This window comes from Pinus tabuliformis, chromosome 5_2 (assembly GCF_031772625.1).
Source record: "Pinus tabuliformis cultivar Carrire ecotype Pingquan chromosome 5_2, CPIR1, whole genome shotgun sequence".
NCBI classification, from domain to species: Eukaryota; Viridiplantae; Streptophyta; class Pinopsida; order Pinales; family Pinaceae; genus Pinus; species Pinus tabuliformis.
Window position 1 is genome coordinate 669,394,845 of NC_142306.1, and position 72,089 is coordinate 669,466,933.

At 38.2% G+C, this 72,089-nt stretch overlaps 1 protein-coding gene across 3 annotated transcripts; it reads left to right on the top strand.

Moving 5' to 3' along the window:
- The first annotated feature begins 24,478 nt into the window (after nucleotides 1-24,478).
- Nucleotides 24,479-37,316, top strand: LOC149160852 (ran-binding protein 1 homolog c-like). 3 transcript variants are annotated; one of them, XR_016261813.1, is made up of 6 exons: nucleotides 24,479-24,825; nucleotides 25,949-26,100; nucleotides 26,260-26,385; nucleotides 36,483-36,569; nucleotides 36,663-36,755; nucleotides 36,928-37,316. XR_016261813.1 is itself a non-coding variant. In XM_089436803.1 (5 exons), the coding sequence occupies exons 1-4, from the start codon at nucleotides 24,650-24,652 to the stop codon at nucleotides 36,728-36,730; spliced, it is 522 nt and encodes a 173-aa protein (XP_089292929.1). In that variant the 5' UTR covers nucleotides 24,479-24,649; the 3' UTR covers nucleotides 36,731-36,755; nucleotides 36,928-37,316. The 3 variants fall into 3 exon arrangements, 2 of the variants coding, with proteins under 2 accessions (XP_089292929.1, XP_089292930.1); XM_089436803.1 differs by lacking the exon at nucleotides 36,483-36,569; XM_089436804.1 differs by lacking the exons at nucleotides 36,483-36,569; nucleotides 36,663-36,755.
- The last annotated feature ends 34,773 nt before the right edge of the window (nucleotides 37,317-72,089 follow it).

The following is a 72,089-nucleotide window of genomic DNA, read 5'->3' on the forward strand; positions in this document are numbered from 1 at the left end:
ATATTGTAAAGGATATGCTTTCTATGCTTGTTGATTTAATCATTACAAGTGGATGAAAATAGTATTTGATGAAGCATTTATTTTATTTTATATTCAAAATCTCAAAAGGTGTGAATCGAATGAGTTGAATTCAAAGAGACAAGTCTTTTCATTTCATATTCATGTTTGGAATACCAACAAACATCAAAGTTTGTTTATAAAAATGTGTGAGGTTGAAAGGAAAAATGAGCAGAGAGTTAGAGAGTGTGTAAGATGATTGGGTTTTTGTTCATGAGTTACTTAGCACATATGAAGCATATGTGAAGTAGATTTGAAGAGGAGAATAGGTGGAGACAGAGACAGAGGTATGCAAATTTATAGACCAGGTACATCGGCATGTTGTTTCTTGTATGTATCAGGGGATAGTAGTTTTATTTCAAGTGGTAGCTTGATAAAGAATAGGTTGGATCCTATTGAGGTAGGAGCCTCCTATCAGTTGTGGCATACAAAAAATTGATGGGAGTTGGAGCTTTCTTGCAATTTGAAGCTTGTAGAATTAACGCAGTAGCCTCCTATAGGTTGGAGCTTATAGAAAATTAGATGTAATAAGAGAGTACGATATTTCCTTTGCATCACAACAATAACAAATTCGTGGTTTTATCCCTTTATGGTTTTCCACTTATATTTGGTGTCCATGTATGTTTCTTTTATGTGGTGAGTTGATGTTATGGTTTACATATTGCATGTTGTTCACAATTTAAATATGTTATTCATAAGATGTTAAGCTTCTCATTTAATAGTTTAGTTAAACATTGAAAAGATTTAAAAAAAAAGTTGTCTGTGAATGCACTAAAATGATCCACTCCCCCCTCTTAGTTTAGTTAAGTTTCCAACAATTGGTATCAGAGCTGGTTCCTTCTGTGTAAGCCTAACAGCTAGAAGGTAGACCTAGTTGAGTCATGGACTATCAAAGTGTACCTGTGCTTAGAACAACAAACTTTCATGAATGGAGAGATAAGGTAAAAGAATAATTGATAGCTTATGGACACTATGTATGGAAGCTAGTGTGTGAAGGATACTGTAAAGATTCCCCATCTACATAAGAATAACAATGGAATGCTCGGTAAAAATGCATAATATATAAAAACCTTTATAATAAGGATATTGAGATGGTTATAGACCTTAAATATGAAAAATAAATAAGGGATAGGTTGTAGCTCATGCATGAAGAAGATATTGGTAGAAATAGTGCAAAAAGGAAAAGAAAAGGAGGAAAAAGAAAAAGTTTTTTCAAAAAGAAATTGTTTAATCAAACAAGACATGTTTTGCTAATGTGAATGTACCTAATTTTCATGAAGAAAAGATAGATGAATGTCAAGATAGGCTTGATTCAACATTTGATGAAATAGAAAGACTTGCAAATGAGAGAAGATACCATAAGAAACTGTTGCAGTTATGTGATGAAAGAGAACATGAGTTCAAGGAGGAAATTATTAGGCTGAGGACACAACTTGAAGAAGCAAGGAGAATAGAAGAGGTGATGAGCAGTTGATAGGAGAATAAAGAAGAAGAGTGCGAAATATTGGATGCTGAGATTCATTCAACTAGAACTGAATTAGAAGAAAAGAACATACTATGTAAAAGACTAGAAGAGGAGGTTTTTTCCATGAGGAAATCTGAAAAATGCAGTAGATCAAAGGCAACCAAAAAGGATAATGAAGCAACCCAGAAAACACTTGTAGGAGAAGGGAGAAGAAGTGTGATTAGCAAGGAAACAAACAAAGGGAAACAACAAAACTAGAAGCAAAGAAATGAATCAAAGATGATGAACTTTGAAAGAAGGTCATTACGCCCTGAAGATGAGTTGAGCAAATTTAGAAGATTCCAAAATAGATTCTTTGCTCCCTTAGAAGATATCAAGTGTTTTTGTTTCCATGAAACTAGTCATTTAGTAAAAGAATGCAAGAGAAGGAAAATCAAGACTAATCAAAACAAGGTATAACAAACAAGAAGATTCCCTCAAGCAAGAAAACATAGAAGAAAATCATCCACCAGGCACACAAATAATTTCTATGGCTATTTTTATTTATACAATGGATCTGGACATAAAGAGATTGAATGAAAAATGTATTCAAAGAAGAACATGAACACAAGGTGACACACATCATTTCTTCCATTTCTTGGTCATATAAGGTGCTATTTGTGTAGCAACCTTAGCCACATGGCCAAATATTGCAAGTTTCCATGTACCCTTAAGAAGTCTAGACAGAAGCCCACGGGGCTTTGGATTGACGGTGAATGGGTGCACTGTTAAGGCACTCCTTGCGATAGGTCACCGGTTCAAATCCAGCGTGGGTACTTAGGTTAGTCTTAACTAGAAAAAAAAAAAAAAAAGAAGTCTAGACAGAAGATGGATGCCACTACAAGAAGACCAGAAAATGAGCCAAAATAAAATGCAAATAGAAGGAAACCAATTAAAGTATGGAAAAGAAAGAAAAATGAGTAGCCTATGATAAAGTGAAGTCACCTTATTCCTAGGGGAGCTTCTCATGAAAGCTAAGAAGAATAGTGCAAATGTAAGAGTTAGAGTAGCAGTTATAAAACACGAAATATCATAGGGGGAGAGCAACATACAAAATATCTTGGAACAAATAACTAATATGATGAGACCAAACATGCACATGAAATGTGGCAGAGACATGGTTCTTTACCTATGGTTAGCATAATAATGAACATAGTTTTACCTTCTTGTTTGGAGTATGTTATCCCCCACAATGTCCCAGGGTGAGAGGATCGATGGAGGTAACCACAGACCAAGATTTTTGTTTGGTAGCTAGCCGTACCAAACCAGAGAGTGCTCTCTCTATGAAATCACAACCAACAAATGACTGAGATGTAAAGGATTTTAGGCTAGATAGGTAGGCTCATATAGGTTTTGGAAAATTTAGAGTTTTGTTGTTGGACAAGGGAGAAAAACTAGGTAGCTAGGTTAGAGGGTCAAAGGATTACAATAGCAAAGATATGAAGGAGGAAGGTAGCAGTAATTTTGTGATGGATTTTAGGTTTTTTCGGTGTAGTATGGTGTTCAGAAGAAGCATAAATGTCTTAATGAGCATGAAACATGAATTCATTAAGCAAGAGTGAAAATAGCATATAATAATTTTCCATCAAAATAGAGCTTAATGAAAAGAATTATGTTTATAAACTGTAAGGAAAACTATTGAAGAGTTGATGAATGGAAAGAGAAGATAAATATCATTCATATAAAGTAATAATAGAGGAAAAACAACATCATAAACTTACTGCACAGGAATTCCTAAATAATAGTTGCAAACTGTGTCCTTTGATTTCCAAAAATGTCAAATATAGGCTACAATGGTTCTCTCCTCAAATGTCCAACCCCTGGAAAATGATTCTCTTCCATCTCATATAGGAAAATACAACATATGACATCTCATCAGGTCGAAAATTCTATTCAGGGTTCATCATAAATGGCTTTGATGAGTCCTCACCTAAAAACTAGGATAGTTGAGACAATTTCCACAATTTAGGCTAAAGTTTAGGAGAGCATATCTCCTCATTAATTACAATTTTCCTCATAAAGTGAGGAAAAAACCAACTAAGAAACCTAAAGTAAAGTTAATAGATCACAATATCTCAAAATTTCCACCATTCAGTGCTTAAAAAGTTACCAGACTAGACAGGTTGCACCAAAACCAGAAGGGTCGCACTAGTCAGCAAAAAGGTCGCACCAACATGCACCAAAACAAGAATTTTTGCAGAAGGGTCGCACCTGTTGAGAGATGATTTTGGCAGAATTTTAGGAGTCCATTCTGCATTCTGAAAGCTAGGTCAAGTAGCCCCACGTGTCTACTTTCCAATGAGTCATTAATCTCCAAAAAATACCCATGGGAAAGCCTCCAAAACTTGATTTTTCCAACCTTACTCAGAAGCACCGCGCCAGCCTAGATTCAGTGGCAAAGGCATGAAAACGGTGAGGCTTTTTCAGTTTCAGATCAAAATAGGAATCTTTCATGCAAAACTAAGCTGAGATTTGGCATTTACTCATATTATGCACTCATCCATGTAGGAAAAACTTCATTTGGATGTCTAAGGAAAAAGGCTCGCACCTTTGCATGACACTTCTGTGTGTCATTTCCTACAAAATTTAAAAAAAATTTCAAATTGCTCCAAAATTTTCAAAATTTTCTCCTTGGCTACTATGGATGATGGGCTAAACATCCAAGGATGTTTTAGCCACCAATTTCACTCTTTTACCCCTTTTTCTTGACTCCCTTTGCTTGTCTTGGACTTCTTTCAGTCTTGCTTTCAATTTCTTAATTTTGATCTGTGCAATCTGATTCCTTGTTTGATAGTGGTGGGCCATGTGCCTCAACATATGATTGTCCCTGTTAGCCTTATCAAGAAGCTTCTCTATATGGCCATTGACTTTTCCTAGCTAATATTCCCTTCATTGATTTCCATATCAATTCTGTCTTCAATACTCAAATCTTCGTTTAGTAGGTTTTGGTCTCTTTCCTTCTGCAATGTTCTTTTGAGACCCTTTGTCCTAGGAATCCTCCTTCCAACCTGCTTTTCTTGTTCATCATGCTCATCATGCTCTAGCATTACTTTACCTCTTGACCTCTTGCATACTAGCTTTAAACAAGTCCTTCTCTAAAAGCAGTTGCTTTTCCTTCATCTGCTCATTTTCTTGCTCAAGGAAGGAAATGATGAATTTTTCCCTTGCCACATTGTCCAAGAGCTCCATGATATGAGCATCCTTCTCTTTGATAACTAGTTGCAGGGTTTGATGATCATCTTGGGATTCCAAGTCCACTATGTGTATATCATGATGGATGATCTCCTCATCCTGCAAATATGATCCTTGTTGTGCTGATGTAGAAGGCTTGGCCCCTTCCACAATCTATGGAGAAAACACAAGCCTGTTCCCTCTTTGATATGTCTTGGTTACCTTAGGTCTAGGTGCCTTTGAAACCTCTACCTTTTTTCTTGTTGAACTATGCTCCATTGGCTGTGTGGACCTTGACCCTGATGGTGTTGTTTTGCTAGGAAAAATAGGGCTAATACCAGGAAGAATTTTTAGTTTGTCCAGAAAGGTTTCCCAAGTGATTTGCTTGACTGAAAGCTGATGCATAACCACAATCTTGATCAGGCTATGGTGAAACAAATTGGTGATATGAGGTTGTCCCTTGGTGTGAATTTTTTTAGTCATCTTCACCACACTTCTAAACAGAAAGTTGCACAAATTAAGTGTTCTTGTAGAGGTGAAGTGCATAAGTAACCTAACATGATACCTGTATAATTTGGAGAATCTGCCTTCACATGTAAAATATTTCATAATAAGCTTCATTAAAGTGGCATACTCGTTAAACAAATGTCTAAAAGGAAAAACATGTTCAGAAGTCTCTCTAGCATTAGGTTTTAGGAACATCTTATAATCATCAAGGGGTAATTACATTCCTTTGAACCAAGTGTCACCATGATTTAGAATACCAGTGGCTGAAGGAATAATGTCTGTTGAACTCTATACGTGCTATGACAACCTTGTCTATGTTGAAATTTTGGGCAAAGAGGCTTGTCAGAGGCACATGAGAACCAACCTCTGCAACCTTCTCACAAAGCTTCATACAACCAACATTTCTGAAACATTTTTGGGCAAATGGAGAAGCATTGATTTCTCTCAAGTTGGATGGCTCAAACCTTGAATAATGTCACCCCTTGTGCACTTTCTTTTCACTGTCTCGTTCACTATCCATTAAATTCGTTGAACGATAATACCCTAGCCAGATGATGTTGATAAAAATGAAGTGGGAGTTTTCTCAAAGGTGAAAACGTAGTGGATGGCTAGGCTTTGATGAAATCAATGGCGAATGAGTAGTGAAATTATAGGACATCTTAAGTTAGGGTTTCATGGATGACAAACAATAGTGGTAAATCAATAGAAGCTAGGTTTCATTCACCAAAATATTTGCTGGAGAAAACCCTAAGAAGAAATCAATTTATATTGATGAAATTATTTGAAATGATGGTGTAGATGATCACTTACTGTTTGCAGAGGCTTAGGAGTCCTTGAACAGTCTTTGGAATCTGGAAGAAATAGAAAATTATCTTGGAAACAAGAAGAAATCCACACACTGTGAATTTCCTAGAAGAGTCGCGTTGTGGGTCGCTCCTTCGGTCGCACTGCCAAAAAGGTTGCAGGAAATGGTAACAGTGCTTAGAAAGGTCGCACCTCTTCAAAAGGGTCGTAGGCAAGGTCACACCTCCTTAGAAGGGTCACAGGAAAGGTTGCACCTCCTAAGAAGGATCACACTTCTTCCCTAAATGCAACAAAACCCTTGGCTTTTCACAAAATGTTCTCCTGCACGATGATCACTGAGTGATGCTTGATATTTTTAAGAGTGCAAATGAGTTAAAAGAAACTCATCTTACCCTTTTAAACTTGAATTTGGAACCTTGACACTTTATAACCTTTGAAATTTGCGCCTTGGTAACTTTATTGGATTTTCTTGAAACATTGGATCTTTTTGGAACTCTGAACTGTAGCCTTTGGAACTTTGAAGTACTTATTACATATAAAAACATAAAATTACATTTGATATCAAAATTTATTGAAGAGACTTGATTATTACTACTCCTCCTTTGCTGGATTTTATGCATGAAATGAGAGTTTTAGGGACTTGTTGTAGCCGCTACAACACCACCCAAATTTTTGGGCATATTCAAAATTTTGGGTACCCCACCACTCACCCCGAAGCATGATCACACATATGCATAAGGGTTTGTGATAATGCATCATGACAGTAACCCTACTTTGTCTTGGTCCTCCTCCCCTCGAGTGCATTAAGATTCCTCAAATTTCCATCTTACTCTGCGCCCTTGAATCTATAGCTGCACCATTGCTTTTGCATCACATAAATTACTTGCAATTCATAAGTCTGGTAAGGTGCCTAAATGTTGTGTTGATTTTCGGTTTCGAGCACCTCTTGTTTTACTCGTATAATTTAGTTGCAATTTTTTACTATCACCTCCAGATGAAATTATTTTCATAGTTTTAATTATTTATCCCTTTTCTTTGCAGGGATTTAAATGGAGCATAAGAGATATTATATGGGCACCACAGGTTCTAAACTCTGACAAGAGTGTCCTTGTTGAGTTTTTGCACCATGGAATACAGAATCAAGGGATTTCCAACCATTAAGGTATTTACTCCTGGAAAGCCCCCATTAGACTATCAAGGAGAAAACGATGCAAAACCAACAGCCGAATTTGCAATTCAGCAGTTGAAAACTGTTGTTAAAGACCGGCTAAATGGGAAGACTAGATCAAATAAGAAAAGTTCATCCAGCTCATAAATAGAGCTCACTTCAAGCGACTTTGATGACATTGTCCTCAAAAGTAAAGATCAATGGCTTGTTGAATGTTATGCTCATATATTATGGAACAATATTTGCAATGCGAAAGGTAAACAATGCCATGGTTAATGAAGCACATACTTTGAAAGCTGCAATTATAAGACAATGCATGGGGACAACTAACCAAAATTCACGTGAAGTGAATTGTTCTTTTGATATATATTTGGGTGGATACCAAGGAAATGTTAGGGAGATTCATAATGGGGTGACTGATCTAAAATTGTTGCTGCATATATCTCATGTTAAAAAAGGTCAATGTCAAGAGAATGCATGGATAGTGCCAATAAAACATTACATGGCACGAGTGGGCTAATGTTTCAGTGATACAATGTTGAATGTGTCGCTCAGATGGTGACTGGAGCCCAACAACAAGAAGCCTATCACACTCCTTAGTGATTCATCCTCAACACACTTTTAATCAAAGAACTTAAAGGGAGTGGCATGGAATACATACCAAATGACACTTTTATTAAATTAGAATCGTGCCACATGCCCGAGTGCTGGAACACACACATATATTTATGGTTATCGATAAACCAACATAAAGGATCACCACCAAGCCTAGCGAGTCATGAATGACATGTTGTGGGAGTATGCACATAATATGCCATATGGTGGGCACAATGCGAGCCTTTATGAAAGGCACGATGATACTACATACATTTAGGTGTCAACAGAGTGCATTGGGTGCATACCACATCATAATGCCCATCTTAGAGAATAATGGAATATGGAGTGTGTTGGTAGTCATTCCACGAAGAAAACTAAGCAATGGAGGAACCCACGATGCATTGGAAAATTAGGGTAAGTCACACTCTGCTACCCAAATAAGGTAATGCGACTTGTTGGGTGAGAAAGAACTGTGATATCTCAATAGATTTGCGACTAAGCTAATCAAAAAATCACAATTTAAGCTATAACACTCTAGTTCGAAAATGTGACATGTCCTAATTGCGACTATTCAACCACCTATATGGGTCACATTCCTATCTACGGGTCATAATTCTACTTACTGGTCACAGTATCCAGTTGTGTTCTCTCCCACAGTCTCTATTAACGTCTCTCCCCTATAGATGCAACCTATACAAAGGAAGACATGGGACTTCAGAAAGCGACATGACAGTTTGTAATGATAGTAGTGTTATAGAAGAGCTCATGCAATGACACCACACGTTTACAAGCATTCTTCAAGCTCACTTGACTAAGTTGCACGTGATAAGGAGATTTTGGCAAAGGAATGACTTGAAAGTGCTCTTGATGCTATGAGAAAGATGGGAGATCATTCTATATCTGTTGATATTATTAGTATTCTAGTTGAAAGAAGTGGAATCTTCACGCAGAATATTTGCATAGTCGTACTTCCATTGCTCCCTCGGTTACTTCAAAGTGAGATTAACTGGCACCTTACTGTTGCTATGGAAACCATGCTTGTACTAGGGAAGACTTTTGGTGATGTTACCTGGGCAACCATATCAACATCCCCATCAATTAAAGTTGATATTCGAGTAGAGAAAAGGCTCGAACGTTGTAGTCTATGCTACATTGAACTCGGAAACATCAAGTAGATCCTTGTCCCTTTAATCAGAAGAGCTGGAGTTGTTGCTAAGTCTGTGCATGGGTTAAGTTGAGCCTTTCACATCTGCGACTAGACTATCTCCAAGTCGCAAAATCGTAGTTATAAACCTCATTCATGCAGTGAGGATTTGCAACCTATATGTATTGCGACTCTGCGACCCCTCTCCAAGGTCGCAAAACCACACTTGAAAAATCTCATGATCTCTGTGAGCCTCCCTCTTTTGCGACTATGTGACCTTCCTTTAGGTCGCAAGATCGCGACAGAGGCCCCAACACCATGACCTGAAAATGCGACCCGAACTATGCTGTGACTATGCAACCTACCTTGCCTTTACGAAATGCGACGGGAGCAACATTGCAGGTCGCAAAGTCGTGTTTCAGGGCTCCAACATTGCTTCCAAAAAATGTGACCTCCATTAAATGGCAACTGTGTGACCTCACCAGATTTGCGACCCAAGGAAAACATATCTAGCTCCTTGCCCATCAAATATGTTTTCTTCGTAATATAAGATAATGAAAGTAGGAGGAACGCACTACTTTCAATGCCTAATTGACTGATCCAAAGGGTTGGATTATACATCAACAAACATACAGTATCAAACAATGCGTTGGGATGCATCCCAAAAAGCATATTAAAGGGGTGATACAAAGAATGTTGAGAGCCCTTATAAAGGGTTATGGAAGGTCGAGCCATCTTGATGATAGTATCTCAGGGCCATACATTTTTTCCTATTATTATTTATAATATTTGCTACTTGTTTTATTAAAGTAAACTTATATTGATGATTAATCAATGGTTGTATGTGTTGCAGGGTTGATGTTGTGAAAGAGTTTGTTACTGTAGTTTCCAGAGACATGGCAAAACATCATCCAATTTTAAAAGCACTATGCCTTTTGACATTGCAAGACAACAAGGCTGCATTCAACACTTGTTCTAAGGATAATAAAATATCTATGGATGATAACATGATAGAGGAAGCTTAGAAAAACCTCGCAAAGGCTACTTGTTTCGACAACACCATTACATGGAAGGGGACTATATAGGGGTCCCAATTAGTGTTTTTTTTTTCAAGCAAGTACTTATGCTTTAAATCATTCTTTATTGAAAAGTATATATGACCAATGTCATTTGTGTGCAGGTGGAAGGTTTGCATGGAGAAAGCTAGGGTTTTTGTAAGAAACCATGCGATTAGGGTGTCGACAACAAACTAGCTGGATCCATGTAGATGCTCGAAGCATTGTGTAAACCATGATGGTAGGAAGAATAGTAGGCTAATCAACATTCAACACAACAAATGCATCATGACCCTGTTTAGTAGCTCATCTTGACTGTGCAACAACATTAGGGTTTCCAGCAACCCTCTTTTATTCTCCTCACATTTTCCCTTCTATCAATATGTAAATGTTCTCATCATGGAGCCAACAACTATGTTGAGGTTGATTGAGCATGTACTAGGCAGTAGGCATGAGAGAGCAGTGAGGAAGTTCAAGAGTCATGAGGGTAGGTCAAAGGTCACAGTACGTGAAAAATCACCTCACCTCTATAAATGTGCCTTTGTTCCTCCTTGAAAAGGGACTTTAGCACTTGAGTTGAGGCCAATCTAGATAGTTGATTGATGCTTGAGAGCTAAGGCCACTTAGCTCTTGGTATCTAGGAGAGTGGGTTTGAAGTAGGGCTAGGGTTTTGACACCGGGTGATGGTATGAACAGTCCATGTTCCACTACTGGGTATTGACCAGTTTCATGATATGTATTTGAAGTTGCAACAATATTAATAAGATGTTTTCTTTTTCCTTTTGCACTGATTCCCATGCTTACTCATGGTGATTGTATTAGCTATCTGGTACCTCACCATATTTGTATGAGTGCTTTCATATACACGAGATGTTATGTACTGATACATAGTGGTTGCATGTATGTTTCGCTTTAGAATCTGTGTTTACTTGTTCCTTGCCATGTCGGTGACCTATTGTGAACTACTTCGCAATTGACCTCCGACATGTTCTTGTTTATTATGTCTGATGGGGTTTTAGCTCACTAATCACCCTCATCGTTTATCTCTTCTTATCATTGTTGTGACTTGTTTAAACCTCTTTCTGCAATTTGTCAATCTTGGTCTAATTTTGTTTCGTTGTCCGAACACTTCATTCTCGCCCCACTTTGGCACCTTCTCATTTGATAACCAAGAGCATAAAACATTCATGGTGGCAGCCGAGCCCACATACCAGATGGGTCTCTTATCCCAAATGGTGTGAGGTCTAATTGGGACTTCACACTGGGGAGACCCCTTAGTTGTTGGCAGTACATTGTGGCCCGTCAACAGGACCTTGAAACCCTAATGACCTAATGGAGACACTGAACTGAATAAAATCATGATGGTGATGACTAACATGATTATGATAGTCTCTTAATGACGATACACTTAGCCGAGCGATGAAAGTGACCAACATGTGAAATTATTGAGAGAGTGGAAATAACCCTAGAAACACTAACCAGTGATCAAATTTTATTCTGAAAACCTAGTGACATGATAAAATTTGACTTTGAGATCCCTAACAAAACTTGGTAAAAGAATATTTGATCACTGGTGACAGGCAAAACTAATTGACACTAACAGAGTACATAAAAGTATTTGAAGCAAGATACTATTGCTTATTCAACACCTAGTTCAATGTTACATAAATGAGACTAGTTTTGAGAAAGTATTGGATCCCATTTCGTCAGTAGATGAAGAGGAGATCATCATTAAATTACAAAAGACAAGAGATGTAATAGAACACCTCATAGAAGACCTACAAGCTTCCAATTCCTTGGACAATTTTGATAGTGGTTTGCACTTCAGAGGGACAAGTGTGGATAGTGAAATTCTATACTGAAAATGTAAGCTTGAAGAATGAATTTGGTAACTAAGCTATATCAAGAGTAGGATTGAGCCCTTAGTGAAATATGCCAAGAGATAAAGTGAATGTGACAAAGAAACACTGACAAACATTGTATATTTATTTTGCAAGAAACTTAGAAACCAAGTAACTTTCCAACACTACAACCTGTCATGCACCACATTCGAACACAACCAATGCATTGCTAACTCTAAATTTCCACGTGGCCAACCCTTAGGTAACTAGAATTTTTGTGAAAATGAATTATTATATTGCAGTAAGAAAAAAATCTTGTGACTGTGATAATATGCATAAGGGGTTGTGAATGTGCTATGAGAAAATCAGAAAACCCCAAAAACATGGAATTTTAATGGGTGATCTACTTTCACTTTGAAGATATGGCCAACTTTCTATTAACAGAAATGGGACAGTAGCCACCATTCTTGGAGAAAACACAAAATAAATGAGAAGACATGGAAAACGAAGTTCTCTACGCCCGTTGTCATTTTTATGAGTGAGAAACTCATTTTTTAAGAAAAATATCATTTCTTACAACGTATTGATACAAAATGTTCATCCATTTTCCTGCAACATCTTTGTTTATCCTCGGTTTCTCCTTTGTTTCTTGGTTCTGTTCCCAACTCATGCAAATGAACACCTGTTAACTCTTATTTCAAAGAATCACGGCATGTAAATTAGTTTCATTTTCCAGCTATGGAGTGTGCATGCAAACTAGAAGTTGTGCATCATAATGGATGACAAGGCATGTTTTGAGGCATATATTAGATGTAGAGGAGAGTAGAGCATATGCAAACAAAGCATAGATAAAATCAGAGCACAGGAGAGAAGAAAATCAAATCTGAGCAGAGGAGAGGAGAGGAGGAAGTGGATACGACAAAGAGCTTGAGTTACCATCATGCCCTCACCCAGTTAGCTTCATAAATATTGGGTAAGATAGTCAAAGGGCATGATTCTCATTTCTAGTAACATAGGCGTCCACAATAACATTAAGCATACTAGATTTGTAAAATACCTTAAGCTCCCTGCTAATGAATGCACTTTTTGTTGAAAAGTGTAATTAGGTTCGGTCTGCATAATGACATGTGTAAATGTGATTTTATGTAAAGAAGAAAAATAAAATTATTTTTGTAATGCTTGTCTCATGGGTTTCATGAGCAAGGAATCTTATTTTTAGTGATGGCTCCCATTGTGAGCCTTTAGGATTTCTCATCTAGCCATAAAAGTCAAATTGAGTCTATGTCATGTATGAAGGACCCTTCTTGGGCATGTTACACATTTGTATGAGTCATTAAATAAGTATGAAAGCCCTCTAAGACAAGCACAAGACCTCTCCTTCAAGTAGGCTACAATATGGAGTAAATAATCTACAAAAGGAGACATGTTGGTTCACGCTCTTCAAGTCATCTTATTACAGGCTCCAAGGACTATAAATAGGGCAGTTTGGATTTCATTTGAAAGAAGAATTTTAGAGAGAATTTTTGCCAAGGTGTGAAACTGAAAGAAGTGTGAAAGGGTCAACAAAGAAGCCTCCCAACTAGCAAAGTGAAGAGAAGGAAGAGATCAATCCTTAGGGTTATTTTTGGGTCTGTTTTAAGGGCTGTAAACCTCCACACATGCAAAAAATTTATGTTGTCTATTACAGGAAGAAGGCTGAAGTAATACAATCATAGTAAGAGAATATTTTAGGTGAAGATCAAAGAAGATATCAAGTCAAGTTGTCAAGTAAGCAGTCTCCTCCTAAAGAAAAAGGAATCAAGGTCCCAAAGTTGATTCTTCACGTGCTAGGGTTTTTGAAGGAAGACAAAAATTTGATGTATAGTTGAGGTACAAAGGAAGGCAAATAGTTGGAACAAGTGTTGAAGTCTCTATAAGAAGAAGATTTTTTCAGGTTTTCCTCTCAAGTGGGAGAGGTTTTTGCCCTAGATAATAGCCTACATTCTGTGTCTCTTGTCTCTTTATGGTTTATGCATTGGTAGTTGTTTGATAAAGAATAACACTATAATAACATAAGTAAAAGAATATCCTAATCTAAGAAGTAAAAAACATTCACAAGAAATTACTAATAGAAGAGAAATCACTTAACCTCGATTCCCTAGATTTCTCAACATGGTATTAGAGCTAAGGTGACAAAGTCAAGGAAGGGCATCTTATCAAGAGACACACAAGGATATCGAGAAAGACATCAAATAAAATTGAAAGATATCAAAGTGAAGTCAAGATCTACAACAAAATATCAAACCCTAGATCAAAGAAGAATTCTACACTAGCAAAAGTCTTGGATCCTCTAGTTATCATCAAAATACCACAAAGACCCTCATCAAGTTGGAAAGATCTACAAAGCAAGGTAGCTTGAAGTATATACATCCAAGAGAAGCACTTCAAGAACAAAGATCACATCATCATCTTGAAGAAGAAATCTATCTTCATCAAGGAGAAGGTTTCTATCATCTATATCATCATCAAATTCTAGAAAGTAGCAAGTGGAAGAAGCATCTTAACAAGTAAGGATATGACCTTATCTGAATATATCAAAATGTATTTTTTTAAGAAAAGCAATAAATTGGTTGGGGCTTCAAACTATATTTCATGGAAGAAAAGGACATATCTGAATCTCATTGAAAATGAGGTGATGGAACATGTCAATGGATCTATCACAAAACCAGGAAAGGAATATGCTCAAGCTCTTGAAAAGTATATGAAAGGGGAAGTTAGGGCTCAAGGATTCTCATAGAATCCATCAAGGATCCCCTCATCCCATATATATCAAAACTCGAAAATTCAAAAGAAATCTATAACAAACTAGTAGAGTTGTATTCCGTAAGCACTGTTGGAGAAGTTGTCTCATTAAGACAAGAAATCTACAAGTTGAAGATGTCAAAGGAAGATGGTATAGCCTCATACTTTATGAGGATATCTGAAAGCAGGGATCAAATTCAAGATCTGGGAGAAGTCATGTCTAATAGAGAAATGAATACAGTTGTACTAAATGTAGTACCATAGAAGTGGGGAAACTTTACTTCAAGTATTTATGGGAAGAAAGAAGCTACTCCATTCTAGGATCTATGGTCACTGTACAAGATTGAAGAATCCAAGCTAAAGGAAAAATCTGATGTGGGATCAAGTGAGCAGAATCAGGCATATGCTGCAATGACAAAAAGAAAGGGAAAATTTGGAAAGTTTTGTCCTCAGATAAAGAAGAAGAACATGGCTAAAATAGAATTCTATGGGTGTCAAGAATATGGGAACTGTAGGAGAGATTGTCCTAAGCTCAATAAGGAAAATAAAAAAAGAGGAAGAGAAGAATACCACATCACCGAGGAAGTGGAGGAAGCTGAAAAGAAGAAGTCCAAGAAGGAGGAAGTAATAGATCTCAACTATTGAGATAGTCTTCCTCACCTAGTTCTTTTCTAGTTTCTGTTTCTAAGTTTTCCTATTGTAAAGTAGGAGCATGATAGGATGCATCATGGCATCATAGAAGAATTGAAAACAAAGATCTCATGACATCATCATAGGGAAGCATGAATGGTAGTTGAATTAGATCCATGAAAGGATATAGCTCTTGGTAACCTCATTAGAAGCATAAATAGTACTTATGGGAAAAGAAGAAAAAGGAAGTCATCTAGTAGAAAGCTCATCATACATCAGCTAAAAGGGAAACATATGTTGGATGGGGATACTCTATATCCTCAAGATTCTCTAATGGAATCTTCATTGAAAGGTTCACCGATTAAGAGAGGAAGCAAGTGTTTCATCAAGAATTCCAAACTTGTGGAATTCATGGGATGATGGTATGATGACATTAGAGGCAAAGCAGATCATGGGATTGAAGCCCTTTTCAATCAAGGAAGCTGTTGAAAGAAGTCTGGATGACATAAAGAAGAATGAGGTATGTATGATTTTATTTGATAATTTGGAGTCATGTCATTTGGTTGTTGGCAACATGGATGAATGCTATACTTCAAGAGAATGATCAAGAAAAGAGGATCTCCTCCAGTGAAAGGATGGAGGAAGGCATGGGTCACACATTGATTAGATGAAGTCAACATAATGCATCCTCATCTGAAATATGAGGTGGTTGATTTGAAGGACTATGATCGATAGTTCCTGGAAGAAAATGTGTGAAGAAAGAAAGGAAGAGATCGTGGAATGTACAACTATGAAGGCAATCAACATCCAAGGACTAAAAGATTTGACTATGATATCTCTGGAAAAGATATAAAGACTTTGATGGAAGTCTAAAAAAGATGGAGACCCTTGACAATGAATATCTTTTGGAGATGTGTCAAGATGCAAGATGTTGATGCAAACTAGAATATGTCATGATGAGAGACCATCACAAAGGTAATTTTGATTTGATGTTCATTTCATATTTTTGAATGATATCTGGATGGGATTATGCGGGGATGCCTAGGGAAGAGCTATCGATGTCTTCCAATGATGATGACCATGTAGTAGGACGAAAGATCCTTAAGGAAACATGGCATGAAGAAGGAAACATGACATGAAACAAGGCTAGATAAGGACTGATCACTACAACAAAACCAGCGATTAGCGTCCCTTTTTACTTATTTTTTTGCATCTAGAGCCCATTTTTGGTGCTATTTGCATCCATTTATCAAATATGGTGCAAAACTTGACACAAAATTTGCATCAAGTTTTGCACCAAATCTTACACCAAGTTTAGCACCAGGTATTGCAATAGGTTTTGCACCACGTTTTGCACCAAATTTTATGCCAAGTTTTGTGTCATCCTTTACACCAGGTTTTGTTCCAGGTTTTGCATCAAGTTTGGCACCTAATTTTGTTTGACATACTTTTGCATCCACTTTTTGCACCTACACTTGCATCAACTTTTGCATCGACTTTCGCATCCTTTTTTGCATCCTTTTTTAAATCATTTTTTGCATCCATTTTTTCATCCATTTGTGCATCCCTTTTGCACCAAGTTTTACATCGTGTTTTGTGTCTAGTTTTGCATAAAATTTTGCATCTACTTTTGTTGCATCCACTTTGCCCTCTTGTTTGGCATCCATATTTACATCCTCTTTTGCATCTATTATTGTACCCACTATTGCATCTAATATTTTTGTGCCACAATTAGCGCCTAGTTTGGCACCTCCTTTTGCACCCACTTTTGATTATAATTTTGCATCCACGTTTGCATCCTCATTTGCGTCTAGGTTTTCATCAACTACTACATCTATTTTTGCATCCCTTTTTGTATCCAATTTTGGACCGGGATTTGCATCAGGTTTTGTGTCTCGTTTTGCATCTACTTTTGCATCGACTTCTATTGCATTCACTTTTGCACACAATTTTGCATCCACTATTGCACCCATTTTAAATTTCACTTTTTGCATCCCTTTTTACATCTTCATTTGCAACATACTTTGATTCTTTTTTTGCATCTATCATTACATCCACTTTTGTTATGCCACAATTTGCACCATGTTTTGCACTCACTGTTGTATCCACGTTTGCTTCCAATTTTGCATCCATGTTCACATCCTCTTTTGCATCAAATATTGCATCTATTTTTGCATCCACTTTTATGTTAGGTTTATGCATTGGGTTTTGCATCTCATTTTGTATCTACTTTTGCATCTACTTACATTATATCCATTTTTTGCATCCAATTTTGTTTTGCCTGTTGCATCAATGTTTGCTTCCACTTTTACATCCATTTTTGCATCTTATTTTGCATATTTTTTGTCTATTGTTACATCCACTTTTGTTGCACCATATCTTGCGCCTACCATTGCAACCACATTTGCTTCCACGTTTGCATCCCCTATTGCATCCACTTTTGTTTCATCCATTTTTGCATATACTTTTGTTTCCGTTGTTGCATCCACATTTGTTTCACCACAATTTGTGCCAAGTTTTACACCTACCATTGGACCCATGTTTGCTTCCACTTTTGCCTTCATGTTTGCATCCAAGTTTGCATTGACAACTACATCTACTTTTGCATCCACTTTTGTGTCAGGTTTTTCATGTTGTTGTGCATCTACTTATGTTGTATCCACTTTTCATCCAATTTTATTTCTATTGTTGCCCCCATTTCTATGTTCGCTTTTGCATCCCTTTTCCAACACTCATCATATTTTCTGCATTGATGATATTCCTTATGGCATTGACAATTATGAACAATTGATGACAATGTCAATAATATTGACAATGATGAAAATGAAGATGATGGCGATGACATGAATTGTGATTATGATGATAAAGATGATAGTGGTTACAATGACAATGATGATGATGGCAATGATTATGATGATGACGATGCTAATGACGTTGGCGAATCTTCCCAATTTTAGATGTTGTCATTGTCATAATCATAAGCATTATCTTTGGTGTCATGATCATCATTTTCATCTAGGTCATCATCAAAAACAATAATGGCATGAATGATGATGATGCATGATTACAACAATGTCGATAGAAATTACATTAATGACGATGATGGGGATGATAAAAATGACAATGACGATGATAATGGTGGTGATGATGATCATCATCGATCATCTGTCAAAAATAGAGTTGTTATTTCTCTTACGTATATCAATGTGTCCTAAACAACCCTTTTCTAGCACTGATCACATTTTTTGGGTTGATGATATTTCTTACAACATCTACATTTATGAACAATTGCAAACAATGTCCATAATGATGATGATGATGGCATGAATGGTGATTATGATGATAATGTAATGATGGCAATAACAATGACAAGGATGATGGTGATGATGATGACAATGAGAATGATAATGAGAATGACCTTACAATCTTATGGATTCGTGAACAATTACTAGTTTCAATACCATCTTCTGGATACGTATTACTATCATACTTTTTAAATTTTCTGTCTCTCTTGAGGTATCTTACTATAATGGTGTTGTCAACACTAGAAAGATATCTTGTTGTAATGGTGGTTCTAATGTTAGCACTAGCAAAGTTTAGAAGGGAGGATGCTACTACAAGAGGAATTCCTTCTAAGTGACTATGGCATTCAAAATGAGGCTTTATGGGCTGCTTGTTAACACATGTTCTCATGCTCATATAAAATTAATGTGAAAAGTTGCTTTAATTGGTTCCCATGCATAATTGATATTGATAATGGGGTGGTATAAAATTGTAATGGGCATATCCGTTAGTTAGTTATGATGGGTCAACAACATTGAAACCATCCAAGTGACATTTCACCTTGGAACAATCGTCGCTCGTGCGAAAACACGAAGTTTATGTAAATGAAAGTTGTGATTGTAGTGGAATTAAAACCATCGAGAAATATCAAAGAAGACGCTGCCTACCATTTTTGAAAGACAACCAAGGCATTGAACAACTATTTGCGTTAGGATGTAGTGAGGGAATTGAAGGAAATTTGGCAGCCCTAAGTTGCCATTACTATTGCCAATCACACATTCAATAGTAACCATAAAAGGTAGCCACATATAAACAGAACCTCGAGGTGTTGACAGTCAGAATCTATTGTAATAACTTTGACGTATATATAGTTTTGTGTTTAGATGAGAATGAAGTGGGCTTCATCCAGGGTTCGGCTCAATCCTCGTCCATTCCATGCAGTGGTGTTTAATTCGCCAAGCAAGAGAATATTACGTGAGTGTTCAGAGTTAAATCAACAGAAATCAAGGACGTGTGATTGTCAAATTATTGCTCCTCCCTTATGATTGAGCGCTTGATGCGATGGTCATTATCCTTGGGTGATACTTTTATTCCCCATTTTCTATTGAAAAAGTAGCGTTTTTCTGTTCGATTATGATAGGATTGGATGAACGCCGGTTTGGGTGGATGTAGACCCATGTTTTTTTGTGGTGATCTTCAAATGTCTTGAGGATAAGAAAAAAATCCTTGACCAAGGTCCATGGTTTTGGGGATGAGTTGGTCTTCTAGTGAAGCCATGGTTTCCCAACTTCAATCCTCTCACTATGTTGCCGATGACTACTCTAGTATGGGTAAGATTCCCAGTTTTCCCATTCACTTTACCCATCTAGATCTCTTAGAAAAAGTGGGCAATTTTATTGGAAGATTCGTCAAAGTAGACAGGGAAAGACTTTTGAAAGGCATTTTCACCTATGTTTGCATATGTGTTTAGGTAGATCCCAATGAAGTTTTGCGAGATAAAATTGAGCTCAAGTGGATGGGAATTGTGTATTCCCAACCCCTGGACTATGAAAATACAACTTTTCGATATAGGAATTACCAACAAGATAGACACCTTCAAACTGTCTGTCCCTTTCCAATAGGGGCTTCCTCCTTACAGTCATCTAAGAACTCTAGCTGCAGTTGGAGGGATCTTAAGGAAAGAGAGGGATCCAAAATGTAACACCCCTCCCTTGTGTGTCAAACTTTGCAAACCTAAGCTGAGAAAAGTTAGGTATGATGTGTAATATAAAAAGTAAATACATTATTAATAAATTAATCACTTGGAAAAGCGAGACACCAAGAGATGAGATTCTTGCCAAATCACATTGGTGAATGGGAAAGGATAATCCTTTCATGGTAAAGCTTCTCGATTTAATTCTAGATAAGTTGGATGGATTGGAGATAAATATCCATTGAGAAAAACATAAAAGTTGTGCGGGAGAGAAAGGCAATCTTCTATGAGGAAAATCCTCATGGGAGAGAAAGGTGAGCTTTTATGAGATAAGCCTACACAAATGGATAAAAAGATCCATAAAAGCGAGACACCGCTAATGGAAACCATATCCTTCCATATGCTAAGGTCAATGGTGAAGTGGGTCTAATCTCTTGCTATGGAACTTCATGCATGGACAAGGAATCAATATCTACCTACTATGCCAAGGGGAATATTAGAAGGGTACTAAATAGGACTAAAGACTATTGGCTATTGGAATGGCTAAGTTATACTAGATCTAGATCTTTATCTCGGTAGAGAAGAGAGTAAAGAAGTGAAACGTAGAGATGCGAGTATCATATGTCTAGACGAGTATAATATGTATAGAGCTCGAAGAGAATGAAATTCTCTGAGAGCTAGCCATGGCTCAAAGAGCCTCTTTTTAGTTGTTGAATTTAATGTCGATTGCTTTCTCCTTTCCCTTATTTCCTCTCTCTTATTCTTTTTTCTTTTCTCCTTTCTCTTATTCCCCTGTCCTTTCCCCCCTCTCCCTACCCGTACCCCACCCTCGCCCGGACGGCCCTCAAGCGTGCCTTCCCCTATCCTCGCCCTATGATCGCTTACCGCTTATCTTTTTTCTTGAACTCGTACCTTTGATGGCTCCTCCGGAGAGCGTTCCGTTCTCCTGCGGTGCCGCCCCTTACCTCTTTCAGAGTAAGATAGACTTCTTTCTTCAAACAAGTAACAGTTGTTCGAAAAAAAAGAACAACCAACAACACCCAAAGTACTCATACCGACTTTCTCTCCTACCGAACCGAAGCAAAGCGTAGGTAACCGACTTTCTTTCTCTCGATACGGCAACCGAAGCGAAGCGTAGGTAACCGACTTTCTTTCTCTCCTACCGAAGGTAACTACCAAAGGTAGGCATTCATCTACCGAAGGGAGGACGACAGGTAACTGACTTTCTTTCTCTCGATACGACAACACAACTACCAAAGGTAGGCATTCTTTCCGACATCTTTCCAACTCTTGCTCTTACCTCTCTTTCCAAAGGAAGGAAGGGGGGTGTGGGGGGAAGGAAGGATCAGCTTCCTTCCCACCGCCAATGAAGGAAGGGGGTTGTAAGGAAAATATTATTAGTGCCAAATGAAAATTTATGTTAGGGATGCTTTCACATAGTTAGTTTTGTAATTATTATAAACATCACATACATAACAACCACAAATAAAAAAAGTATGTAATATATAAGAACAAAACTAATGAAGTTGTTAGTACTAAAATGAGGCATATACTATCACATGTAATCTTAGATATACTTAGTGTGAAACACCATGACATCAATGTCTGAGCAATTTGTAAATGTGCAACAAGGGCTCAATAGGGGGCTAATATTTATTTGATAGTCACGTTCTTGGCTTTGTTGCTTCATTTGAAGGAAGGAGGACACTATTGAATTATTTCAATTACATGGTTCACACCTTCCAAGTATTAGTTAACTTGCCTAAAAAGGTTCCTAACACAAGTGATCAATGCAAATATCACCCATAGGCTACTTTTGTTCACAAAACTTAACTCTCCCACTTTATTTTTGTAAAGACCCACTAATTCAAGTGTAGCCATGGTAGTTGATGCACAACCTCATGTGCACCAAAAAACATCCCATAACCAACCTCCTCGAACCAAGCTTACCCTTCCACTCCTAACACCAAAATGTGCAACACTTATCATAGGGTCCAAGGGGTATTGTCCTTGGTGGCCTCTCATCACTATTGATAACTAGGGTTGAAATGTCACACCCCATGCTTGTGAAACATCTACATCATTTGGCACATTGAATTCCATCCATGCGCACCAAGTTCTAATATGCATGCATGCTTATCCTATATCTGCTTATATTTAGGAATGCCAACCATGACATAACCATTACAATATCTTTCTTCTTATTCTTCTTCTTCTTATTACTATAGAAAAAAAGGACCCTTTTGTTATTCACGAGGAAGAAAAAAAGCACAAACATTGACAAAAAGATTGTAACTTCTGTCATTACAATGGGTTGCCAGAAGACAAGGCATCACGACCCAGAAGAAGAGAAAAAGAAGTTGTTGTAAAACCAGGGTTTTACAATTTTTTTTTCTTCTGCAAATTATAAGACTGACTAGAAATGACAATAGCATGCAACCAAAAATTGTAGAAAGTGTATTATACAACCACGAAGAGGGCCCTACTATGAGAAAAACGAAGACAGTGACTAGAAATGACATTAGCCTGTAACAAAAAATTCCCGAAAGTGTATTATACAACCATGAAGAGGCCCCTGTCAAGAGAAAAAGAAAGACATTGTATTTGAGGCTAATTGAAAGCTGAATGTAGACTCACTTGAAATTTATAGTAAGCTAGTTGATAACTAATTGAAAATTTGACTTAAAGCTGATCCATATTAGTATATGGGCATCGAATGAGAACTTTGAACTGGGTTGCCAACTAATTCATCATAATATATGTAACCTGTCTCCAGACAAATAATTCTTTTTTAGAGAGAATCTACAGTTGTATTTAGCTCCCTATGGATGTGATGGAAATTGATTTCCTAGAAGTGGTTCTTTAACTCCACAATTTTGCTTTTCCAGGAGGATAAACTTATAACTTCCAACTATGCTTTACTGTCATTTTTTTTTGGCTCCATTACAATATTTGTATGTCAACAACATGGCACACTACAACCAAGAAGATGAACAATTACATCATTAAGAGTTACAAAACCATCTTGCCATCGAATAACCAACATTAATTAAACAACCATTTAACAACATAATAGCAATTACACTATATATATATATATATATATATATATATATATATATATATATATATATATATATATATATATATATATATATATATATATATATATAGATCACATTACACGTATAAATACCGCATTTCAATAGAAGTTAGATGAATTGCGCTAGTCCCAAAGTTTTGCTTTGACTTGAAATTAAACTCTTCTTCACTTTGTGATTTTTGTGTTATCCACTAGCATAGACCCATCTTAAATATAGATATAATATGAGCGGAGAGGGATCCAATTTCTTCATTGGCAATTATTTTTTATGAGCAAACATTATTTAAATGTTTTGTATTTTTTTTTTTTAATTTTTTTTTTTAAAATTTATTTTGGCCGACACTAGCAAAATTTCAACTTTGATGATGGACAAACATCGCTGTAACCATACTAGGCTGTAGAGTGAGCTTGGCATATTCATATTATTTTCATCCTCAACATTGAGGATTGTGTAAAGCTCAGTGGAAGATGCCCCTTGGAATGATGGACAAACATGGCTGTAACCATACTAGGCTGTAGAGTGAGCTTGGCATATTCATATTATTTTCATCCTCAACATCGAGGATTGTGTAAAGCTCAGTGGAAGATGCCCCTTAGAATAGTTTTGATGCCCCCAAAATGACTTCCATTCTCAACCCCTCCCCATGACATTTGAACTTAAGACCTCGTAACAACTAAACCCCATACAAACCAACTACCCTACAACTTATCATGGATCAACCACAACAATACTTATTATAATAATTTAAAACCAATATTTCTAATTACTTTTCCATATTTATCTCATTTACAAACCCCTCAACCTCAACCCCATCCCATTATTATTACAATAAACACAATAATATATCACCGAGGAAAGAGTTCAAAATTGCGAAAACAAAAAACGCACAACAACCTCTGGTCCCAACATGACAACATGAATGAAGTAGGCCTCTCATGTTGGAGATGATTTAGGGGTTATTCCATGGCCTTCTCTCCCTTTGAAACCCCCCAACCATCCCTGTAATAATTTATTATATTATCTTTAACGATGCTACTTTTACTCTCAATCTTTAACAGCTACCGGCCTTCCCTCTTCAAAACCCTTATATAGAGTGTTTTCTCTCCATCGACCTCAAAAACCCTTATATAGAGAGTTTTCTCTCCGTCGACCTCTTTGCCCTTTGCCTTCGAAGCATTTTTTCACAGTTAAATCCTTTGTCCAAAATCCTCGGGGTTTCGCATTCGTGTCTGATATTGGGCGAGTTTCTGGCATATTTTGGATCCATCGATTTCATTCGAGCCCTCCCTCTGTGCACTATCTGGTATTGGGATGGCTGGAACTCAGGAGGATCCTGTTCTTACACGGGCAGTAGATGACGATTCGAGAGAGAACGAGGATGATGCCGGAAAGGAAGAGGACACTGGAGCTCAGGTTGCACCCATTGTTAAGCTTGAGGAGGTTACTGTCACCACGGGCGAAGAAGAGGAGGATGTCCTTCTTGACATGTAAATTTCTTAATCCATGGCTATTTCATGATTTTGTTTTCTCAGTTGAAAGTTGTTTTCATGGCCTCTTCGGTGGCCCTTTTCCTGTGCACATAAATGGGACCTTGACTATAAGGAAGATGCATTTGGGCAGTTATTTACTTCTAATTTTTCTCCTTTTTAGTAAGATCTGTTTTTATCGGGTTCTCGATGTTTTGTTCGCCTGTTGATGATGATCGGATTTGTCATTTCAACGGGGTGCTGAAGAAACTCTATGGTAGATGCATTTAGCGGGCTATGGTTTGTTTTATCGGGTAATTAGGGTTTTGCTTTTCTGTGTATTTTGTGAGTTTCTTGTTGTTTTGATGTCCCATTGATATTTTGATCAGCATTTTTTGATCTCATTATGGTCTGTAATAATTGTTTTCCTATGTTGATAGGCTGCCGATGAAGATTTTTTCGGGGATGCATTTGATGGTTTATTTGTTATCATTGGGGGTTTTGTATTTTGACGAGTCTTTTTATATTTTGTTGAACTATAGGCCATCCTTTTTTCAATGTCTTTGAAGAATCTATGATGGTTTCTCTGTTATTCTGGTTTAGTGGGGGGTGTGATGGTCATTTGTTATTGTTAAGCATACGGGGTTTCGTATTTTTTGGTTTTTGGATTAGCCATTGAATACTGAATTGGGCCTATTTGATAATCTGTCTTTTGGTTATTGGCATTAGGGTGATTTGTCTTTTTATGTTGTGAGGTGGTATGATTCAGGCATATGTCTGTTTTGGTCTTCTGTCAACTGTTTTCGTTGACTTTCTATGATGTTTTGAACAGGCTGTTGATCATTTCTGTACTTTATGGGGATGTATGGGATGAGCATTCTTTTGTTATTAAATAGTTGATGATTTGTATTCTTACATGTTTGATGTTATTATTGAGCTTTTTTGTGGGATCCTTTTCGGTAATGTTAAGGAATATCTCCTGTGTTTTTAATAGGTCGTTGGTAATTTATCTTTGAATGCATTTGATATGGTGGGATATTGCGGACGTTACTTCTAATGGATGCCATGGGCTCTTAAAATGATCCTAATGCAGTTTCATTGTTTATTAATATTCCCATTCTTTTTTATATGTTTGACCCTGCAGGAAGGCGAAGCTGTACAGGTTTGACAAGGATGGGAATCAATGGAAGGAGCGTGGTGTAGGAACAGTAAAGTTTCTTAAGCACAAGGATACTACAAAGGTTCGGCTGGTCATGAGGCAATCCAAGACATTGAAAATATGTGCAAACCATTTAAGTATGTAAATTTGTTTGTTTGTTTTTTTTTGTGTAATTTCCCCCCTGAGATTGTAATAGCTTATCTTACGTCCAAGTTTTAAGAGGCTTTCTGTGCCGAGAATTTGTGTTGATCCTTATTATCTGGATTATATTGTTTTTTTTTTTTTTTGCCTTGCAGTTCATTCCCCAATGTCACTTCAGGAGCACGCAGGTAGTGATAAAACTTGGGTCTGGCATGCAACTGATTTCTCAGATGGGGAACTGAAGGAAGAACTCTTCTGCATTCGTCTTGGCTCTGTAGACAGTGAGCACTGTTCTTAGACTCTTCTAATCCTTGTTATGATCTTTTCTTTCTGTCTTGTATTTTTCTTTGATAAAATCAATGTTTGAGTACCTATATTCTTGGATCATTTCATTGAAGGGTTGATTTTGCATATGTTCTTAGGATGCTTTTGTGCAGATTATAGTGGGTTGGTAAGGGATCCCCCTCCCCAAACACCCTATCAGCATAGTTAAGACTTGAGTTTAGGGTGGCTTTAATTATCTCTGGTAATAGCAAATGATACGGAGGATTGTGCATAACCCACCCCCTTTTTGATTCCAATAAGCAGAGGTGGTCACTATGGTAATCCGATTTCAATTTGTAGTTAGAAAATGGGGTCACAACTTTCCATATTTTTTGTTTTGTTTTGTCTTTTTACATCAAACAATAGTATATTTATTAGAACCATAGTCAACTAAACAAACAGGAAACAATTTATTTGACAGGTGGAAGAAGTGATAGGCTTAGAGCAATTGAATTGTAGGCCATGCTTCTTGACAAATTGATGAACAGATGTCTCCTTACTTGAGATTTAGGTTGGCACCATGGCACCATCCTGTCCATCATTATACACTAATCTTGTCATTATCTTCTTCACTGTGAATGACTGGCCTGTTCCCTGCAAATAGATCTGGGCATAGAGGAGCCAATCCAAGAACAGTAATCTCTAGCACAAGACAATATTAATGATCTAAATACCTAATCCTGAAGCTTGAGTTTGATTTTTCTCTACTGGTTCTGAATCTCTGATTGAGAATCTCCCACTCGTCATTATCAAACCTTCTCCTTCATCATTGGCATCAGCTGCACTGCTGAGGTACTTTGGTTGGTTGTCATTGGACTTGAGAGCTTGAAGTTTCAAATGATTATAGTAACAGACAGCCAGAAAAGCCAGTCCACACCCACTCAAGTTTATGACTGTAACCTTTTCATTTATTACAGACAAAGATTATGTTATGAGCAGCCAGTCCTTGACAAGACCAGCAACATTCATAGTCAAGGCTGAAGTCTTTCCTATCAGAAGAAACACTGCAAGATTAAGAGCCAAGGCACAAGCAGAAATGTCATGTAATCCAAATCAAAGGAAGAGACCCTGATTATCAGAAATGGGTATTCTACTAAGGCCCAGGGGGTGCTGAGAAAAACAAGGCAACAAGGAGCAACAAAGATGTGATGGGATTCAACTTAATCCCTTTTGATGTTCGTGGAATTTGTATGAGAACCAATTGGGTAGTCTCACATGCAACTGCACTTAACTGGAGAATCACCTCCCATGCATTCATCTTGGCCTCCCCATAAGCTGAAATAGTAACTCCAATGGATATGGCCAACATATTGGCCTCGGGCTCACCATTATAAGCTTCTTTCTTCAGGGAAACCACAATCAAATACACAGCAATGGGAATTAGAGCTTTCAGCATTTGAAATAATGATACTGAGAGGAAAACATAGGCAGAATTTGAAAACCAGAGACCCAAAGAATACACTTATCAATACTATGGGTTCAACGAGCTTGAAGACTCTTACAATAGCAACAGCCAGTGTTGAGTAGAAGCCCATGTGAATCATGGTGGGACTGATCACACTAAAGTTGTCAAGCAATGGCAACTCCAATGGATATGGCTAACATATTGGCCATGGCCTCACCTTTATAAGATTCTTTCTTCAGGGGAACTGCAATCGAATGCATATCAAATGGGCACAAGAGCTTTCAACATTTGAAATATCGATACTTTGAGAGACATGCACCAAGGGCTGCATCATTTAGGATTTGTACTCAGTTTAGGTGTCATATTCAAGGGGAAGTTGTTATGCTTTCCACCACTTCATAGATTGTTAGAGTGATGAAACAAAAGAGGCTCCCTCTTGAGGCTAGATTATGTCATTCATATCAGCTGTGTTGTTGATGTCCTAGCTCAGCCAGGTCTTGCCAAAACTCTGTTGAGGTTCAAAATTTATTATAAACTGAAATGTCTTCACAAGAATTGACCTCATAAAATGCCATAATCACAAGATATGCCATACATGGCTGTGATTATGGCTCGCAAGACCCTTAGACTTTGAGCAATGAGGCTCGCAACATCACTTATGATTATGCACTCTACAATTCTGTGACCAGCTGAATGTCAAGCAATTGAACCGCGATTTAAATCCTATTTTGTCAGCAATAAGTACTATACTTTGTCTTTATTTAGTGTAGAGAACCAAGCACTTATTCTGCTCATCTATAGAAGGGACAATGGTTGTTTGCCTATGAGGTATAAGGAAATCCTATCAGATGTTTTGTATTTTCGTATGGAATTGAATCATACTCCTGCACACTGTAACATTCATATATATCAACCTGTAGAGGCTTTAATAACACCTGGTATTCTGGTTAGTGATTTTATTGGACCTCATGTGCATATCCTACATGCACAGGATGGACTATTCATATGTTACAGGGTATTATTCTTATTATTTAGGGTGCACATCTTCAGGTGCTCAAGAACGATTACTAGAACAGTCAGTTAATTCTGCAATTTAAAGGATGAAAAAGGAGGTTATAGGAGTCTAGTTTTGGTTCTCATCCACAATGTCACACTAGTCTGCCTGGGCATGGTTCTCATGGTTTAATAGTGACTTGAGGAGTCATAATACCACAGATCACTAAACACGAACAGCTAAGGTAGCCCAAGGACAATAGCCATCTTTACACATTAATTAACAGGTCTTACATTAATTATCCTAGGGGGTTTTAATACTTCCAAATGCTTAAAAAACAGTTAGCAGAGCATTCACATTACACATTCCAGCAATCTTTTCTATAAACCAACCAAATGCAGTCAGGAGAGCCCTCCTTTTAAACTATACAACCTTATTGTTAGTATGATCAACCTTATTTTAATATATAGTGTGACAAACCGTATGTGACAGGCAGGTGGAAAACTTTTCTCGCAATTGACTAAGCGACGTCCTGCGAGCCAGACTTGAGACGGAAACCCTCGTCAGAAGTATATGCTTGGCTCTTTTCCAAACAAATGAAGAGTCAATGAGGTTTTGTGTAATCACTTCTGGTATCGTATTGGGTTAACCCACCCCCTTTTTGATTCCAATAAGCAGAGGTGGTCACTATGGTAATCCGATTTCAATTTGTAGTTAGAAAATGGGGTCACAACTTTCCATATTTTTTGTTTTGTTTTGTCTATTTACATCAAACAATAGTATATTTATTAGAACCATAGTCAACTAAACAAACAGGAAACAATTTATTTGACAGGTGGAAGAAGTGATAGGCTTAGAGCAATTGAATTGTAGGCCATGCTTCTTGACAAATTGATGAACAGATGTCTCCTTACTTGAGATTTAGGTTGGCACCATGGCACCATCCTGTCCATCATTATACACTAATCTTGTCATTATCTTCTTCACTGTGAATGACTGGCCTGTTCCCTGCAAATAGCACCAATTCACTCTCTACCCATAGCTTGTAGTTGGGAACATCTACCTAGGACAATATCAAATTCACTCTCTACCCATAGCTATGGGTAGAGACCACATCGCTAGACAAAAGCAACAATTGTAATACAAATGTATGTGGTGTTTCTATTTGAGATAACAAAACACTAGAGAATCCCAAGAGTTTTCAATCAAGCCAACTCAAATCATTAGTAGGAGATTCATCCTCCAAGACCCAATGAAAGACTAGATCAACCTTATCAAATAAAATTGGATCTAGATCCTTTGCCTGCAATTGTTTTGTGAGCATCCAAATGTTGTAGTTGATGAAGACCAACTTCCCCAGTTGCTCATGCTCCAACATACTGCACTTTTTGCTCATATCCCTGTGCAAAACCCATTTTTTATAACAAACAACAAACCCCTTCAACGTCATTTGCATATAGGATTTTATATCAGCTGGGGAGAGAACTATGTTTTTGTCTTTTATAACAATCTCAAGATCACTCTCCATGAATTCAAAGACAATATGTAAATTCTGTTTGTGTGGATATGCATCTATTAGTTGAATTATACTTGGATGCGAAAGCTCCTTCAATAATTTGATTTCTCTTAAAGCAGTTACATTAACACCTTCTTTGGCTTTACCCAGATGGATTTTCTTTACTGCCACAGTTTTGTTTGTCACAGTCTTTCAAAACAGTTTTAATCCAGAACTGGTTGTCTTTTTTTCTAGTTCTTGATATTTGTATGGGTTCCATAGGGTGGCAAGGCCTCTTGAGTCCCCTCTCGCACTGACTATTGCACCTTTGCTGCTGGCCCAACAAATTTGCTTGGCTTTTTCAAATTCATTTGCATCCATCTTTGTTTCATGAAGGAATAAAATGCCTGCTTTCTCAGTCCTTATTATATCCTTTACTGCCAGGGTTTTGATGGTGTTCCCCAAACCTCTTATATTCGAAGAAATTATTTTCATTGAGAGGTGCGCAGAGATGCTTCCTTCTCCTTGTCCCTGTATTTCATTGATTCCTTTCTGGCATTCTGCTGGTTTTTTGTGTTGCTGTTCTAATGTTTTCTGCTTGCCTAATATTTTCTCAATGGCAGTGGCGTCATCTCTTTTCTCCTTGTGAGGTTTTCTTCCCATTTTTTTGAATCCCTTTTCAACATGCTCAAGATGTTCCCCATCAGCCCAGGAGTCTGATTTCTTCTACTTGCAGGAGGCGTTGATGTTCCTATTAGGATGAGGAACAGGAGACCCTTCGTTGTTAAGAGGTTCAACTAGCGAGGTCTTCTCAATGAGAGATGAGTTAGCAGGGTCATGGGGTGAGGGGGCTGTGTTGTCCACTGAAGGTTTTTCTTTTTTATTGGAGAGGAAGATATGACAGGAGAGGTGTAAAGACTAACTAAATCAGCAGGAGGGTCATCTGCTTCAGGGCAAACAGATTCTGTTGTTTGGTTACCATGTCAGGAAGGGTAGTGAAAGGGTCAAAAGGGTTAGAAGGAGTGGTAGTTACAACCTCTTTCCTGAACGAAGATCCAGCTTTGACATGCCTTGCACATGTTTTCTTAGGGACATGACATTCTCCCGAGGGACTTACAACAGAGGTTTTGGACTTGCAATCATTGGCAAAGCGACCATATTCGTGACAAAGCTTGCACTTGTAATGGATCTGTTGATAATCCAGAGTCTGCTCATGGATTCAGTCTCCATTTTTGAGGATTATTTTCTCTGGAAGAGCTTGTTCTAGATCAACTTCAACACAAATACAAGGACAAACATATTGTTTATGCTTCAGTTCAGAACTATCTAGAAACTTTCCAAGAGAGTTTCCTATGTAGATGGGGCTGTCAGTCTCCCAGCAAGGAAGAGGAAGACAAGGAAGTCAGACCCAGATAGGGTAAGGGTTGTGACTCGAATTTTTTCTGAAGGAAGCTCCGTGGTAGGAGCATTATCAGCTTTCTTTACAAATTTTGAGGAGAGGGAGGAACTGGTTTTGACTTTTTACCCCAACCACTAATTAAGGTGCTGAAAGCTGAGTCTGCTTGGAAACCTCCAGAACCCGATGATATTTCTTCTAACGTTGTTGGGTTATTCGATTGCGTATCTCGTACAAAGCGAGGAAGACAAGATTCGATTTTTTGAAGTGCGGGAGCAGTTGCAGAGCCCTTGGAGACAAAGCTTGAAAAAATTGAAATAGAGGCCTGTGTAGATAGTTAATCATTGAAATTTCTTAGTTTTATTGGCCGATCAGATGATTTGGCAGTGGACTGGATCTGTTTTTCCTTGTATTGTTGGTGAGATTTGTATATCTGGGAGAAGTGGTTGCTGATTTGGTGATTCAAGAAGAAATTGATAGATTTCTGAGTGTTTTGCCACAGAGATTGGGTAGATTAATCAGAAATCCATATTCATGTGTTTCACTGTTGATTTTGTGTAGATTTATCAAAATCTGTGGGATTTTTGACTGTTTAAGAGCAGATTTTTGGAAATGTTTGTGTTTTGTTCTTGTTTGAGGGCAATTTTTTCACAAATCTATGTGATACGTGGCTGCCTACTGGTGTTGAGAGCCCATATACAATGGTTTGTCCTCAAGATTGTAGAGTGAGGGAGGGAGGAAAGTCTATTTTGAATTTTCAGCATTTTACTATGTTTCAGTGTCTATTTCTGCATTTATGACCTGTATCACTGGCCTTTTTACCCAACATCATGTTGTAAGGTAGCCATGGAATTTTTGGCAAATGCTACATGCATGTGTAAGCAACATATGTTTGTCATATTTGAGTAGAGGTGCTTGGTTGATATTGTCCTAGGTAGATGTTCCCAACTGCAAATAGCACCAATTCCATTTCCTGAGGCATCACATTCCAAAATAAAGGTTTTTGTGAATTTTGGCATAGCTAAGGCCAGTGCTTGGCACATTACCTCTTTAAGATGTTCAAAGGACTTCATTGCTTCTGGAGTCCATGAAAATGCATCTTTCTTCAATAATGTTGTTACAAGTGCTTCTATTCTCCCATAATTCTTAACAAACCTGCAATAATACCCTGTCAACCCGAGAAATTCTCGAAAGCTTGAGTTTGATTTTTCTCTACTGATTCTGAATCTCTGATTGAGAATCTCCCACTCGTCATTATCAAACCTTCTCCTTCATCATTGGCATCAGCTGCACTGCTGAGGTACTTTGGTTGGTTGTCATTGGACTTGAGAGCTTGAAGTTTCAAATGATTATAGTAACAGACAGCCAGAAAAGCCAGTCCACACCCACTCAAGTTTATGACTGTAACCTTTTCATTTATTACAGACAAAGATTATGTTATGAGCAACCAGTCCTTGACAAGACCAGCAACATTCATAGTCAAGGCTGAAGTCTTTCCTATCAGAAGAAACACTGCAAGATTAAGAGCCAAGGCACAAGCAGAAATGTCATGTAATCCAAATCAAAGGAAGAGACCCTGATTATCAGAAATGGGTATTCTACTAAGGCCCAGGGGGTGCTGAGAAAAACAAGGCAACAAGGAGCAACAAAGATGTGATGGGATTCAACTTAATCCCTTTTGATGTTCGTGGAATTTGTATGAGAACCAATTGGGTAGTCTCACATGCAACTGCACTTAACTGGAGAATCACCTCCCATGCATTCATCTTGGCCTCCCCATAAGCTGAAATAGTAACTCCAATGGATATGGCCAACATATTGGCCTCGGGCTCACCTTTATAAGCTTCTTTCTTCAGGGAAACCACAATCAAATACACAGCAATGGGAATTAGAGCTTTCAGCATTTGAAATAATGATACTGAGAGGAAAACATAGGCAGAATTTGAAAACCAGAGACCCAAAGAATACACTTATCAATACTATGGGTTCAACGAGCTTGAAGACTCTTACAATAGCAACAGCCAGTGTTGAGTAGAAGCCCATGTGAATCATGGTGGGACTGATCACACTAAAGTTGTCAAGCAATGGCAACTCCAATGGATATGGCTAACATATTGGCCATGGCCTCACCTTTATAAGATTCTTTCTTCAGGGGAACTGCAATCAAATGCATATCAAATGGGCACAAGAGCTTTCAACATTTGAAATATCGATACTTTGAGAGACATGCACCAAGGGCTGCATCATTTAGGATTTGTACTCAGTTTAGGTGTCATATTCAAGGGGAAGTTGTTATGCTTTCCACCACTTCATAGATTGTTAGAGTGATGAAACAAAAGAGGCTCCCTCTTGAGGCTAGATTATGTCATTCATATCAGCTGTGTTGTTGATGTCCTAGCTCAGCCAGGTCTTGCCAAAACTCTGTTGAGGTTCAAAATTTATTATAAACTGAAATGTCTTCACAAGAATTGACCTCATAAAATGCCATAATCACAAGATATGCCATACATGGCTGTGATTATGGCTCGCAAGACCCTTAGACTTTGAGCAATGAGGCTCGCAACATCACTTATGATTATGCACTCTACAATTCTGTGACCAGCTGAATGTCAAGCAATTGAACCGCGATTTAAATCCTATTTTGTCAGCAATAAGTACTATACTTTGTCTTTATTTAGTGTAGAGAACCAAGCACTTATTCTGCTCATCTATAGAAGGGACAATGGTTGTTTGCCTATGAGGTATAAGAAATCCTATCAGATGTTTTGTATTTTCGTATGGAATTGAATCATACTCCTGCACACTGTAACATTCATATATATCAACCTGTAGAGGCTTTAATAACACCTGGTATTCTGGTTAGTGATTTTATTGGACCTCGTGTGCATATCCTACATGCACAGGATGGACTATTCATATGTTACAGGGTATTATTCTTATTCTTTAGGGTGCACATCTTCAGGTGCTCAAGAACGATTACTAGAACAGTCAGTTAATTTTGCAATTTAAAGGATGAAAAAGGAGGTTATAGGAGTCTAGTTTTGGTTCTCATCCACAATGTCACACTAGTCTGCCTGGGCATGGTTCTCATGGTTTAATAGTGACTTGAGGAGTCATAATACCACAGATCACTAAACACGAATAGCTAAGGTAGCCCAAGGACAATAGCCATCTTTACACATTAATTAACAGGTCTTACATTAATTATCCTAGGGGGTTTTAATACTTCCAAATGCTTAAAAAACAGTTAGCAGAGCATTCACATTACATATTCCAGCAATCTTTTCTATAAACCAACCAAATGCAGTCAGGAGAGCCCTCCTTTTAAACTATACAACCTTATTGTTAGTATGATCAACCTTATTTTAATATATAGTGTGACAAACCGTATGTGACAGGCAGGTGGAAAACTTTTCTCGCAATTGACTAAGCGACGTCCTGCGAGCCAGACTTGAGACGGAAACCCTCGTCAGAAGTATATGCTTGGCTCTTTTCCAAACAAATGAAGAGTCAATGAGGTTTTGTGTAATCACTTCTGGTATCGTATTGGGTTATTGTTAGAAGCGATAATTGGATTCGGATTCTCATCGAGTGAGTTGTTCTGCTTTCTCAATTTGAGAGGGTTTGTTTGGACGGAAAAACAAAAGAGGACATACAAGAATAGTGAGGGGAAAGATGCAGAGGAAGAGGATTGAGAACATCGCCAGCAGGCAGGCTACATTTTCCAAACGTAGGTGGATTGCTGAAGAAAGCTTACGAGCTCTCAGTGCTCTGCACTGCAGAAGTTGAACTTGTGATTTTCTCCCCAGCAGGAAAGCTCTATGAACTGTTTTTTAGTGCAAATCCTACTATTATGATTCTAATAATCTTGGCTATGCAAACCTCATGAGATTCTTACTAATAACCCCGGTGGTGCAAGCCCTAGTAAGCTCGATGTTGAAAAACTTAGTGTAAAACCTCCAAATCGCTGGTTTTGTTGTAGTGCTTATTGGAGAGTATATAAAAAATTTCACACCTTTTTATGAGATATGGGAGGAAAACATGTTAAAGATTTTTAATAAATATAAAATTTCCAAAATGATGCTAGTTACGTGTGATTTTTTTTTCATTGTTTGTGATTATGAAAAATGAAACTCAATGTTTTTTCATTAGTGCACACATATTTCATTATATAATTGCATATAGAAAAATCATTCCAGAGCCGATAACAATAAAAGTGAAGAATTTATGGTCCAACGTTATATTTAAGGGAGATGTTTAAGGATGATGTTTGAATTTTGTTTTTCATTTTAAGACATTTGGAGAAAATATTAGGAAGGACTTTGAGAAAGGATTGTCCTTGATTTTCGAAAATGGAGTTGTTCCTTTCCAGCCATATGCCCCAAGTGACCATCAAAGGGAGAGCTCATATGTTTTTTGGATGTTTTCTTTATAGCCATTTTTTTACACATATCCATAAAGTCCCCATGCCATTGATGTGAATTACTTGTTCGGTTTTTTTTAACCAAAATTTTTAACCAAACAAGAAAAATTAAAAAAATGCCTCAAGATCAAAGACTGAAACAAAGACCTATTGACATACCTTTTAAAGTATGGAAAGAACTTGTAAAATCATGTGAGAAGTTGGATGCACAAAGAAAAGCCGGCAATGAGAGCATTCAGGTATTGAATTTTTCATTAAACATTATTTAGAATGTATTAATACTTATAAGTATCTTAGACATGTATTTGTGTGAAAATAAATTGAATTGGTTTATGTTTAAGGACAAGGCATCCAAGGCGAGGTTAACCAAGACAAAAGTCACTCATCATAGTGGCCAGAAAGGTTTAAAAGCACTGATAACAACCTTTGTAAGTATATTAAACATGTGATATTTTTTTAATAAATTTTGTACTAGAAGAAAGTCATTGTTATCTAATTTCTCCCTATTTACTGATTGATAGGAACTAAAATATGGAAGACCTCCAAATCATTTGGAAAAGGAGGTGCTGCAGCAAAAGAGATGGGTTGAATTTGTTGTTTGGATGGACTCTATGGTATGTAATCTTAGTTGGATTTCCAATATACTTTTAAACCATATTTTCATTTTATTTTTTAGTACTATTAGATATTATATCTTACCTCATTTTATGGTTAACATTGTATAACAAAAACATGCGTTGTGTTATGTAATTAATACTAACATGTAATATTGATTTTTTTTGTCAGAATGCTATAGGTAATGATTGCCAAGACGATGATCCAAATTATGTTCAACATATATCAGGAGATGATGAGGATGAGGATGAGGATGATGGTGGTGAAGGAGGAGATGATGATGATAGTTGCGGTGTTGGTGATGATGTGGATCAGAGTAATGAGGATGGTCAAGATGATCATGAGGATGACCATGGTGGTGGTAGCTAGGCATGCACATGCATTGTTTTTTATGAAGAAATTATTGTGTAGAATGACATTGCTATGTTTAGATGGGTGTTGTGAATTTACTCTATATCAATGAGACATTTTGATTTTGTAATCATACGATGAGTTTGATTTATGTATGTTGTTAATTTATCGTAGAATAATGATATTCATGAAATATTTTGATTTGTTAATCATATTTGAATTTTACTTGTTTTGATTAAAAATAATACTGATTTTATTAGTATTATGTTGCTATTTTATACATGTTTTGAAAATTGTTAATGACACATTGTTATTTTTTTGGATGGATGTTGTCAATTTCTCTTAAATTTCTTTACAAATGATTTTGAATTGTGATATCTGCTTTAATGATATTTAGAAACTATCATATATTTCACTATGAATCTATAAAGGGGGTCATATATGTAAAGAAAAATATACTCTATATAAGAAGTCAAATGCGGATGTAACCATGGATGCAAAATTGAAAGTAAAATTGGATGTTAAACTAGGAATTAATACAAAATGCAAACAATTGACATACAAAGTGTTTTAAATTAGAAGTGAAAAATTGTGCAATAGTTGACACAAAGAAGGGAACAAAACATGGCATACAAAAGGATATCAAATAGGGCAAAAACAAGGACACATAAATGGGCACCAAATTAGATGCAAAAAAAGACAACAACTACATGTAAAATAAGATGCAAAGTTGAGCGTTAAAAAGAAGCAAAAAACGTTACAAATTAATATGCCAAATGATGATGCAAATAATGGTGTAAATTTGGGATGCAAACTTGGGTGCAAAAAAGGAAAAAAAAAATATGTAAGAAAAGACATAAAACAAGATGCAAAATGGGGCTGAAAAAAGGTGAAACCAAGGATGTCATATTGGATGTAAAAAATGATTCCTAATCACATGCAAATTTAGGCTCGAACTCAGACACAAAATTATATGCAAATGTGGACACAAAATGAGGCAAAAAAAGATGCAAATTTGGATGGTGAAAACGATGTAAAACTAGACACCAAAAAAATGCAAAATTGGATGAAAAAGTCGGTGTAAATAATGGTGCAACATTCGACACAAGTAGACACAAAAAAATGGTGCAAAAAGGGGCATAAAATAGCTTAAAATTGGATGCAAAACTTGGTGCAAAAACAAATACAAAAGTAGACGTAAAAAATGGCTCTAAATTGAATGTACCATTAGACACAAAATAAGATGCAAAGGTGGACACAACACATGACTCAACATAAGATGCAAATATAAATGCAAATTTGGATGCTCAAAATGATGTAACATTAGATGCAAGAGATGGTGTTAAAAATGATGCAAAATTGGATGAAACAAATGACGCAAAATATGGTGCAAAATGAGATGGGAAAAATGGAGACAAATCAAACGTAAATGTGGATGTAAAAAATGGTCCAAAAAAAGATGCAAAAATGGGCACAAAAATGGATGCAAAATTTGGTGCTAAATCAAATTCAACACATGGTGCAAAGATAGGCACCAACGCTGGTGCAAAAATAGAAGCAAAAACTAGTGTAAGACTAGATACAAAACCTGGCGTAAGACTAGATGCAAAAACTAACACAAAATGGATGCATAAAAAGACGTTAAATTGGATTCAAAATACAGTGTAAACTTGATGCAAATGATGGTGCAAAAATGGAAGCAAAGAATGACACAAAATAGGAAGCAAAAAAGAATGAAAAATAGATGCAAAAAATGACACAAAACTAGAAGCAAAACCTGTCATAAAATAAGATGCAAACCTTGGTTCAAAATTTGACACAAAAAATGATGCATAGTTTGGTGTAAAAAATGATGCAAAATCTAGCGTGAAAAAGGATGCAAAATCAGGTGCAAAAAAGGACGCTTTAAAAATTGTACAATAGAGCCAGATTTAGCGCCAGGTTGCTCATCACAATTACAAAAAAAATGCACTAAAATCTGGCGCAAAATCTGGCGCAAATCGCTGGTTTTGTTGTAGTGGATGGATCACTTTCCAATGAAAGGAATGATATCATGGCTCAAGGATGAAAGTAATGGATGGAATATGCCCTATGTAGAAGTCCTAAACATGAAGACTCCTAATAATGCAAAGAAGTTCATGACATCATGAGGAGGAGTTCTTCAAGCAACTGGTTGTACCATCATCTACACCTGAGGAGCTATTGTAGGTCCCTAATTAAGAGGGAGCCTGGAAACAAATTTCTTCCCTGGTAGAAACTTGGAAGCAAAATTACTAAGCCAAGAGAGAGCTTAGGTACATTCCTTCCGTAGGCATGAGCACATGCCTTTATTGGAATAGATATGTCCTCCCTAACTAAGAGGGAGAGATAGACACATCATTTTTTCTTCACTTTAGAAGACAAAATGGAGGATTAGGTAAACATCTGACATCTGATCCACTTTGAGGATGTGTTAGGGAATCCAAGACAAGAGTAGTCATGGAGGAATGATATTGTTTGAGGACTAGGAATCCAAGATAAGAATAGTCCTGGTGGAACACACTTTAAGAACCTGGGTGGAGTATGTTCCGAGAGAGACAATGATGATGGTGCCAATACATCATTGGTCTCGCCAAAATTGTGCTCGTATCTTGTGGAGAGATAGATTTGTTAGTCAAGGCCTTGCTATGTGACAATGTTGGTTGGTATGATGCTATACAGATGAGTTACTAATACAACTCTTCTTATGATAATTCTTTAGATTGAGAATGACCAAGTACCATTATGAATACCTCTCTAGTTAAGAGGGAGTGTTCAAAAGTGTAACTAGGTTCGGTCTTCATAATGACATGTGTAATTGTGATTTTATTATGTAATTGATGTAAATAATTTATTTTTGTAATTCTTATCTCATAGGTTTCATGAGAAATGAATTTTATTTTTAGTGATGGCGCCCATTGTGAGCCTTTAGGATTTGTCATCTAGTCATAAAAGTCAATTTGAGTTTGTCATGTATGAAGCACCCTTCTTGGGCATGTTACACATTTGTACGAGTCATTGAATAAGTATGAAAGCCCTCAAAGACAAGCACAAAACCTCTCCTTCAAGTTGGCTACAAGATGGAGTAAATAATCTACACAAAGAGACATGTCGGTTCACCAGTTTCAAGTCGGCTTATTATAGGCTCCAATGGCTATAAATAGGGCAGTTCAAATTTGATTTGAAAGTAGAATTTCAAAGAGAATTTGGGTAAAGGTATGAAATTGAAAGAAGTGCGAAAGGGTCAAGGAAGAAGCTTCCCAACCAAAGAAGTGAAGAGAAGGAAGAGTGAAGTCCTTAGGGTTATTTTTGGGTCTGTTTTAAGGGTTGTAAACCTCCACACATGTGAGAAATTTCTACTTTCTATTGCAGGAAGAAGGCTGAAATATTACAGTCATAATAAGAAATTTTTTTAGGTGAATATCAAAGAAGATATCAAGATGAGCTGTCAAGTAAGCAGTCTCCTCCTGAAGTAATAGGAATCAAGGTCCCAAAGTTGATTCTTCACACGTGTTAGGGTTTCTGAAGGAAGTCGAGAAGCTGTAGGTCTAAAGGAAGTTGAATTATATCTAAGGTATAAAGGAAAGCAAGAAGTTGGACCAAGTGTTCATCTGGGCACGAAAGAGAAGCAATGAAAGGATATTGTGTCTTGGTCTTGGAAAGGAAAATAGGTTGAGGGTCTTGGTCTTTGTATTCATCAATTGAAGTCTTGTTGTAGCTGCTGCAACACCCTTCAAATTTCTGGCTTACACTCAATTTCGGGGACTTCCTTGATCTTATACATTGTTGTCGCAAACAATAGAGCTTATTTCATGAGCTTCCTTGTAGTGTTTTATTCTCCTTTGCATGTTGGATTAACTGTCGACTTTTGGCATGGTGGGATGTCACGCAATGTTTATAAGCCTATTCTGATGGTTTCAAAGGTTTGTCTTTGTGTATATGAGTTTTTCTAACTATGTAAACATCTGTTGCACCCGTACACAAATTCCTGGGCATTATCACATAAGTGTCGTCACGGTCATCCCAAAGTCTATCTTAAGTGTCACACTTATCATATCTTGTCGTAAAGAAGTCACACATAGGGAAATGATTTGTTCATGTGTTTGGATGATCTATGTTGTCATGTCGTCAAAGTATGCTAAGTGTGTGATCACAATCGAGGTTCATCATAGTACATCACTTATCCCACACTTAGTCATTTTTGGAAAAACTTCCCGAGTGAGCGACCTAACTTCATCGAACCCTTTCTGAACTACACACTGTGCAGTCTCAGCCCTCTAAGCTGTGACCTTTTTTCTTGACACTGCAAAATGCACAGTTCCTGTCTCCCTAGACTTCTCACTGCATAGTTCCTGTGCCCAAGTCCCGTCCTTGACCCCCAGAATTGCATAGTTGTGTCCTCCAACCTGGCTTGAACCGCGCACTTTGCATCTTCAAGCCTCAAGCTCATCCCCTAAATTCCTGAACTGTGTAGAAGTCCAACCTCCCTTGACTCCCAAAACTGCATAGTTGGCTTCCCTAGTGTCCATTCCCTTAGCCTGACCCCATTGGCTCGAAAAACTACGCAGTCTTAGCCTTCAAGCCTCCATGAGCTGCGCACTGTGCAGTCTCAAAGCTCAATCTTTCCCCCCTAACTGCTAGAACTGTGCACTGTGCAGTCACTAAGTCCCACTTCCCAGTCTACCACCTATCCCATGCTCAGTTGGTGGATCAGAATGCATCATCTTAGACTAGGGGGTTTTCAGATTGACCTCGTCTCGTCATGAGTGAATTGCAAGAATAAGTACCCTATCATGTCATGGTAAGATGATGGAGAAGGAGAAGGAGGAGGGAAGCATGCCTAAAGATTCTTGTAGCTGAATTGAAAAGTTGATAAATCTAAAGAAAGAGAAGGGACACAAGTTTGCGACCATTATAAAAGACTGAAGATCATTGAAGATTCTACATCACCAAGCCATGCAAAGGTGAAGAGAAAGCATCTTCAAGAAGACATCCAGCACTTAGCAGTGACAGTGAGTTGACATTGCCACATCATCAAGCATTCCATGTCAGCAGTGTCATGTCATGTCATGAGTGGTCATATGCCATATCACTATTGTGGATCATGTATATTGTATTCAAAATGTATTTTAAAGTGGAAGTCCAAAGGAAACACATGGAATGTAAAGAGTCATGTAAGTTGAAAAGTAATAGGAAGTCAAACAGTCATGAGGGTAGTCAAAGAGTCACCCTTGGTTATATATACTCCCTCATTAAATGAGCAAAGGACTTTTCACCTTGGCTCCTCCCGCAAGGAATTAGAGAGATCAACAAGTTCTTTGAGGAGCAAGGAGTGGCTCCAATGCTCCATTACTGGGGCTATTTATGTACATTGTAAAAATGTGTCTTGGAACTTTTACTTAATAACAAAAGCCTTCAAGGCTAACACGTTATTCATGCATGGACTATGAATGTCTGTAAGACTATTCTGGATGTTTGTATTTCATGTTTGCTTTCATATGTGCTAAGATCGTTGAACTATTTTGGTTATTTTAGTACTTACCTTATTGAGAATGTCTTGTAATGGTTGTTGTTTTTGCCCCATCCTTCTAGACTATTTTGTGAGATATTAGACAAATCTATCTTATTTGTTGGTTGTAACGACCGTCACATCCACTGTGGACTATTTTTCTTGATGTTAGATGGACCCTTCTAGTTCATGTGTGTCTCTTCTTGGATGGTACTATTACCTCTCACTTAGAGGCTCAATTTTCTCCCCCCTTTGCACTAGAAGAACATTGACACAATGGAAAATGAACAATAACCAAACATAGCTTCTTTCTTTTCGAGGATACTATTGCATCCCTCTCTCTTGCTGACTATTAGAGCCAAGAAAAATCTTTAAGAATTCAGAAATTGGGCCTTTATACCGGATGAGACTCCTACACCCAATGGTGTGAGGTCTAATTGGGACTTCACATCGGGAATATCTGATGAGTGTTGGCAAGTCCAACACCGTCAACATTTCTAGCACTAGAAGGAGGGTAGCTAGTGTTTTATGGATGATAACCCCTCCAATCCCATCATCTTATCTTTTGGTCAAGGAAGCAACATCCATTGCACCTCCCCTACTCGTTCTTCTAAAGTTGGTGACTCCTCTTAGCCCAAGCCTGAATGTTAAATCCCATATCATCAGATTCAGGCCATCCGCCCTATAAACTATCAATTTACAAAATTTGTTGGATTGATACGGGGAGTAATCAATCTTCCATATTCTCCGAAGAAGAACAAGACCATCCCCATGGGGATAATAGTTTTTACTCATGAAGACATGGTTCTTTCCACTCTTGAAGAATTAACAGACTCTGTGGAAAGGCAAGAAGAGCCTCCACTCTTTCACGGTGGTGATAGAGATAACATTCTACTCTCAAATACAACTTTATGCAGGTCAGGTGGAGAAGAGGAAGAGGAAGAGGAAGAAGAGCCATCATATTCTAACAAAGAAGAGGAGGACAACGAAGAAGAATACATGGCAGAACAAAATTTGGATTGGATGACTCAGGGCCCATTTGCACTTCTGGGTGTTCTACACAATATGCCAAAGCATTCGGAGAAGCTCTTAATGAAGTATGACCCTGATAAAATAGTGAATATTGGTCTTATGCAAAAACTTGAGGTACGTTACGATGATGTTGCATGTAGACTTTTTCCATGTACCTTAGATGCTAGAGTAGTTGTATGGTGTCACAACCTTCCTCTGAACTCCATCTAGAATTGGAGGGGGTTTAAGAAGATCTTCCTTGAAAAATTTGTTGATGATAAGACCCCTGCCATGTTATTGAAAGAGATGGGTAATCTTAAGATGGATAAAAAGGAGAAAGTGAGGAATTTTAATTACAGGTTCAACCGCATCTTGAACAAATTTCCAAAAAACACAACCTCATAACTCCATAATAAAATATTACTACACTTCTGCCTTGCCAACAAGTAGTTTGTAAAGCGAACTGTGAAACAAACACTAATGTAAAATTATGAAGAGTCTATCATTGTTAAGAAGGACTTGCACACAATCAGAGTCATTGCAAACAATGAACCAACAAAAGACTCCAAAGACACAGGTAAGAGGTCTTAGGCCTTTGTGAGCAGGGAAAAAGAGAAAGAACCATATGATCTTGAAATCTTGACCCGTCTTGTCAAGAATCTATCTAATGAGATGGCAGAGCTCAAATAGAGGTTAAGCGAGACCACCGTAAACAAAAATCATCCCAGATTCAACCTGTTTAGAAGGACTGCAACTTTTGGTAGTAGAAACAACCAATCGACAAAGTCTGCAAAACACTCCAATGTTGTATTGAATATTGAAAAATTGGGCACAGATCAATACTATTCGTATCATCAAGAACATCATTCAGAGAAAATGTGCCCATAGTGGAATCAAGCCATGATCATGCTTGCTATGCATCTTGTTGATGTTGTTATGGCTGAGGAGAAAATTGAGCCTACAAAAGAAAAGGAAGAAGTTGTTGTAGCTGATGAAACTCCAAGTGTCAGGCATGTAGTAAACATGTTCAACTGTATACTCACAACCCAAAAGAGTACTGCCAATAAGCAGCCTCCAAGTGACGGTCCAACCGAGAAGCAGACCAATCGGTATAACCTGATAAGCCAAGGACCAACCACTACAATTGAGTTGTTGAAGCATAAATTTAAAGAGAATCTATTAAGGAAAATCAGCCCACCGGTAAACTCAGCACAGGACACTCAGAGCAAGTCTGGGAAAGCAGTCTCAACAAAAAGTGCTTCCACAAGCATTAAGAACAAAAACATCACTCTAGAAGCCACAAACCAAGTTACACCCCCAGGAACTTCATCCATTCTTCCCATTGTGGACTACAACATAGTTGAAGACATGAAGAAGGTTCGTGTGAACATTTCAATGTTTGAGTTAACAAAGATCACGAGCCAGCGGGACATCATCTTACAGGCACTTAGGAAGACCACCATAGGTAATGCTACCTATTCAGATAAGGGATCTGGTAAGTCTTCTCATTCTCTCGAATTTGTACTTAACGCTTTAACGATGATGAAAATACCCTCTGCCCACCTTTCTTGTTAACTTTCGAAATATTTAATTTCAATGTACACAATTTCTTGGTTGATTCTGGTGCATCGGTGAACGTAATTCCATGATATGTTGCCAAGAAAATCAATGCAAAATGGGACAAAATAGATGCACATATTATTCATCTGGACAAAACTCATGTCCATACGATTTGTGAAATCAGAGATGTCATCTGTTTATCATACAATGGATGGGTCCACCAATGTATTTGTTGTCACTCACTGCTTCACAGGTCATCAATTGCTTCAAAAGCCAAATAGCAGCAATTTTTGATGCCAAATTATGAGCCAAAGAGGCTGTCAGAGCTAGATGGAACCCCCTCTAGTGTGTAGTGCTCAGAAAGAGATTTCCGGTGGTATATAGAAGTCCAAAAAAGGGTTCCTAGATCAGAATTTCGAACCTACTGAAGAATCCCTTTAGAGAGCTTAGAAAACCAAAAAAAAAAGGATAAGTGTGGAGGTAAATTGCAATCGGGACCCAGGAGACTTATCGCAATCCCAAATCATGCTTGCTAGTGGGTAAGGAGAAATTATGGAATGAAAAACAACGATCTGTCGATCGCCGATATCACATATCGGTAATTGGCGAGTCCAGGCACAACATATATCGCATATCGGCCATCGATGGGATCCTTGGGGCACAAAACTATGGTTGTCGGCGGTCTTGCAGTCCCACGATATCAGTGATCAGCGGATCAGTGGGGTTCGAAAACTTAAAAGACTTATAAATTGCTGATCTTGCGATACATTGGTGCATCGCCGGGGAGGCCAAGAAATGATTTATAAAGGAATTTCATGGAAAAACCTAGGCCGAGCCACCCACTTATCTCTCCTCCACATGGAAGTATGACAATACTGTTGGAAATAATACTGAGATGAGGGGTGGATCAGTATTATCAAGTCAATTATTTCTCATTTCATAATCAAATTTGCATACGCTACTTCAGTTAGTGAAAATGACGTATATACGCAACTGCAGTTAAGGAAACTTGCGTATAACTTGCAGACTTATAATTTAATTTATTCTTCAGATGTTGATCATTAATTTGTGTGTCAGAACCATATAAACAGTAACCAGGAACAGTAAAACAGAACAGAAAGTCACACACAAGAACACAAGATATAAGGTGGAAACCCAATGTGGGTGAAAACCACCTGCTGCAATTTGTCTCTATCTTCTTTCAATTAGAAACTTCCTTTTACAATGTTTCTGTACTGGTGCAGTCTTATACCAGTACGCAGGCTCCTACCTGTAGACGGCTACAACCTTCTCTTGTTTTCCAGATTCTCCTGGAAGGGAGCTACAACCCCCTTAGCTCTTGTACTAGCTGATGTACTAGTATGTAGGTGCTGACCTACAGAAGGCTACAACCTTCTCTTTTCTTCCAGGGACCACGTTTCATAAATTTTCAAACTGGATCCATCAATAACAATAATAATCAAACATCAAACACATTTGCATCAACCAATCTCCTTTGCTTCAATCAACACTGAATCAAACAATTACTTCTCTAAATGCTGTAACCAGACTACATTAACAGTAACCAGAAACCAATCCTAAACCCAGAACACTGTAGCAATAAACAGAAGTAGCTTAAAACATATTTCATGAAATGTACGCTACTTCAATATGTATAACCTACATACATACGCTTCTGTATTAAGACCAACCAACATATATGCTGCTTTGACTTACTGAAACAACATGTATACGCGCCTCTGTTGTGCTGAACCTACGTACAGATCTATAAAATATAATTTACCCTTTTCACTTATTCAGACATGAGTTATACCCGTATTATTAGATTTATAGATCAAGTCATGCACCAAATATAACAGATCAAAATCACACAAAGATACTACTATTCAAGCCTTAAGATCTTAACCCAACAATAGAACTTATCCTTCTTCTTGCGCTCAGGTTCCTCCTTGGTTCAAATCCAGCTATGCACCATAACCAAATTCTAGATCTTGCTCTTCATAAGATATTCAATAATTGAGTGAATACCTTTACCTAATGATCTCCTTCCCTTTTATAGTCTTAGGCCTTACTCAATACTATGGTCCAAAACCATAAATAATCAATACCATGGACCCAATACCTGGGTTCAACACTTCGGACAAGATACCATGGTCCAAAGCCATAGGTCCAAATACCAAGGACTAAATACTATGGACCAAAAATAAGTTTTCCCACATGTACGCGGTTTTCCTTGCATGAAAGTGCGTGCATACGTATACGCGCCTTTTGAACGTCTATTCCACGTGTATACGCGACTTGGTTAAGAGGAAACTGCGTATATCTCTTTTTCTTTCATTCTGAGAGCCTGAACTGTGATCTTCCATTTGAGTGAGTTTCCATCAAGGACAACACCTGTGCCATAGTGCCAAACATGTGCCATAATGCCAACAATCTCCCCCTTTGGACTTGATGGCAACCCCAAGTCACTCATCGTCATTCTCCCCTTTTGTCATCAAGGGCAAAGGGTGATGCTCCCCCTGAGAACATGCTGAAATCTCTGCTCTGCTGTGTTGTCCATGCTCTCCCTGACTGTAGGCAAGGTCTGTAAAAAGATGTTCTACAAGAAGAAACATGACTTTATACATCACAAATGACCTTCCTATCACCAAAGACTCATACATATATCCATCTCCCAACCAAGTGGGGATATACCAATATTGACTCATCCACCCAACCAAGTGGGGAAACCAACATAGGCCATTACATGACCTTGATAATAAAAGAAATACATGACATAGAGACTAAATATTTAAGACCAACCTATGATAGTCAACAACAACTAATCATCAGCAACATCTGTCAATCCTCATTCAGACCGACAACCATGATCTCCCTCTACACCTATTCCACCTCAAAGAAAATGCACCAAAAGTCTCCTAAGATAATGCCAACAATGCATTATTAGAAGTATATGCTCCCCCTGAACCTGTGCCAGATGGTCTCTATCAAACCCATATCAGACTCTTTTCATCCTGAGTTTGGCCCCACTGTTTATCTTCAACCAACATATACACGACTGTGTCCACAGACACCTGCACGCGGATACACTTCATGAAACTCGTGTACAACCACTATTTTCTGAAACAGATAATTTCAACAGCAAGATGATGCATCAACTACTCCCAGCTTCTGTCTGAGGTATTCAAATGTTTCCCTAGGAAGTGGTTTGGTGAATATATCAACAACTTGTTCTTTGGAGGGGAAATACTCCAATTTGACCTTTTGTTCAAGCACTTGTTCCCGAAGAAAATGATATTTGGTAGGTATGTGCTTGGTCTTCGAATGTATGACTGGATTCTTTGACTGATTGCACTTGTATTATCACAAAAAATGGAGATAGGTGGAGTACAAGTGATTTGAATGTCTTGCAATGTTTGCATCATCCAAAGGAGTTGTGTGCAGCAAGATGCAATAGCCACATATTCTGCTTCAGTTGTAGATAATGCAATTGAACTTTGTTTCTTGCTGAACCAAGATAATAATCTGGAACCCATAAAGAATGCACCACCACTAGTGCTTTTTCTGCCATCCATGCTTCCTACCCAATCTGCATCTGTATATGCATGAAGTGTGAGATCTGTATCTCTAGGATACCATAAGCCATAGTTTTGAGTTCCTTGAAGATACTTGAAAATTCTCTTAACTGCCTAAAGATGAGTTTCCTTTGGATTTGCCTGAAATCTTCCAACTATTCCCACTGCATGCATGATGTCTGGTCGGGTACCTGTTAGATAGAGCAGACTACCAATCATGGATCTATACGTTGGTTGATGTATTGTTGTTGATTCATCATTTGTGCTAAGGTTGCAACCTGTTACCATAGGGGTACATACTGGTTTCGAATCCTCCATCCCATATTTCTTCAAGATCTGCTTGAGGTACTTGGTTTGTGATAGAAAAATACCGTATTTGTTTTGTTGGACTTGTAAACCAAGAAAATATGTGAGCTCACCAAGTAGGGACATTTCAAATTCTTTTTTCATCACCAAGGCAAAGTTTTGACTCATGTCTTCTTCATTGCTACCAAAGATGATATCATCAACATACACAAAAAGTATTAACAACTTATCATTCTCAATTTTTATATATAGATTGCTATCGGTTGATCCTTTTGTAAAACCTTGTTGATGGAGGTACTTATCCAAACAATAATACCAAGCCCTTGGAGCCTGTTTAAGGCCATAGAGAGCCTTTTTGAGTCTGCATACAAGTTTTGGATCATTTCCAAGGATAAACCCATTTGGTTGCTCAATATACACATCTTCTTCCAAGTGTCCATTCATAAAGGCAGATTTCACGTCCATTTGATATACATGAACTTTTGAAAGCTAGAAAGAGCAAGAAACATTCTTATCGCTTCAAGTCTGGCAACTGGTGCAAAAGTTTCTTCAAAGTCTATACCTTCTTGTTGAGCATACCCTTTACAAAAAAGTCTGGCCTTGCTTCTAATAACATCTCCATTTTCATTCAGCTTGTTTTTGAATATCCATTTTGTCCCTATGACATTCTTGTCATTTGGTCTAGGAACCAACTCCTAAGTGTTATTCTTTTCAATGTGCTCAAGTTCTTCATTCATGGCCTTGACCCAGCATTCATTTTTGCATGCTTCACTTACATTTCGTGGTTCAATGGAGGAGAGCAATGCTAGATAGCTTGAAGCTTCAGAAATAGTTCTTCTTGTTTGTACACCTGCCTCTTTCTGCCCCAAAATTTGAGTTTTTGGATGATTCTTCTGGACATACCTGGATGGAGTCTTTTCTTCTACCCTTATCTATTCTTCTAGTTCCTCATAGGTGTCTTCTTCATCATTAGTCCAATTTGATGTTGAATGATAGTTCTCATCATCTTCGAACTCTTCAGATTTTACCTGCCTTGGAATGTTTCCTTCTTCATCAACCACTACATCAATACTTTCAACAAGTTTTCTAAGTCTTTTATTGTAACACTTATATCCTTTGCTTTGAGGAGAGTAACCAAGGAGAATGCCTTCATCTAGTCTAGGTTCAAACTTTCCAAGGTTTTCATCAGTCCTTTTGATGTAACATTTGCTTCCAAAAATTTTGAAGTATTTTACTGTAGGAGTCTTACCATACTAGAGTTCATGAGGAGTTTAAGTGTTGTTCATCGGGACGTTTGTCTTGTATAAATTTGAATAATATAACACTTATTCACAGAGATTATCCTGATTATACACTATTTGCGAAATGCATGCATAATACATAACCTCCTCTACCATTGATCATCAATTTGCGGAATTAAAAAACAATCGCATGCACACATTGAAACATCAATCACACATATCAGCACAGTATGTAATGGGGAAAGCATACAGCTGAAAACCCCCAACTATCTGTATATTATAATGATAGAGAACATGTAACAATACATAGTACAATACTCCTCACAAGTACTCAGTACTATCTCCACATGCTACACACAAACTAGCTCAGATCTGAACAAGTCACGGGTTCAAATCTCCTCCACTGTTTGTCTGCCTCTACTGCGCAATCCAAGTTGAGAATAGATCAGATCCAAGTTCGAATTCCCTTGGCTTGTACTACGCAATCCTCATTGGCAATCTCAATCAATGATTGTGCAAATCTCATGCACAGCTATAGTCACAACTGATAGTAGTCTCACCCTTTCACCCACCTCTAACACTTGTCTCCACTGAATTGTCCATGCACTGAGTTAATTGATGTATTCTTTAGTTGATTTATGAGTTAATGATTAGTGAATTAATTAATAATTAATTCACATCACTCATCACTAGTGTATTTGGCAGTTAGACTAAATACAACTAGTTCAACTAAGTCAAACTGAACACAACTCCATCAACTCCTCAATCAACTCCACCAAACTCAATCACTTGAGTTCTAACTGAAGTCCATCATGCAATAGCTCAACTAACCCATAGGAAAAGTGTATTTCCTTCTGGCAGTTGCATGTGCCACATCCGTAGCTCGAACTGATGTGTTGCAAGAGGATAAGATAATGTTTATAGTCCAAATATTAGTAAGAGCTAATAATATTCGACTGTTCTATTTTTTGACTGGAAGTCTAAAAATAGACTCCGCCCATATGTCTAAAAATAGAGATCCATCTATTTTTACCAACATGACCAATCATCCATAAATAGAATCCTGCAACTCATAGACCCTGATCCATATGTCTAAAAATAGACTTTGCGCCAAAAATAGCCTGCGGGCCCACTTAGTGAAGGTGACTTCTTTTCACTAAGCTCCATCATCTTGTTGCATTTTCAACACTCCCTCTCAACAAGATATGGATTATCTGCAACCCCTATCCTGCCTCTGTGGTATTCGAATTTGCTCCCGGTGAGCGCCTTCGTCAAGATATCAGCATCCTAATCCTCCGTGGGAATGTATGAAAGTAACATGATTCTCCGCTGCACACAATCTCTGATATGATGGTACCTAATGTCAATGTGCTTAGATCTATCATGAAATACTGGATTAGCTGAGAGTTTAATGAAACTCTGGTTATCACAATAAATCATAGTAGGCTCCAAGTGTGACCCGAACAACCCGACCAGGATCTTCCTCATCCATATAGCCTCGCATGCAGCCAAACTTGCTGCCATATACTCGGCCTCTGCTGAACTGAGTGCCATGGATCTCTGCTTCCTGCTGTACCAAGAAACTGTTGTCGACCCGATACTAAAGATCCCTCCAGATGTGCTCTTTCTGTCCATTGGGCTCCCTGCCCAATTTGCATCCGTGAAGCCACATAGCTTCACCTCATCCTCCTGTCTGTACCACAATCCATATCCCGATGTGCCTCTGAGATGACGCAATACATGCTTGCCTACCTTCCAAAAGAGCTTGGTTGGCTTAACCATAGCTTTTGAAAGTTGGTTAACAACATAGCATATATCGGGTCATGTATTGACCAGATACATAAACGACCCCACCAATTGTCGATAAACAGTGGCATCCATTACCTCCGCTGAAGTAGCATCCTCCTTCCTCCAACCTCCAGGAAGAGGAATATCAACAGGCTTGCAGCCATGCATGTTGAACTTCTCTAGTATCTCCCAGGCATACTTACCCTGAGAAACAAATAGTCCATCACTGCGTTGCCAAATTTCCAATCCCAGGAAATAATGAAGGAGGCCCAAGTCCTTCATCTCAAACTCTCTAGCAAGATCCTCCTTGCGTGAAAGTATCAACAGCTCATCTCCCGTCAAAATCAAATCATCTACATAAAGTACAATGATCAGCAACTTACCCTCCACCACAATCTGGTATGGGTTAGGATCCACCTCAATCTGTGAGAAGCCTCAGGCCACAAATATTGCCTTGTACTTCTCCACACTCCCGTCAGCTGCCTGCTTCACTTTGTAGATCCATCTCGAACCCACCACTGATTTCCCCTCTGGTCTTGGGACAATCTCCCATGCACTGTTTCTGACAATCGAATCATACTCTTCCACCATGGCATCTACCCATGTGGGATCCTCCACAGCTTCCTCGAAAGAGGATGGCTCAATCACGACATATTTTCTCACAAGAGCCATGTATCCAATGTACCGATCAGGTGACTGTCTCTGTCTGCGCTGTGTTGTAGGTGGTCCTACAACCTTCTCTGCATCTTGAGCCAGTCGCTCAGCTTCTGTAGTGCGCTTTCGCCCTCTGATGGTTGGCGTTGCATGAGTGGTCTCTTCCACTCCATGAACTTCATCTTGTGGTTGATCCACATCCTGAAGCTCATCCTTAGGAACTAATAGCTCCTCATCTGCATGCAAGTGTGGCTCCCTCTCAAGCAAACACTTCATGGCTTTCTCCTCCTGAAATTTGATATCCCGTCGCACAACAGTCTTGCGATTGTCTAGCAAATACACACGATAGTTGTGGGGTGTATCAGTGTACCCCACAAATATCCCAACCTTTGCGGTCGGCTCCAACTTCTTCCTAGCATCCTTCGTCACATGCATGTAACAAAAATCCTCAAATGGGAAATATCAGGCCTCTTACCAGAATAAGCCTCCTTGGGTGTACTCATGCCAAGTATCTTGTGAGGACAACGGTTCTGCACATATACTGCAGTATTGCATGTCCCTGCCCACAAGTGAAGGGGTAGGACCTGATCATGCAACATCGCCCGTGCAGCACCCACGATCATTATATTCTTCCACTCAGCAACCCCGTTCTGTTGTGGGTTATGGGGAGCTATGAGCTCTCTTTGAATCCCTTCTGCGCTGTAGAAGTCCTTGAACTCGCCAGAGATGAATTCACCACCATTTTCGCTCCTAAGAGCCTTCACCTTCTTCCCTGATTCCTTCTCGACCAATGCTTTGAACTCACAGAAATTTGAGTATCTCTCGCTCTTCTTCTGCATGAAGAAGATCCAGCACTTTCGAGAGAAATCATCAACAAAGATCACATAGTACTTGTGCTTTGCTGTTGAAGCTATTGAGAAAGGTCCACACACGTCTGTGTGAATTCTCTCAAGGATCATTGTGGCGTTGCTATCCTTCTCGTGAAAGGTGGCTTTCACAAATTTTCCCAAAGTACACCCCTTGCACTGATCTGACTGCACAAGAGTGCCTTTAGGAAGCCCAGTAGAAATCTGCTGCAGTATCTTCAAGGCTCCATGGTGAAGGTGGCCCAATCTCTGGTGCCACAGCTTGCCATCATCCTGGCTCACCAATCCTTTTACCTTGCATGCCATTTTTGCGCAGCCATCTACATGCAATTGATAAAGGTTCTTGACTCGAACCCCTATCTTTCGAGTTTCTCCACTTGTCTCACTGCGCAAGAAAGCCTTTCCCTCGTTGAAGAGAACATCATATCCATTTTCTTCTAACATTGCCACAGAGATAAGATTCTTCTTCAATCCTGGAACATGCATCACTTCCTTCAATACGAAGGGCTTACCAGACTCCCTCTCAAAGGAAATGGTACCGATATCAGTCACACTGTATCTACCATCATCGCCCATCTCGATGTGCACTCCAAGATCTTTCTCATCCAGATCAGAAAACAAATCTCGATCTCCTGTCATGTGAAAAGACACACCACTGTCCAAAAACCATACCGATCCCAGCACACTGGATACCAAGCATGCGATCAGCAAAAAATCCAACTCAAACTGTGAGGTTAAGGCCTCTCCCGCTGCAGATCCAGCAGCTTGCTTATTTTTCTTCTTCTGCAGACAATTTATGGCATAATGTCTGTGCTGGTGATAGTGAAAGCACTTCACCTTGGACATGTCCTGCTTCTTGCCTTTCGCACTGGAATGAGAAGCTTTCTTGTTCTTCCCCTTCTTTGCTTTGGCAGCCAAAGCACAATTTTCTTCATCAGATGCCTTTGATGAAGATTCATCCCTGGTATTCCACCTGATCTCCTCTTGCAGAAGATTGGACCAAAGTCTCTCCCATCCTGGAAATTTATCCTGACCATTGACAGAGTCCTGATAGGAATGCCAACTCTTCGGAAGACCAAGGAGAGCCAAGCTCACCAAGTCCTCATCATCGACGGTCACCCCCACACTTCCCAGCTCATCCCGGCATTGGGTGAACTTCGTGAGATACTTGGGTATATTGTCTCCTTTCTCACACTTAATATTTCTGAGTTTATCCTTGAGCACCAACTTCCTCTGGTCGCTCTTTCTTTGGAATAAATCTGTCAACGCTTTCCACATAAAGTATGGAGAAGCCTTTCCATGCAGGCTGGATACTATATGATCCTTCACGCCCTCCAACAGAATCCTTCGACACTTTGTTGTCTTCTTTTGCCAAGCTTCAACTTGAGCAACATCAGTAGGCTTTGGGACCTCAGCCTCTATGAACTCCTTCAACCCATTGTCATCTAACACCGCCTCCATCCTGTCTTTCCATGCAATATAATTCGAGCTGCCTTCAAGGGCATACTCCAATCGCAATCCGTTGAAAGAAATTTCAACTTCGACACCAAGAAAACACTGTTGTAAATTCAAATTCCACCAGCTCAAAACTCAACCGCTTCTGATCTAAAATTCGTGAGAACAAAGTATTTCTCGTACAAAGATTGACTGTATGGGCATTTACCGAATATCTCACCTTCCAAAAGAAGGATGAATCTAGAGGCTACCTGGCCCGATTACAGACTCTGCCTGAAGAAATAAAAATGTAATCACTTTCTGAATAATAGATCTGATGATCAACTTTGCTCTGATACCATGTAGAAATTTGAATAATATAACACTTATTCACAGAGATTATCCTGATTATACACTATTTGCGAAATGCATGCATAATACATAACCTCCTCTACCATTGATCATCAATTTGTAGAATGAAAAAAAACAATCGCATGCGCACATTGAAACATCAATCACACATATCAACACAGTATGTAATGGGGAAAGCATACAGCTAAAAACCCCCAACTATCTGTATATTATAATGATAGAGAACATGTAACAATACATAGTACAATACTCCTCACAAGTACTCAGTACTATCTCCACATGCTACACACAAACTAGCTCAGATCTGAACAAGTCACGAGTTCAAATCTCCTCCACTGTTTGCCTGCCTCTACTGCGCAATCCAAGTTGAGAATAATAAGATCCAAGTTTGAATTCCCTTGGCTTGTACTGCGCAATCCAAGTTTGAATTCCCTTGGCTTGTACTACGCAATCCTCATTGGAAATCTCAATCAATGATTGTGCAAATCTCATGCACAGTTATAGTCACAACTGATAGTAGTCTCACCCTTTCACCCACCTCTAACACTTGTCTCCACTGAATTGTCCATGCACTGAGTTAATTGATGTATTCTTTAGTTGATTTATGAGTTAATGATTAGTGAATTAAATAATTATTAATTCACATCACTCATCACTAGTGTATTTGGCAGTTAGACTAAATACAACTAGTTCAACTAAGTCAAACTGAACACAACTCCATCAACTACTCAATCAACTCCACCAAACTCAATCACTTGAGTTCTAACTGAATTCCATCATGCAATAGCTCAACTAACTCATAGGAAAAGTGTATTTCCTTCTGGCAGTTGCATGTGCCACATCCGTAGCTCGAACTGAAGTGCTGCAAGAGGATAAGATAATGTTTATAGTCCAAATATTATTAAGAGCTAATAATATTCGACTGTTCTATTTTTTGACTGTCAGTCTAAAAATAGACTCCGCCCATATGTCTAAAAATAGAGGTCCATCTATTTTTACCAACATGACCAATCATCCATAAATAGCATCCTGCAACTCATAGACCATGATCCATATGTCTAAAAATAGACATAGTCTAAAAATAGACTTTGCGCCAACAATAGCCTGCGGGCCCACTTAGTGAAGGCGACTTCTTTTCACTAAGCTCCATCATCTTGTTGCATTTTCAACATGTCTTATTGAGAATAGTAACATCAACAAATGCAGCTTCACCCCAGAAGGTTGCAGGAGTTCCAGACTCATCAAGCATAGCACAAGCCATTTTTTGAACCGTCCTGTTTATCCTTTCTACTACTCCATTTTGCTGAGGAGTCCTTGGAGTAGAGAATTCCCTTCTTATTCCATGTTCTTCACAAAAATCGAAAAATTCATCCAAGGTAAATTCCCCTCCTCGATCAGACCTGAGGCATTTGATTTTGCGATTTGATTCGTTTTCAACCAAGGCTTTAAATGTTTTGAACTTTTCGAAAGCTTCGTCTTTATGATTCAGAAGTCCTATCCAACACATCCTAGAAAAGTCGTCAATGAACAATATAAAGTATTCTTCTCCTCGAGGTGCCCTTTTCCTGGATGGAGCACATACATCTGTATGGACAAGTTCAAGTGGCTTACTTGCTGATCCTTCCTTCTCAAGGAAATTAGTTCTGGTTTGCTTACCAAACTGACATGATTTGCATATTGTATTGTCTAGAATTCTGATGTCAGGGAGATCACGAACTACCTGATATTTGCATGCTTTCCTTATCTGAGAGAAGCTTAGATGCCCCAATCTTCTGTGCCATATCCAGTATTCATCATTCTTGCTTAGATAGCATTGTTGTTGTCCTCCCTTGAGTATGTATAAATTATTAGGAGTTCTTATGCCTTTGATCACTGTTTCTCCTGTATCAAGCTCACGAACAATACATCCATTTGATCGAAATATTACCTCATTTCCTTGATCACACATTTGACTGACACTCAATAGATTATGCTTTAAGCCATCAACATACATAACATTTCCAGCTTTGACCTTTTCTTTCAAAAGAACAGAACCTTTACCTTTTATGAGTGCAGGGGTGTCATTTCCAAATGAGACCTTCCTTTCCTTTTTTAAGGCACTATACGACTGAAGTTTTTCTTTATCACTTGTCATATGTTTCAAGCATCCACTGTTGATGTACCATTGATTTTCATGACCTTCCACATATAAGGCTATACCACATCTTTCTGGTTGGGTTTCTTTCTTTCTCCATGTTTTGGGACTCAATGAAGCTTGCTCATTCTGAGTTGTTTGCCGAAACCTACTCCTGCATTCAGAATCTTCATGACCGAAGTTGTTACAAATAGAACATTCTATTTCATTTTCAAGAGCAGAAAAGTTATTGTAGGTTCTTTTCATGATTCTAGTCACACTCCTTTGGTTTCGTGCTTCTCTGGTCATGATGGTCTTGTAGGAAACACATTGAGCTGCTTTGTGTCCAAAGTTATGACAAGAGAAACATTGGCCATTGAAGAAATTCCTGTGATTATCAAATCTTCCGTCCAGGTGATTGTAGTTTCCATAGACATTCATTCTTGAGGCAAAATGATAATGATTTACCTGTGATTGGCTTATGTTCATCCTTGAAGTAGATTGTCCCCTAATGTACTTGGTGATCTATGTTCATCCTTGAGGTAGATTGGCCCTGATTTACTTGGTGATCTGCTTTATGCCTTTGATGTCGATTGTCAACTTGTTCACTTCTCCTTTCTGCATCAAGATAACTTTTGGAGGTGGATGGATTCTGTGCTTGAGATGCTTCTTCATTATATCTAAGACCTGATTAGTGGAGAACGCTGCACTTTGATAATCTCATCTAAAGTTTCAGATCTTTAGCAAATCTAAGATGAAGAGCTTTTGTTTTCTCAATATCTTTTCTAAGTCCCACAATTTCACATTCTAACTTTTCATTGTGTTTTTCCCTTTCAACAAGTTGGAATGTCAAAGTATCTATAATCATACTCTTTTCTTCTAAACATATTTTAAGTTTAGAAATTTCTTCATAGAGATCATTTTCTTCTACAGCATCCAAGAAATCATCATCTTCAAAAGCCATCAAAAGTCTATAATCATTACATTGTTCATCTTCATCACTAATTGAAAATCCATCACTGTCTTCATGTGTATAATAGCTCTTCTTACTTACATTCTGTTTTCTATTCCATCTAACTGGTTCCTTACCTTTATCAAGCTTATCTTTATGAGGACACTTGGCTACATAGTGACCGACTCTTCCACAAGCAAAGCATTTGAAAGGTAGCTTACCTCTGAATCTTCCAGAACCCCGTTGAAGGTTCTTGACAAAGTTTGATTCTTCCTCTCCTTCTGACATATGTCCTGACTCATTGTAATCTCCTTTTCCTGAAGCTTTGAATGCAGATTCTCTCCTGTATGATGGTCCCCCTTTTCTCATTTCGAAAGCAGTTAGGATTCCGTGCAGCTGTGACATGGTAATACTCTGTAGATTATGTTTTTCTTCTATGGCAGAGACTTTTGATTCAAACTTAGAAGACAAAGATCTTAGAACTTTTTCAACCAAAGTAACTTATTTTATTTCTTCATCCAAGTTTTTCCAACGATTAACAATCTCATCTATACGTAAGAAATAATTAGCCACACCTTCATCATTGTACATTATGAGATTTTCATATTGAATTCTGAGAGTTTGTAGTTTTTCACGTTTTACCTGATCGTCTCTTTCATAGCTCAGAACGATCTTGTCCCATATTTATTTTGCGGTTTTGAGCTGCATAGCCTTGATAAATTCTGATTGAGATAAACTCCCTAATAGAGTATTGACAGCTTTTGCATTTGTTTCATACTGCTTCTTACCAGCCGTATCTGTAGGAGTTGTTGATGGAAATGTGTATCTTGCTTCCACGATATCCCAAACTTATGTACCAAGAGATTTAAGATAGGTTGTGATTCTTACCTTCCAATAGACGAAGTTTCTCCCATCAAAGATTGGTGGCCTGATCGATGCCTCTTTTTCGTAGTTGCTCATGATGATAGATCTTCCTTCAAGCAATCAAGATTCTTCTGAAGGACGTGCTCTGATACCAATTGTTGGAAATAATACTAAGACAGGGGGTGAATCAGTATTATCAAGTCAATTATTTTTCATTTCATAATCAGATTTGCATACGCTACTTCAGTTAGTGAAAACGGCGTATATATGCAACTGCAGTTAAGGAAACTCGCGTATAACTTGCAAACTTATAATTTAATTTATTCTTCAGATGTTGATCATTAATTTGTGTGTCAGAACCATATAAATAGTAACCAAGAACAGTAAAATAGAACATACAGTCACACACAAGAACACAAGATATAAGGTGAAAACCTAATGTGGGTGAAAACCACCTGCTGCAATTCGTCTCTATCTTCTTTCAATTAGAAACTTCCTTTTACAATGTTTCTGTACTGGTGCAGTCTTATACCAGTACGCAGGCTCCTACCTATAGAAGGCTACAACCTTCTCTCGTTTTCCAGCTTCGCCTGGAAGGGAGCTACAACCCCCTTAGCTCTTGTACTAGATGATGTACTAGTACGTAGGTGCTGACCTACAGAAGGCTACAACCTTCTCTTTTCTTCCAGGGACCACGTTTCATAAATTTTCAAACTGGATCCATCAATAACAATAATAATCAAACATCAAACACATCTGCATCAACCAATCTCCTTTGCTTCAATCAACACTGAATCAAACAATTACTTTTTTAAATGTTGTAACCAGACTACATTAACAGTAACCAGAAACCAATCCTGAACCCAAAACACTGCAGCAATAAATAGAAGTAGCTTAAAACATATTTCATGAGACGTACGCTACTTCAATATGTATAACCTGCATACATACGCTTCTGTATTAAGACCAACCAACGTATATGCTACTTTGACTTACTAAAATAGTGTGTATACGTGCCTCTACGGTGCCGAACCTGCATACATAACTATAAAAGATAATTTACCCTTTTCACTTATTCAGACATGAGTTATACCCAGATTATCAGATTTATAGATCAAGTCATGCGCCAAATATAACAGATCAAAATCACACAAAGATACTACTATTCAAGCCTTAAGATCTTGACCCAACAATAGAACTTATCCTTCTTCTTGCGCTCAGGTTCCTCCTTGGTTCAGATCCAGCTATGCACCATAACCCAATTCTAGATCTTGCTCTTCATAAGATATTCAATACTTGAGTGAATACCTTTGCCTAATGATCTCCTTCCCTTTTATAGTCTTAGGCCTTACTCAATACCACGGTCCAAAACCATAAATAATCAATACCATGGACCCAATACCTGGGTTAAACACTTCGGACGAGATACCATGGTCTAAAACCATAGGTCCAAATACCAAGGACTAAATACCATGAACCAAAAATAAGTTTTCCCACATGTACGCTCTTTTCCTTGCATGAAAGTGCGTGCATACATATACCGCCTTTTGAATGTCTATCCCGCGTGTATATGCGACTTGGTTAAGAGGAAAGTGCGTATATCTCTTTTTCTTTCATTCTGAGAGCCTGAACTATGATCTTCCATCTGAGTGAGTTGCCATCAAGGACAACACCTGTGCCATAGTGCCAAACCTGTGCCATAATGCCAACAAATACAGCGATCAACAATCGGTGGCTTTGGGTTCTCAGCTATTGACGATCAGTGGGGGTCACAACTCCAAAACATGGTAAGTCACCGATATTGTGATTCATTTGCAAAGGAAATGTTTGCAAAAAGAGGGCCAGGTAGGCCTTTTTTTCTCTCCTCCAGGGGGCCACGTGGTGGCCCCTGATTGGTCCTCAAAGAATACAAGTAGCTGATGTCATCAATGACATGGCAGTACGGAGGGTGACATGGCCGTACAGGGACACGTGTCACCCAGTTTCATCATTTTTAGGGGTGAGATGAGGCCATTTCCAGGTGCCACGTGTCACCACTCACAGGGTGACTCATGGCAGTCATAACATCAACCCACAGATTGGCAATCGCAGCAGTTAAGGGGAAAAGCTAAAGGCGATGAAGCCAATGATTGCGATATGCGGGACTCCTCCCCAACTACAATTGTGATAAGGAAGAAGACCCTGGATGTGATAAATTATTACGACAAGGTCTATAAAGATCTCGTTTCTGAACTGTCGGCCCGCTCCAAAAGAAAAAGGTAAAGAGTCCCCCCCTCTCTGTGGTTGCAATTGCGATATCTTTTAGTGGGCCTGACCCTGCAAATTGACGATCACAAGGATAAAGGGAAGTGCCATAGACAAAACACAACAACACGCCAAAGTGCAGGATTTCATAATAACAAAGGAAAGAAGCCCCCGAACAGGAGCCTGAAGGCCTTAGCGCCCGAGGGCTAAGCACCTGATCGTAGCCCCCATTCGTATGATAAGAAAAGCACAAAGGGGCTAAAAGTATAGGGGGCTAAAGGGGAAATTAAAAGTGCCCGCCTATTCATTTGTTTTAAACATTAAGGACCCACAACCGTGGTGCTCTGATAGTGTTCTGCAGCAGTTTTAAAGGACGTACGGGTCGGCAACTCCGGTACTGAATGAAGTAGGGGGCCAGTGCATAAATGATAGTATGGGAGGCCTCTATGGAGACTTAATGCCTTAGGATGGAGTCTCGCTCCTCTGCACAACGCAACACTGCCCATAAACACTCCATCACTTCTCCACAGAACAACTCACTCAAGCAGTTAAGGTAGAATTGACAGAATCTGACCGATTCAGCATAAAACTGCCTCAATAGTAGAGAGAAGCATGAAAATAGCAGGGACGTGGCTCCATCCAAGGCCTCCACTGAAGCATCAAGGGGACACCTCCTCCTCCCTCTCTCGACTTCCTTTCTCTGAGCATTTATTTCTGTATTTTCCAAGAAAGGGATTCGATCCCTGTTGTAATATTAGGTAGGTGATAGCAGAGCCGAGACAACTAATCTAGCATGACAACTGGGGCTCATGCTTAGATATTTTGATTGTAATTCAAAGCTCTCCCCCTCTTCTTATAAATGGGGGGATGAAACATAATACAAAGGTTCCAGAATTTCTGACCCGTGAGGGTTAAACTCTGTGATGCCATTTTGTTTCTAATTTGTTTGTTCATGGGGGTTTCACTGATATCATTGCTGAGTGTATGGACTGGTTATTGGACCCTTTGAGTTAAATGGTGTTTCCCTATTGATTCCAAACACGATTAATTTGTAGTGTGTTTCCTCTTGGTAAATCTCACTTCATTTGTGTTTTCTCGTTCCTGAAATAATGTAACGAGGCTGTTGGTTTCTTGCTAATTTGTGGATTTATCTTCGCTGCTAAATAGAGAACCATACCTAGGGTAGCTCACATTTACTGTAGTTGTTGGAAGAGAATTATACCCATGTCATGTTTAGCCTGAAACCTTCTTTTGCTCCTTTATTTCTATCATCTCATTAGAAAACCGTGGTTTAGGATTCTGTCTTTCTTACAACCCTATCCATTGAATTCCACTTTCTGCTGGAACATTACTACCTAGGATTTTGTTTATTACAACCTTATGCATCTATTTCTCTCCCTCCTTTCCTCCTCTCCACCATCAATGAAACTTCAATTTAAGCTGTCTCATTTTCGTGTGTCGACCACCAGAAGGAGAAGTCATTTCTCTTTGAGATTTCCCAAATGCCCCCCAGCATTTGGATCTATGAGTTGACCTGAATCTTCCTCTTTGAAAGCTTATTGAACCAAGCCCCTCCTATTTCCCTTTTTGTTTTACGTGACAACTGGAGTGTTGCAACCCCCTCACATATAACCTTACAAGCACTCCTCTATTTAAGATGTCCTAGGCACCGGTCTAAAATCAACCCAGAGGCTGTCTCTAGGAAGCTTTCTATCTCCCCTGCAACACTTGTGCCACAGGGTGTTAGATTTAGCCACAACAATATCAACATAGTGATTATGAAAATTCCAAAAGCATATAGTGTTGTTGAGCAGAGACTGGTCTAGCAAGCTGCAAGGGTACTTTTTCACATGTTGGTCACATCTATGGCTTCCGTATAAGGGCATGAATAATCAGATTTGGCTGGATTCAGAAATATATATGAAAACACACTGTCACTCCCTTGGACAGACATAATGAACCGATGGCTTTTGCAGAACTACTTTTCGGTAATTTCTTCCTGGAAACCCAACTGGGGTCACTTATCTTGCGCAGCCATCACCAGTTCCACCTAATACATAGTTGGAGCTCCTTCCTAGTCCAACTGGTGATAATGAAGTTTGTACAATTAGTAGTAGTAGTAGCAGTACTAGTGTAGTTCTCAGTCCTTGTACATATGATATGTGGACTTTGTACTTTGATGGTTCCAAAATGTAGGAGGGCTCTGGAGCTGGTTGCGTTTTAATAGACTCGCTATAGAGAAAGCATTTTATCTCTAGCCGCTTGGAATTTGAGTGCACGAACAACACTATAGAGTATGAAGCACTCATCTTGGGCTTGCAAAGAACCATTGATCTCAATGTTGCCATCCTAAAAGCAGTACGTGACTCAGAAATTGTGGTGCAACAAGTACGCAATACCATACATTGTGTGTCACCTCATCTTATAAGTTATCAACAAGAGGTATGGCATCTGATTTCACATTTCTAAGCTTTCAATATTATTTTTTTCCAAGAATATGTAATGTAGCTATGTATGCATTAGAAAATGTTGTTGCTAGGTTGACACCATTGAGGGACCATTTTTCTATTGAAATTCTATATAAACCTTTCGTCCCCAACAATATCACTAATTTATGTGTTTTTTATGAGGATCAATAGATACTATGCTTGATGGTGAACGCTGATGTGTTCAAAGACACAGTGATAGATGAGGACGAGCATGAAAAGGAATTGTAGGATGCAATCAGTGCAAGTAAAGGAAACCTCATTCCCAAGGGTGTGGTATCATTAGAGAAGTTTTATGACCTGCAAAATCGCTTTCGAGGACCTGTCAATGCTAAGACCCATAGTTCCACACTGTCACATGAGCAGATTAATGTGGGAGCCGAAAAATATCTAAAGTATGTAAATCTCGGTACTTGTTGCACACCAAAAGAGCGGAAAGCCTTTATTCTCTTATTCAAGAAGTACCAAGATGTGTTCATATGGACGTATGATGAGCTTAAAACATATGACACATGAATCATCCAACATGTGATCCTGATAAGGGAAGGGGCCAAGCCATTCCAACAGAGTTTAGGAAACTGTTGGATGCCCAGATCATATACAGAGTGCAACACTCAACGTGGGTGTCAAATTTGGTCCTAGTGAGAAAGAAGTTCGGGGAAATCTGCTTGTGTGTAGATTTTTGAAATCTCAATCGCGCCTCGGACAAGGACAACTACCCCGTGTCGTCCATGGAACAAATATTGCAAACAATATCAGGGTCTGAAATGTTTTCTTTGTTAGATGGTTATTCTGGATACAACCAGGTTCTGGTTGCAGAGCTTGACAGACTTAAGACCACCTTCTGAACAAAGTGGGGCACGTTTGCATTCAAATGAATGTCATTTGGGCTAATCAACACTAGTGAAACATTTCAACGTGCTATGGACATCACTTTCCATGGATTGATTGGACGGAGTGTAGTGGTCTATCTTGACGATGTAACAATGTTCTCCAAACAGAGGTTAGACCACATATGCCACTTAAAGAATATTTTTGAGCAATGTCACAAGTACGGGATATCTTTAAATCCCAAGAAAAGCATCTTCGTAGTGTCTGAGGATAATATCTTGGGCCACATTATTGCCAAAAGTGGGATTAAGGTAGACCCGGACAGGGTTAGGACAATCACGTAGATTCCCCTCCCAGTGAATAAGAAGGCTATGTAGTCCTTCTTGGGGAAAATCAATTTCCTCTGCAAGTTCATCTCCGACTACGCCCATATTTTCAAACCAATATAGGAGATGTTGAAGAAGGATGCAATTTATAAATGCGATAAAAGAGAAAAAGATGCGTTTTCCCATATTAATCAGGCTATAGCAAAAGCACCCACATTGTATAGCCCAGAGTTCAATAAATATTTCTTGCTCTACACTTTTTCTTCTGACACTTCTCTCGTTGTTGTACTCACTCAAAAGGATGAACTAAACAATGAGTGGTCTACTTCATGAGCACGAGTTTGCAAGAACCAAATCTTAACTACCCCATCATGGACAAACATGCTTATGCAGTATACAAGGCGGTAAAGCACTTTCAACCCTAGTTATTGAAGAATCATTGTATTATCTTTGTCCCGCATCCAGCAGTTAGATCACCATTTGTTCAAAAAGAGTTGGGTGAAAGGAGAATGCACTCGATGACCGAGTTGCAAGAATACAATCTAGAAATCAAGCCAGTTCACACAATCAAGGGCCATGGTCTGTGTCGACTAGCGGCAAAAGTAGTAAACACAAAGGAAGAAGAAGAAGATCTTTCAGAATGGGAGCAATAAATTGAGATGTACAATGTTGAGCAGGCCTCCCCCACTACTAGCACTAACTCTTGGTACACGGATGTGAGCCAATAACTTGAACACGACATAGTTCTCTCCCACTTTTCCACACAGCAGAAGAGGGCACTAAGACTTAAAGAATTATCCTCTCAGTTGGTGCATGGGGTTCTATTCAGAAAGGACCAAAACAGAGTATTGCTCAGGTGTTTGGATGCACATGATTCAGAAAAGGTATTGTGTGATCTCCATGATAGACCAACCGGGGGACACTTCATAGGAAACAAAACAATGCATAAGGTTATGCGGGCTGACTATTAATAGCCTACATTGTTAAGAGATTCTCATGCTTACGCTCACAAGTGTCCGGTATGTCAGAGTTGTGCCAACAGAAACAATAAATCAGCTGCCCCACTGCAACCCATTGCATTGGAAGAACCTTTTCAACAATGGGGCTTGGACATTATTGGGGAAATTTTCCCGCATTCATCAAATCAGTAATGCTACATCCTTATTGCCACAGATTACTTCACGTGGTGGACAGAAGTAGTTCAACTCAAACAGGCGAATGATCAATAAGTCATTAGCTTTCTACAATAGAACATCATTTCCAGGTTCGACATTCCTACTTCACTTGTTTTTTACAATGCAACATACTTCTCATTGCTAAGACTCTGTGATTTTTCATTGGAAAATGGTATTATATTGAAACATTCAGCTAATTATTATCCACAAGGGAATGATCTTGCTGAATCCGGAAATAAGAACCTAATCTTCATTATCAAAAAGACCATATTATCTAAGAAGGAAAACTGGAACTTTGCTTCGGTAAATGCCTTATGGGTTGACCAAGTCGCGTTGAAACCTTCCCTGAACACCTCCCCTTACTTCTTGATGTATAGAAAATAAGCCATCGTCCCACCCAACATCTACTTGCATGCACTCTAACTCTCATAAGAACCTCAAGGCAAGCTATGTCTGTGTCTAGTCAATTTAACGTCTTAAATTGCTCTACATAAATTATCAATCCGGGTATCATAAACTGATGAAGTGTGGTGCACCATATGTGCTTAGTTAACCTTTCTCTTACTTCGTTGTTTTATAGTTTATGTTGTTTTTGGAGGTTTGTTCTTGTTGGTTTCTAAAGTGTTTAATGCAAATGGAAATCCTATTCTAAGGTCTTAAGAATACTTTTAAAGGACAAGTATGGATAAAGATTTCAAGACAAGGCCTATGTCCCTAATGGTAACTTCCAAAACTTAGCACTTCAAAAGAACTTAAAACATGTTATTGATGGAATTAGTATTTAAACAAAAGTGTAAATATACAACTAGTTCAATCAAAATAAAATGCAATAACCAAACAATGAGCTAGTGACTATGAGACCCAGTATCCTTGCTGCTTCAGCAGAAGGACAAGATGATTCTATCATGTCATTAGTCATTAAAAGGCTATGTGCATCACTAATCTACAATCAACCAGTTGAACACACTTGCATGAATTAAAATTGCATGAATGAAAAATCTAATCTATCAAACTTGAAAGCAATTTATGTACAGCTAATATACAGAAGCATAACAAAATTAATGTAAAACAACAGTAATCAAAACAGCTTGTTATGTACAGCTAATGTACAGAAGCATAACAAAATTAAATGCAGAATTAAATGACAACTATACATGGCTTTAGTGTGCAGGGGCCCTCTGCCACTTGCATGAATTAAAATTGCATGAATGAAAAATCTAATCTATCAAACTTGAAAGCAATTAAATAACATAATGAAATCAAAGCAATATTTACAAAATGAAATCTACTCTACCTTACATTCTACAAAGAAATATTTACAAAATGAAATCTACTCTACCTTACATTCTACAAAGCGATATTTACAAAATAAAATCTACTCTACCTTACATTCTAATATGCTCCATGAGATCTACTTCACATCTCCTTCCATGTTGAGAACATCAAAGCTTTATTCAATTTCTTCAAAAGTACAAAGTACAACAAAGTTCTCCAAAGCTTTCAAAAGCCATCAAGGAAGAACTACAAACTTAAGAACTAGGGACTAAAGACTAACAAATGAAGGAGAGAGATCTCCTATTTATACAAAAAGATGAGAGCCATCTCATTAATGATAGTCCATGAATCTCTCCCTCTACCTCTAGAGTCCTAATCAAAATAGGAACTGATAAGACACATGTCTTTTTAGAGTTACAATACAATTAGGAGATGTGACACATATCCTCATGATCCCATGATTCTTTCCAACCAAATTCGAATTTGGCCTTAGAGTGCCACATAAGGGTCTTCTAGAAGCCTCCTTTCAACCTACACATGTCAACAATCTCAACCCATTTGTTAGGTATAAGCATATGCACATTATTTTCTAATGTTTAACCACAAATTCACTTAAAAGGCTTAGAAATAATAAAGATTGGAAAAACATAAAGGTGGCCCAATGATAATGAAAGTGGGATGAATGTGGTAACATAGTAGTGAAATGGAGGTGATATAATGGACATAATAGTGAAAGTGTAATGGAAATGAATGACATTTTCAAGACTCAACATACCCCCCAACTGAAGCTATTGCATGTCCTCATGCAATATATATTACATTAACTCTTTTGATCCTTGAGCTTTGGCTCAACTTTGCATGATATCATTTGATAACTTCATATTTCTGCAAAGTGTTTCACTTGAATTGCAACATGGTTGGTTTTTGTGTTACAACCATTTTTTTTATTGTTGCCTTCTATTTTGATCTTTGAACTTTGCATAATGATATTTTGATTATTGTTGCAAAGTATATCTTTATTGGATTGCATGATGGTTGGTTCTTGTGTGACAACCATGATTTTGTTTGTATCCAATTTATCCTTTAAGCACTTTTTCAAAAGCCATTGTATGCTCATAATAGCAATGTAATAATTAATATATGTTGGAAGTATGTGAGCTCCTAAATATGATATGGACATGGCAAGATATGAATATGAATGTATTCCCCCCCCAACTGATGGTATTGGCAATTTTATGAAATGAGAAAGATAAATGTTTTTCCAACAATTATCATTCTAGCTTTTTATGGAATTCTATGGTCAAAAGTTAGAAAATGCCGTACCTTCACTTACCCTTTGGAATGGATGAGTTGTATGTGTAGTGGCTGAAAATTTCTGATCATATTCTTCTTCAAGTGGCTGAACAAGAGGAGTCATGGATAGAGAGATAAGATGACTTTTTATTGCTTCTACTAAAACTTGCTGAATCTGCTCCAAAATGCTGAAAATAATAGTCTTCATGTCTTAAAAACTCATTGGCACAATTCCTACTATGTGAAAAGAAATTCTGATGTCGAACATAGTAGGAAACTGTTGGCTTAGTGGCCATTAATGGATGCCACTAGTCAACACGAGAACTCTCACCATTGATGACAATGAGAGTCAAGATGCCCAAACACATCTTGCTAGGTACGAATGAATTTGTTGATGTCGAGTCACCTAGAAGATCTAACGAACAAGGGACATTAATGTATTCCCATTGTTTGTCAGCATGAGGACTTGCCATTAAGGCATGCAAGCCTCAAGGTGTTTTTACAAAGAACTTAGACTCAAAGGACTATGGACTCAATAATTTGCATTGAAGCAGGGCTTATTTGCGGAATGAAAATGACAGGAAATGGAAGATGAAAATGGAAGATGGCAATGGAGAGTAGAAATGGCAATGGGCAATAAGCATATGAATGAGCCTCTTGCTTTTATTTGTGGGTTATGAATGGACAAAAAGAGATGGAAAGTGTATGTGAATGTCAGTGGAAAGTATGGAGTGGAATGAGGTGAATGGTTTATTATGAAGTATGGATGTGATGGAGACAATAGTATCTGAAAGTTTTTTTTCAAGTGTTTGGATCTGATTTTGCATCAGCATATTTCCTCTTTGTTGTTGATCATCCTCTTATGAAACAAATTGGTCTCTTAGAGAGACACCATTCTCTTGTAGTCATTTGTCCTTCCTCCTGGAACCTGCAAAAAAAACTAATACTTCTTCTGCAATGGAATGTAAGATTATCAAAGGAGAGAGGTGATCAATCTCTCTAGTTATGATATTTACACATAAAACTAAGAATTTGTATTAATGAAACAAGTTCTCAAAGGAAAAATCAAAAGAATTTATACCTGCTTTGAAATTGGTGCCCAAGTTGAATGTTGCTTCTTTTCAGCAATTTATTTCATTATTTGCCATTTCAAACTCTAATGATAGATTTCTCATTGTATAGATCTTGTTGAGATCTTTCCAATGATAGTTAAATCATCAAAATCTGATTTTGTATGAGAAAGATAGGCTGATTTGAACAATGAGGTTTTTCTGGCTGCGGAATTGGACTTTAGCTGCGGAATGTGCACAGTTTCTGTAGCTAAAAATCTTGAATAAAAAGTTAGCCATTCATCTTTCATCATCAATCCAAAATTAATCAATACCTTCAGAAAAGTGAGCAAATAACTTGTTCATTTCATTGATTCAATTTTTTTTTTTTCTTGACATGTATCGACTTAGTGTGGTGACTCAGTGTGGCGACTTTGTGATAACACTCAACTTGACTTCCCTTTGACCGGGGTCTTTTTCATCAAATTTGACCGAATGAATAGGACACCATCCATGTACTGACATTCCCCCAGCTACCCATGTGGCTTGTTTTGCTTGATGACACCTGCAACCTAGAGTTTAACAAAATAGCTGCGGAAAGTTGAGCCAGCTGCGGAAAGTTGGGCCAGCTGCGGAAAGTTGAATCAGCTGCGGAAAGTGGCTTGTTTCCGCAGCTAATGAAAACAGAGTGTAGAAAGTACTGTGAAATGGAGTGGTTGTGTGCGTGGAAGAGAAAAAAAATGTGGAGGAGTGAAGGCTGTAACAAATTGTTGTCCAACCTTAATAGATACTTCATATCCAACAAGATCTTGCAATCATTCCAAAACTTGTGATGACTTTGTCTATTCTATAAATATCTGCACCAAGAATTGCCAACATATGAGTTGATTGAGTGTATGGAAAGAACATTTGATTGACAGCAAAGCCGATGCAATTTCCCACCACTATAGGGACTTTCTTTATATTCTTTCCAACATTTATAAGGTCAACAATAATCTGTGGTGAAGTTTTCTCTATTCAAACAATTTCAAGGAGTGGCATCACATGTGCAGGACTGAAAAGAAAATGTGCCCCTACTATACGGTCTTGAACATATGTTTTTTCACTAATGGGATTGAGATCAATCGTGGACGTATTAGAGGCTAAGATGCAGTGTGCAGGACAAATCTTTTCCAGGTCAGTAAATATTTCTCGCTTCAATGGAAATTTTCTCTCTTACAACCTCTATCACCATATCAACATTCCTAAATTCTGCATAATCTACAACTCCCGTGCATTTAAATTCTTGAAATCATTTACTATTGTCATCTCCCATTGATGGAACCAACCGACAAACTTCCTCTTGCTTGGCGGAGTTTTATGGACACGTCATTGTTGTGAAGAGCCGTATGTAATGGAGTTAGACAGTGCCGTATTCAATTCAGATTGTTGTTAAACAGGTGTTGGATTGCAAACGGGTGGCATAAGGATAGAAGACCTGGTGGCAAAGGGTGGAAGACGTGGTAGAGGTAGAGTAGGTGCCAGCACAGAGCCGAATTAAATCACTGTCCGCTCATTTAATTGAAAATTTCGTTTATTTTTTTCACGCGGCAGTCAAAAATGCGCTCCAAAGAACCACAAATTTCTCCCAAACCACCACTAATCTCTTCAAACAGTTTCTGGGTTATCTAATTGACCCACCTGGAAAACAAACCCATGTTTTATTTTCTTGAAATTCGTCTCTGTTTGGGCAAATCGAGCGTTTTAAATTTGACGTTTTTCTGTTGTTTACGTTTTTCTGAGTTATTAGTTTTGTGTTTGTTGCACAAGTACGATAACAGGGATGAAGCACTGGGCAATGTAGTTTGGAATGCACATAATCCTAATCAGTCTGGAGTAGCTGGAAATTTCACTTAGCTTTTAGTACAAGTGATTCTAAACTGACCCCAAAACCTGTTCAATAACAGCGTTGTCTGTCAGAGGAATCCTCTGCGTATTTATCTTTCTATTCATGTAAATCAGCGCTCTAATATTCTTCAAATTGGAATAGTCATAAAGCAC

Excerpts from the sequence above, each read along its gene's own strand:
- LOC149160852 (XM_089436803.1), top strand. The coding sequence starts at position 24,650 with ATGGCTGGAACTCAGGAGGATCCTGTTCTTACACGGGCAGTAGATGAC. Across the intron at positions 26,101-26,259 it reads AATATGTGCAAACCATTTAA|TTCATTCCCCAATGTCACTT; the intron begins GTATGTAAATTT and ends TTTGCCTTGCAG. Across the intron at positions 26,386-36,662 it reads TCGTCTTGGCTCTGTAGACA|GAACTAAAATATGGAAGACC; the intron begins GTGAGCACTGTT and ends ACTGATTGATAG.